At 33.1% G+C, this 72,089-nt stretch overlaps 1 non-coding gene and 1 pseudogene across 1 annotated transcript; one reads left to right on the plus strand and one right to left on the minus strand.

Moving 5' to 3' along the window:
* Positions 1-38,861: 38,861 nt before the first annotated feature.
* On the minus strand, positions 38,862-59,883 carry LOC108476414 (phenylalanine N-monooxygenase CYP79D16-like; annotated as a pseudogene).
* Positions 59,884-69,504: 9,621 nt separating this feature from the next.
* Positions 69,505-69,611, plus strand: LOC128295718 (small nucleolar RNA R71). Its single transcript, XR_008286277.1, has one exon. It is a non-coding gene; the product is annotated as a small nucleolar RNA R71 (small nucleolar RNA).
* Positions 69,612-72,089: the final 2,478 nt, after the last annotated feature.

Below are 72,089 nucleotides of genomic sequence, written 5' to 3' on the forward strand. Positions count from 1 at the left end.
TTATGGATAGAAGATATATGAGTCTATTTTCAGGTAAAATTAACGGAACTTGATTTGGAGTTCCGTAGCTCCAGTTATAAATAATTTAGTGACTATTGCTCAGGAAGACAACTTGCAGTAAAATTATGATTATGTGGTAAACATTGACAAAAATTTGTTAATGAGTTGCTTATTGTTTTCTTATAAGCTTACAATGATCTGTAGGTGTGGTTCGCCGAATATCGTAAGGGGTTAATACGTAGTTTGTATTTGAATAGTTAGATTAACGTGTTAGTAATCCAATTGTAGACGGTTCGTATGTGGATCTCGTCAGCATATCGTCGCAAATAGGTGTGTAACTAACACCCTCTTTCTTAGTCTAGATCGGCAAAAGTCGAAAAGCCGAAATGCCGAAAACCGGTATTTTGTAGATTTGCGAGTGTGCGAATGCTTGTGAGATAAATCGATTAATGTTTTTGGTAAGCTGCAATGTTTGGACTGTAAAGTGCATGATTTCTGTGCCCTCGATATTTTTGGGCTTAATGGGCCAAAATTGGAATGATGGGCCAACGGGCCCAATTCGGTAAGAACCCTCGTAGTGATTCTGTTAGTACGTGAAAGATAGGAATATGCATGAAAAACCCTAAAATAGATAAATTACTGAAATACCTTTAAAAGTGGAAAATTTACAGTTTTACCCCTCGGAGATAAATTACCAAATACCCCTAGGGTTAAATTGACTTAAATGCATGTTTGATCGTTGTTATTTATCGCATGCCATGTTGTTATTATCGATGCACGGATTAAGATATTGACGGAGGAAGTACTGAAAGTGGCTTGTCCACGATCGGAGGCTTTGCCTCAATTTATCGTTAATCGATCGAAGAAGGTCGCAACTATGGAGTGTTAATGGGTGGGTTGAGCTATTCCCACATGGAGTGTATGGTGGTACGGGTGGAGTGTAGTGGTTGGTGGGTTGAGTAGTCTCCCCAAATGGGCTTGCATATGTTATTGATGTTGCATGTATTTAGAAATGGACCTATGGGCCATACTGTTATCTGAATAAGAGGCTAAGGCCCAGTTTATTGTAATCTGAAAAGGGCTCTGGCCCAGTATCACTGTTACCTGAATGAGCTTAGGCCCAATGGGCTTGAGCTGACTTGGGCTTTGAATGGGTTTTCCTTACACACTGAGTTTCCCCAAACTCACCCCTTTTATTTTCATCCACGCAAGAAATCCCCAACCATAGTGGGCTTGGAGCTGTGAGGGAATTCGAAGTGGCCACCCGTTCTGAAAGTTTGGTTTTCTTCTGGTGAACTGGACATCCTATTATTTACGTTGAGTTTTGGGTTTTTAAATGTAATAAGGCCGCTTAATTATTTTTTATGGTTCTAATATGTATTACTAAGATAAGTATTACTTATTTTAACTGTTGAAATTGGATAGCTTTAGGGCACATTTTAAAAAAAAAAACAACAATTGATTTCAAAATAACACGACAACAAGCAAAGCTTCCGCAATGAAAGTATTTTCCAAAATTAATCACTTTAACCTATAATGAAATTATCTTTTAAAACACTCAGTTTTCCCCAAACTCACCTTTTTATTTCCATTCACTTGGTTAGTTTGACAGAAGTCGGCTTTTAAAACACTAAAAAGGGAACACAGGTTTTTGACTTCAATATGGTACGTCGAATTCGGCCTTAACGTCTGGGCCGGGTTTGGGGGTGCTACAGGTTGTGTATTGATGTAGGATGGTAAGGTAGTTGCTTATGCGTCTAGAAAACTTAAGCAGGATGATGGTAATTATTTGACTCATGACCTCGAACTTGTTATGGTTGTTTTTACCCTTAAGATTTGGAGGCACTATTTGTATGGTGAGAGATGCATTATCTACATAGGTCATCAGAGTCTTAAGTATCTACTCACTTAGAAGGAGTTGAATCTTGGGTAGCATTGTTGGATCAAGTTGCTTAAGGATTATGATTGTTCGATTGAGTATGATCCTAGTAAGGCTAATGTGGTGACCGATACTTTTAGTCGAAGATCTATAACTGATTTAATGGCAATGTTTGCTCTCCTAAGTTTGTTCGATGATGGTGGAATTATGGCATTGTTATAGATTAAGGCGTCTTGGTTGGATGAGATTAAGAGTAAAAAAATTTTGAATGAGTATCTAATTAGTCAGGTTTAGCAGATGGATGAGGGTAAGACTTTGGATTTTGGGTTTAATAATATTGGAATTTTATGTTTTTGGGGTCATATATGTATGCCTAAGGATGTAGTTTTGAGACAGCCTATTCTGCAGGAAGCGCATAGTAGCTCTTATGCTATGCATCCCAGAGGTAATAAGATGTATCGTGATTTCCATTATTTGTATTAGTGGCCTGGGCTAAAACGTGAGGTGACCGAGTTTGTGTTCCGTTGTTTGACATGCTAGCAAGTTAAGGCTGAGCACCAACTTCCTTCTAAACTATGGATTTTGTTAGTAGGTTCCCTTTGACACCCACAAAGAAGGATTCGATATGGGCTATTGTGGATCGGTTAACTAAGTTCTCCCACTTCATTCTGATTAGGATTGACTACTCTTTGCAGAAGTTGACGAAGCTTTACGTTTCAGAGATTGTTAGACTTCATGGGGTTGTAGTATCTATCATTTCAGATAAGGATCCTTATTTTACTTATCATTTTTGGTAAAAGTTACATAAGACTTTGGGTATTTGACATGACTTTTGTATGGCATTTCATTCTTAGACTGATGGCCAATCGAAAAGAGTAATTCAGATTTTAGAGGATATGCTTCGGAGCTGTGTGATTGATTTTCGGGGTAGTTGGGAGGTGTTTTTGCTATTGGCTAAATTTTCTTATAATAATAGCTTTCAGTTTAGCATTCAGATGGCACCCTATAAGGCCCTATAAGGCAAGAAATGTCGTACTCCACTTTGTTCGACAAAGTTGAGAGAGAAGACAGTTTTGGATACTAAGTTAATGGCTGAGACTGAAGACAAAGTTCGTTTGATTCGAGATCGACTTAAGCCTACTTCTGATAGACAGAAGTCTTATGCGGACCTTAAGAGCCGAGAGATTGAGTATGAGGTAGAGGACCATGTTTTCCTTAAGGTGTCTTCTTGGGAATAAGTTCTCAGGTTTGTTCGTAAAGGCAAGTTAAGCCCTCGATTCATTAGGTCATACCAAGTTTTAAAGCATGTTGGGTCGGTTGCTTATCAGCTTGGGTTACCTCCGAAGCTAGATCTTTCACGTATCTATGTTGAGGCTTTACCGATCTGATCCTTCCCATGTGATTCCAGTGGAGGAGATTGAGTTAAGGCTAGATTTATCCTTTGAGGAGGAGCCGATACAAATTCTGGATCACGAGGTTAATATTTTGAGAAGGAAGAGCATTCCTTTGGTTAAATTACTTTGGCAGAATCATGGTTCCAAGAAAGTCACTTAAGAGCTTAAGGACTCGATGCGTCAGCAATATCTTCACCTTTTCGAGTCAGTTAAATTTTGAGGCCGAAATTTCTTTTAGGAAGGGACAGTTGTAATGATCTAAAATTTTGAATTTTTAGGTGTGTATGTTTGACAAATAATTTGATATGGTGTGTTGGTTAAGTGCCTTGAGAGTTTGCTTTACGTCCTAAGTTCAATTCCTTTGTGTTGGACCTTTCATTTAATTTTGGCTTTATGTTGAGCTTGAGCTTTAGGGCATAGATTATTTTATTAGTTGGGTTGTGACAATGATAAGCTTGATGGTGTAGTGGTTAAGCATTTCGTTATCTCTTGGTCTTGAGTTTGAGTCTTATTATGTGCAAGTGTGGAATATTTTTGTCTTAGGCTTTTGTTAGTTATTGAGTTTGTTGTAAATTCTAAATTTGGTGGGTGGTTTTGGATTAAACTAATCTTTTAAATATTTTATTTTATTAAAAGAAAATCCCTAAATTGACTCTTTGGGAACTGCCAAACAACCTTCCATTATAGTTTGCACGTTCTTTTCTTTGTTCCAATTTTGTTTCATATTTTATTTATTTTCTTTTATTTGCTTCATTTTTTTTTTGCCAACGCTGCCCTTTTTCTTTTTTTATTGAACCTTTGCAAATCCTTTTTTGTTGCGTAAGTACACTATTAAGGCCTATTGTGATCCCGATTTTCACTCATTCTTTCTTTTTCTCGTGGTGGTCTTGATCATTTCGGTAAATTATGGGAAGGGTGACTTTTTTCTAGGTTGGGGTTTTGTGTTTCTAAACATAAATCTGTTGGTTAATGATTTCTTTTGATTGATTTGGTGTTGTGGTTTGTAATCATGGTTAGGGGAAGAGCGTTTGGTGTTAGACAATCCTCCAACAAATTAAGTTCTTGAAGGAATTGCTATAAGTTGTGGTCAGTGCTCATTATTGACTGGGGACTGTTTTCTTGAGAGGAAAAGTGAATTTAAGTGGAAATTTTTGTACGAAATCGAAGTTGTAAATTTTTTGTATTGGTGTCGTTTGTAGGGTGTTAAGTGTTGGGTTGTGTGGTGGAGCAATTTTTCTATCAGGTGTGTGAAAATGACTCAAAAATCCATTTGAAATTCGATAAAATAATGAATCAGAGGTTGTTTTTCGAAACTGTCCAGTGCCACACTGCCGTGTATGTTTTTGCAGGCTTTGTGGCTTGGCTTTATGGAGCACAGGGCCGTATGAAAGCTTGCAGGCCATGTGGCGTGGCCGTGTGGAGCACACGACCATGTGAAACTTTGCAGGCTGTGTGGTAGGCCATGTGGACCACACGTGCGGCTTTTTGGGTCATGTGGGCCTTTTTGCCTAATTTTGAGGCCTGATTAGAGGCTGTTTGAGGGACTCGAAATTTGGGTCTATAGGCATCATATGGGGCCGAAAAAGCCTAAGTTTAGTATGTATAATTATACAGTTAAGCTCAAGAGGTATGTTAAGTAAGAAATGTACCATTTAATCATGTGATATGTTATGATCGGCATGAAAATGTATAAGTATGCATGCTATATGATTTATGATACATATAAGTATTATATATGATTATGACTTGTTTATGTTTTCGGGTGGGATATGATATAATGGAGGAAGTGTTATATGGCAATTTATACTGCAATTATGGTGGCTAGACTGCAAAGTTATGTTTGGTAGCTCAGCTGCAAATATATGAGTGGCACACTGCCACATATTGGTGTGATTGGATGGATGAACTCCCGTAGTCCTATATGGTGTGATTGGTTGGACAAAGATGGTGTGTAACAGATGAGAGTAGGATATGATATGTTATGCTATGATTTGATTTGATTCGATATAATATGATGTGCTATGGTCTGATCTGATATATTATATTACGAGTGGATACAACACGAAATGTTATGATATGACTAGATGTGATCTGTATATATTTTGATATGTTATGAAATACTAGGAAAGATATGTTATGAAATGTTCTATTATACATTTATAATTGTACTGAAAATATGGGTCATTTTGCATACTAGGCTTAAAGCTCATGATTTGTATGCTTTGTTTCAGGTAATCCTCTGACCTAGGAATAGACGGTGAGTCTGAAGCTCGGGTTTCACTGTTTTAGATTGTACACTATGGACTTTTCTTTTTATTTGTTTATTATAGACACTTTGGACCGTTTTGGGTTTTTTTTTTATTATGGACTTTTTAATTTTTGGTTAGTTCGTTAGCATTATTTTGATATATTCTACGCAATGGTTTTAAACGCCTAGAGTGTTTAACTTATGATAACTAAAAAGGAACCGCAACTTTAAATACAAAAATTTATAAGGTTTTTCGCTACAAGACTAATTGACTTTCTCCCAAGATGTTTTAGTACGCAAATGTTTTCAAGTAAATTGGTTTTGGTTTTGGTTTTAACAATACGATTAAGTTGTGATTTTAGAAAATCATTGTGTTTTCAAAAGAGTGGTTCAATTAAATTTACCATTCGTTGAAGTTGGTTTTTCTTCTAAACTAAATGTTTTTTTTCTTTTGCTTGTACGATGTAATCTCCATGATCCAGTCATAACGTTTAAACCTAGTTTGGGGTGTTACATGTTATATTAGTAAAAATTAAGTGCATTGCTTGTTAAAAGTAAATCTTGATTTTTGAAAATGATTGATTTTTAATTTTAATAAAAATATAATATTTTATATTATTAGGATAGTTTTGGGTAAAATTAAATATTGTTAAAAAATAAAGAGAGATGTAGGAATGAAGAACAAAGAAAATATGAAAACAATAAAGAATGTACTTTATTGATCAAAGGGATTATTTACAATGCTTCATCGTAGTCTCTATTTATAGGCATAAAAAGTATAAAAAAAGTAGAGATCTAATTCTAATAATTATTAGAATTTAAAGTACATCAAAACTTTATCTTGATTATGATGGACATCCACTTAATAAGATATTTATAACACTCCCTTTGATGTCCATTGGTAGATAATGTGCCTCGTTAAAACCTTATTAGGAAAAATCCTATTGGATAAAAAACCTAATGAAGGAAAAAAAGTACACAATCTTCTATTACAAGCTGCCTCGTTAAAAACCTTTACTAGGAAAACCCAATGGGACAAAACCTTGTTTAAAGGAAAATAGTACAACTTGTTTTTAGACTCCCCCTGATTGCAACATTACATTACATCTTTGAGTCGACGCATTCCAATATTGCGTAGTAGTCTTTCAAATGTTGAAGTTGGCAATGCCTTAGTAAAAGGTCTACTAAATTATCACTAGAATGGATTTGTTGAACATTTATATCACCTCTTTTCTCAAGATCATGGGTGAATAATAATTTTGGTGAAATACGTTTCATTCTATCACCTTTGTTGTAACCACCCTTCAATTGAGCTATACATGCTGCATCATCTTCATATAAGATAGTTAGCATCTTTCCTTGTAAAGGCAAATTATATATTTTCTGGATATGTTGGGTCAATAACCTTAGCAAAACACACTCTTGACTTGCCTCATGCATTGCAATTATTTCTGCATGATTTGAAAAAGCGACAAGTAATGTTTTCTTTGTTGAATGCCATGATATGACAGTAACCCCGCATGTAAATAAATATCCTATTTGAGATCAACCTTTATGTGGATCTGATAAGTATCCAACATCAACATAGCCAACTAATAGAGATTTTGAATCATTTGAATAAAATAACCCCATATCAATGATCCTCTGAGATATCCAAATACATGTTTAATTCAAATGTATACGTGTTGGAGAAGAACTAAATCTTATTAACAAGTTTACAGCGAAAGCTATATCAGGTCTTGTCTTGTTTGCAAGATACATCAATGCCCCTATGGCATTTAGCTATGGTACTTTAGGACCAAGAAACTCTTCATCATTCTCGCAAGGATGAAATTCATCTTTATTCAAATCTAACGATTGTACAACCGTCGAAGTACTTAATGGGTGTGGTTTATCTATGTAAAATTTCTTAAATATCTTTTTCATATAAGTTTATTATGAACATGAATTTCATCTTTTAAATGCTCGACTTGTAAGCCAATATAAAACTTTGTTTTTCCAAGATCTTTCAGCTCAAATTCTTTCTTTAAACAATTTATTGTATTTTAAAACTCTTCAAAAGTTCCAATAATATTTTGATCATCAACAAAAACATCAATTATCACAAAATCTGATCCAAACCTTTTTATAAAGACACACGGACAAATTGGATCGTTTTTATAACCTTCTTTTAACAAGTATTCACTAAGACGATAGTACCACATACGTCCAGATTGTTTTAATTTATATAAACTTTTCTTTAATCTAATCGAACAATTTTCTCGAGAAACTCTATATCCTTCTGGGATTTTAAATTTTTCTAGGATTTTTATATAAATTTCACTATCAAGTGTACCGTATAAATAGACTGTAACAACATCCATTAGATGCATGTCAAGTTTTTCACGTACTGTCTGACTAATAAGATATCTAAACGTGATTGTATCCACCACAAAACAATATGTCTCTTCATAATCAATGTCGGACATTTTCAAAAATCCTTGTGCTACAAGTCGTGCTTTATATCTTACAACTACAATTTTTTTTCATTTCATTTTTGCACTAATACTCATTTATATCCTACTAGCTTTAAACCTTTAGGTATTTGGACTAAAGGTCCAAAAATTTCACGTTTAGAAAGTGAATTCAATTCTGCTTGAATTGTATTTTTCCATTTTGGCCAATCTTTTCTATTTTTACATTCTTTAGTAGATTTAGGCTCAGGATCCTCATTATCTTTTGTTATTTCAATAACAACATTATAAGTAAAATTGTTGTTGACAAGTACAATTTTTTTCAGTTCCATCTTTTTCTCGTATTGACATAACTTATCGAGATCTTTTTATTTTCATCATTTTCATTTTCACTTTTAGGTACCTAAATTTCTTCTTGAGTTTTATAATTAGTTATGTCATGGGTCTCTTCAAGAATACTTGCCTCCACTATATGACCATATCGAATGTTTGCTCCTTTACTTTTACGAGGATTTTTATCTTTGGAACCGACCAGTTTTCCATCCTTCATGCATGGTTACTTTCTTTTCCATTAATAGTTTGCCCTATTAGGACATAAATTCATATTGAAGCATTTTCAGTTGGTATGTGAGATTTAATGAATCTGGCAGTTGATTTGTAAAATGAATTATCTGTTAAACTTCTAGTTCACATTGCTTTGTATGAGGATCATAGACATTGATAATTCATTTCAAGTACTTTATTAATCTAACTTTTTATTCTCTCCCACTAATGTTGGGAAAATTGACAACTCATGTCATAACTAAATATCGAATTAATAACTCAAAAATATTATAAGGAGACTCCCAATATCTTATTATGACCCATCTTTGTGCGTTGTGGTGAAGCAGTTGGAACATAAACCACACATCCAAAAATTGTAAGATGGGAAATATTTGGCTCAAAATCAATTGTAATAGGAAGCATTTATAATTTATTGACTTGATGCGTACAACATGTAAATCAATACAATCTCATGCTGAAATAGAAATTTTTGTTCTCATAAGTAATGATTTAGCTATTAGTTGGAGGCATTTGATAAACAATTCAGCTAAATCATTTTGTGTGTGAACATGAGCTACAGGATGTTCAATTTTTATCCCAATTGACATGTAACAATCATTGAAAACTTGGAATGTAAACTCACCAACATTAGCAAGATGAATTGTATTAATTGCATAATCTAAAATTAATCATTTAAACAAGCAATCTCACAAACGACAGGTTGCGAGTTGATAATGCATGTGATTATTTTGTAGATGCATCTACTAAAATCATATAATATCAAAACGATCCACATGGTGGATGAATGGGCCCATATTCATTTTAGAAATGCAAGATATTAAATCTCAACTTTAGCTAATGAGTTTCTAAGAATCAATTTTCATTGAGAATAAGAAACAAATGAGAATTCTTTAAATTATAGAATGTTTTGGTTCTTCAATTAATGTCCATATGAATTCTCAATTAATTTTTGTATCATATATGATCCAGGATGGTCTAACTGGTTACACCAAGTAGTAAATGCATTTGTATTAGTAAACTTCTGGTTTACTTTAACACATGTTTCAATTATACTAAATTGTAACAAATTGATAATTTTATTATCATTCGTTTTATTTTGTATCCACATATAAGTACTATTGTGACATTTACTACTAGAAATGTTTAAATCAATGTGAATTCTATAATGCCACTAAGTCAATAAATATGATTTCTAAATAATTATATGTAGTATTCGTTTCAGGGAATATGTCAAAATCTTCAAATGCCCAAAAATCTATTAATATCAAACTTTAAGAGTGGATCTTATTTTCCAGGTATACAACAAGTACATAACCAATGACTTTTAGTTTTCCCTCTTGCAAGTTCTTATCATTAATATTTTACCACGTAATTTTAATTGAGAACTTATTATGAATACTGTACAGTTATACTCACAGTTTTTAAAAAACTTGCAACTTTAGGTGCATCCAACCATAATAAGCTTTAGATAGAATTATCATATTCTATTGCTCATAAGTAAATCTTTCACAGTCAAATATTTTACTTTCAACCCTTTAATAGAGATGATAACAAAGGAATATCACAAAGATTATAAAATAAATGTAAATTAATAACCCAATCCTCTTTTTATTCATATGAACTATAATATTTTCCTCATTCACAATCTCAATATGAGATCCATTACAAATATATTTTAAAAGTAATGCATTAACCATAACAAACTTTGTGTTTTTTAGATATTTATATATTAACTATTCTGGAGCTTTCAACTAACTTTGTACTATCAAATATTGGAATATATTTGTTTATTTCAGTACCAAATAAGATAAATATTTTCTGTCTGTAATAATAGAATTCATTACTACATTTTCATATCCTTCCTCAAAGAATATTAACAGAAACAAAATATCTGGGCATATGCCACATATGTGGCCAATAATATTTCATATCACATTAATAACATAAGTTATCTTTACCCTTTCAAGAGTTATCTTGAGAACTCTTATTGTTATCTTATTTATTACTATGTTCCCACTTTTAGTGGTCCATAATTATATCTTTTATTTTCTTTATGTTCGCATTCACTTCAGGGAATGTAACAAATCTGGTAGGGCATACTTCTAGACGCCTCTATTGATTTTTTATTTCATAATCACCATCGCAAATATGCGTGATTTTTAATTCAGAATCTATCTATTCATATTGTCATGGTTATTCTCTAATTATAATAAAAATAATATAATAAATAAAACATAGTAAAATATACCTAAAGATCTTTACCATCATCGCCATCACCTTGACTATTATCACGAGCATCTATTCTAAGATTGAATCTTTCAACATCCTAAAGATGAAGTTGTAAGGGTGGAAGTTTAAGGTGAAAAAGAATTTGATTTGTGGGACGACTTCTAAAGATTTTGAAAAACTAGAGAATTATCGTGCTGATAACGTATTATAAAATAAAGAGAGGTGGAGAGAATAAAGAAAAAAAATATGAAAGCAATAGAGAATATACTTTATTGATCAAATAGATGATTTACGATGCTTCATCAGAGTCTCTATTTAGAATTTAAATTACATCAAAACTTTATCTTGATCATGATGGACATCCACTTAATAAGATATTCATAACAAATATTAAATTTTCATTTTTTTATTTTTATTTTTACTTAAAATGTAATCATTTATTTCAAGGTTTTCAGCATTAAGTGATACGTAACTATTCACTTATTCTTTTCAACATTTTCCGTGAAATTTTTGTATTAATTAAAAATTGTAATATCATTATCGAACACATTTTAAAAATTAAACCTTGAAAATCATTACAATTATTATTTGATAAAAAAACTTTACAATTATTGAACTCTTATACTTACCATATATTTGTCTCATTTTACTCGTATCAAAACAGTGTAGGAGTTTATAAACAACTTGACAATTATTAAACTCTTATACTTACCATATATTTGTCTCATTTTACATATAATAACAGCGTAGGATTTTATAAACAACCTGGCAATTGTTTAACTCTTATACTTACCATATATTTGTCTCATTTTACTCAGGAGCATCTAATCCTTTGAGAAATTCCCCGTATAAAAGATGCCCACGTTCTCTATGATTGAGCTTATCACAGCAATTTGATTATAAATATTTGGCTTGAGTTTTAGAATCACAATCTTAAAAAATAAAAAAATAAAAAAAAAACCAAAAGTCACCTCTAAATTATATAATTTCCAATAATTAATTGAACAACACTTGAAACTAATAATTAAATGCAACAACCTTAAGCTCTTTCTTCTTCTCAAAGTGGGTGGTGTTTAGAATTTTTAGTTATGAGTTGATACAGCACGGATTAAAGGGAAAAAATGAAACCATTTTCACCAATAATCTTAAAAATGAAAACTTACCAACCGCAAAATTTAAGAAAAGAAAGGTTTATTGTTAAGAGAATTCTTTTTAAATATATATATATATATTTTAATGGAATGAACTATACTGCTATAGGTCTCAAAATAAGTTTGGCTAGATTCTATGAAGGATGATGAGGTACTTAATGTAGCACCCCAAACCCGGCCCAGAAGTTATGGCCGGATCCGGCATGCCACATTGAAGCGTTCAAAACATTTTATATTGTTGATCCAGAAAAACCTACTTAATGTTTTAAAAGATAATTTTATTATAGGTTGAAGTGAATTGAAGTTGTGCACCAGGTAGGAAACCGGAAAAGAGGTGGTGAGTCCATCGGACTGCTTAAGTACCAAGCTCCCTTCGGATCCAATCCTAGACATGCATACCGCCATTGCCACACCTTAACGTCATGGATTTTTCTAGGAAACTGATTTTTGATTAAGTCATTTTTAGGAAAAGTGATTAATTTTGGAAAATACTTTCATTGCGGAAGCTTTGCTTGTTATCGTATTATTTTGAAATCAATTGTTGTTTTTGAAAACGCGCCTTAAAGCTATCTAACTTCAACAGTTAAAATAAGTAATACCTATCTTAGTAATACATATTAAAAAAAACCATCAAAAATAAATAAGCGGCCTTATTACATTTAAAAACCCAAAACTTCAAACGTAAATAAAAGGATGTCCAGTTCACCAGAAGAAAATCAAACTTTCAGAACAGGTGGCCACTCCGAATTCCCTCACAGCTCCAAGCCCACTATGGTTGGGGATTACTGCGTAGATGAAAATAAAAGGGATGAGTTTGGGAAACTCAGTGTGTAAAATAACCCAACCATAGTCTAAATCAGCTCAACCCACGTAAATGTAATAAGTTGGCCTTAGCCTGAATGTAATTCGAATAAAGCCCATAGGCCCATAATGAATAGAACAGATATTACATGTTTATGCGAAACCCAACCATATCCAACCGTATACACCCCGTACCAACCTTACACTCGTGGGGAGACAACTCGACCCACCCAACCGCTACACACCACGTAATTTGCAGCATGGCTGCCGAATGAATAATGTGACGAGTCACCAGATATGATAATCGTGGCGAGCCACCGTATCAGATATATGTGGCGAGCCACCAGATCGATATTTGTGGCATAGCCACCGTAACGCTTCCTCCATAATATAACCCATGTCCCCATGCAACAAATATATAATCATGGCATCCATCATACAGAATCAGATCGCTATGCTTTTCAGTCAAAATTAACCCTACGGGTATAACGGTAATTTTGCACCTAGGGGTATAACAGTAATTTTCCACTTTTAAAGGTATTTCAGTAATTTATCTATTTTAGGGTTTTCATGCATATCCTAACTATTTACGTACTATCAGAACACTTACCGCGCATACTTACCGAATTGGGCCTGTTGGCCCATGAACCCGATCTTTGGCCCATTAAGCCCAAATTATCAAAATGTACGAAATCACGCGTACTGCAGTTTATTACTTTAGATTACCAAATATACAAACCCAACTATTTTACGAGCATTCGCACACTCGCAAATTCCCAAAATACTGACTTTTCGGCATTTCGGCTTTTCGGCTTTTGCCAATCTAGTCTATGATAGGTGTCGATTACACACATTTGCTTATGATTTATATGTTGACGAGATCCACACACGAACCGCCTACAATTGGATTACTAACACGTTAATCTAACTATTCAAATACAAACTACGATTAACCCCTTACAATATTCGCCAACCACACCTACAGATCATAGTAAGCTTATAAGAAATCAATAAGCAACTCATTAACAAATTTTTGTCAATGTTTACCACATAATCATAATTTCACTGCAAGCTGTCTTCCTGAGCAACAGTCACTAAATTATTTATAACTGGAGCTACGAAACTCCAAATCAAGTGCCGTTAATTTTCCCTGAAAATAGACTCATATATCTTCTATCCATAACATTTTCAGAATTTTTGGTTTAGCCAATCAATACCAGATTTTTCTCAAAGTTTCCCATGTTTCACTGTTTGAGTAATCTGACCACCCTTCATTACGAATCAAATTTCTAATTGTACAGAATTCAAAATATGTTCTTGTTTATTTCATTAGAAACTAGACTCAATAAGCTTTAATTACATAATTTATGCAGCTTCTAACTCATCTTCCACAATTTATGGTGATTTTCCAAAGTCACGTTACTGCTGCTGTCCCAAGCAGATTTATTACCAAATCACTCTTTCACACCTAACTTGCATGCTTGTTATTTAAACATGTATATCACCAATCAATCATCATATATCTATGATTTTACTTAAGTATAATCTCCATTTCATCATTTTAAAGCACAACATGTTAGCTGATTTTTCCCTTTAACATCTAAGGCACATGCATGCTTATTTGTTTGGCTCAACTTCACCTATCTTCCATTTTTCATCAAAAGAACATGAAACAACAACCATTTCCTTCATTTTAATTCATGACTAAATGCTCACAACACAACTAAAAATCAAAATATACTTCAAGAGTTAAGGTAGAATCAAGAAGAACTCATGAACCTCAAAATAGAAGCAAGGTACCAAGAACTTACCTTCAATTTTCCTCCTCCTAATGACCAAATACTCAAGAGCTTTCTCCTCTCCTTTCTCTTCTCTAACTTTCAGCTATGATGAACAAAGATGGACAAAACTTTATTCTTTTCACCCCTTTTTCTTTTAATAAAACTTAATATTTCATCCATTTAATTCTTTAATACAAAAGACATGAAATTCTTATCATGAAACATTTACCTAACCCATTATCATGAAACATTTACTTAACCCATTATCATGGAACATTTACCTAACCTATTATCATTGAACATTTACCTAACCTATTATCAATTTGTACCATAAATTATGGATATCAAGTGTACATTTTGTCTACAACAACATGATGGCTGGCCACTTCATGTAAAATGGGAGGTTTGTCATGCAAATCCTCCTATTTTGCACTCCTATTTATTTGGCCACTTCAATTTAGCCTATAGCATTTTCAAACATTTTCACATAGGTCCTATTTCATAATTTCACCCCCTTTTTCTTATGGAACAAAAATTAACTAAAATTGTCTGGTTCTATCTTAAATTTGGGCTTTCTAGAGGCTCACTAACATAATTAAACCTATGCCAACATTCACAGAATTCCTGAAAATTGGGGCATTACGCTTAACAATGGGGAGGATGGAAATGTGGAATGGGCAGAAACTGAGATGGGTTTGAATGAGCATGATGCTGATATGAGCCTGATGTTCAGATTATGGTTCGGAGACTTGAAGTGCAATCCAGGCGTTGGGCCTAATATAATTGAGGAGACTTCTAACTTAGTTTGCAGACCCAAAAGTCTTCGGCCTTGAAGACAATATTGCATGGTACAATGTAACATGTGATTCTCTTTTTCCGAACAGAAATAAAATTATCCAGGGCAAAATATAGGAAGTGACGCTGGTTGAAGACATGGGCTCTCGGCAGGTACTAAAAAATAGTGATGAAAATTCAAAAGAAATGAAGCAATGATGAATCTCAACTCGTTTGGCCGAACTTCGATGTGGGAACTGGGCAAGTTGATCGGTTCTAGAGTTAATTGTGCTAACGATTTTGTTATTAATGCACTCATTCTACTTGAGGAACGTGATGTTGAGGCTAATCTGTTTAGGGGCCGCTGGCATGAGAGGAATGAGGTATTGGTATGATTTCTTTTGAGTTAATATATTATTTGATATTTAAATTTAGTTTTGATGTTCAATTTAATATTTAAGTTTTTTTTGTCTCATTTAAATACTCAATTTAATTTTAATATTTAATTTACTTAAATTTTATTTTTTGTCGCAGTTAAGTAAATATTTTTTTACTAAAATATATGTACCAAACATTTATTGGAGTGTTTAATCTGAGTATTAAATTAAATAAAGTGTATTAATATATTAACTATTTTTTCAACGCATACGATGGAATACTGAAAATTCTCAATTTCATTGGATACCATACTGTAATTTCAGCTTTGTCAGATTTTCAGCGCAATGGTGATATGCTGAGATTCCAGGTATTTATGTTTAGAGACATTGCTTTCAAATGGTTTATTCTGGTAACAAAATTTATTAAATAGTAATAAATTCTTTTAAAATATTTTAGTTTTTGTTTTGAGATGATATATTTAAGTTATAGCTATTCAGATGTATTTTTAGTATTTTTAATTATGATTATGTGTGTAAATTTAAAATTTTGTTACATATATTAATAGAATAATATATTATATTTAACATGTGATCATATTAGAATAAAATAATATTTAAAATTTAATTAAATAATAATCAAAATATTTTTATAACTATTTATTTTTTATTATATTAATTAAAATTGAGGATAATAATAAAAAGAATAATAGTTAACTGATAAAGGTAATGTTATTCTTTTATTTCAAATTCATATAATAAATAAATTTTAGAGGTTAGTACATTTTTTTCTAAAATTTAAAAAGTGTAAGTGTTAAGGGTTGTAGATTAAACCCATGACTATTGTGCACAGTGAAACATATGGAGAAGCCTATTTACTTAAGGTTTTGATGGTCTAGTGAAACACTTTAATAAAATTAGAGTTACCAGGATAATTAATGTAAATAATAAGGGATAAAGATGTGTAACACCCCTAACCCATGTCCGTCACCAGATTAGGGTTACGAGGCATTACCGATCAAAATACAACTCAGAACAGACATTCATTTCAATTCATGCACCAAATAATATAATCATTTCAATACTAATCATCTAGTAAAATTTTAAACCAATCTAACATGCTTCGATTCTATAATTCATACACTTCCCAAATTAATATTCTAACATTATAACCAATGAATCATGGCAATCAAATGCTTAACTTATAACCAAGTGTAGTTCATTTCATATACCGATCATATATTAAGACATCCACTCATATAAATATAATTCATTAACCACATGATTTATTAATCATTAATATATATATACGACATTAACAACTTCACATAAGGTCAAGTATAAAATTTGGTTCTACCAAATTGTGCACATTTTACCAAAATAATAACTGCCAATTTACACATAAGTGCCTAATCAAATCATACCGTAATTACAATATCACTTGACTAATGAAATATCCAAAATACCTATCATTCATTTGCCAAATTCATAAACCACATATAAGACACATTTTAAACTCAAGTATTTAACTTAAAAACTTAACCACTAATTACCGAATCACGAACAAAACATATCATAGGCATGTAAAATTATATTTTCCCTATTGTTAGCCTAATATAAATACACACCCCTTTACCATTTCCAAAATACATATGCATAACCGATCTTTTAACCATATATTTGGTCATAAAATTTATTCTTCGATAATTCAACCAATTTCACAATTTAAATCAAAATTAATTGTACCATTTATAGCCGTACCTAAATGACCATCAAATAAATTACAAAATATATTCATACTTTAACATCTCAAACTGTACCTTAACAAACAATATGCAAGCTAGCATGTATACATAACTTAGCTTATGTGAGCATATGTATTATATCAAAAACACATCATTTACCATTTTCAAACCTTTACACAACACAAATTATACATCCAAAATAGGTCAATAATAAGCCACAACCCAAACAATTCCATCAACCATATTTACCTCGCTTAAGCCGAATTTTATAATCAACCACCACACAAAATATACCGCAAATCATACTTCCAAAATGAGCTACTTTCATGGCCGATTATACTTCATCATTAACACATCTCATTTCCGAATCATATAACCAACATCACAAACATATTTAACATGAAACATACCTCAAAATTAAGCTTATAACATGACCATATATATATACCAACATTAGTATCATGATCAAGCCATTTTTGCATGGCTATATATATATATATATATATATACAAATTTCAAAACCAGATATATCAAAACTAGCTTATACATGCCATATAACCGAATCTCAAAGCATTTATTTACCGAAGCTAAAACTGGATAGTGTGATGAGATCTCCAACGACTTCTAACCCGAGCAAGTCTCTAAAACTCTATAAACATAGGAAAATCGCACAGAGTAAGCTTTAAAAGCTTAGTAAGCCATAAGCAAATAATAAATCACAAGAACATATATAATTCAACTAGAATAGGCCAAATTTAATTAATTTCATACACATATACAATCACTTTTCTCATATAATCCATATCATCACATTAAGTAACTTCACTTATCTTATTTATCAATGAACATATAAAACATGCTTTCAAATCCGAATATCAACCGTTAGTTCAATCATATAAATCAAGCTTGCACATATTCATTACATAACCAACCAAAACATGGTCATTTATTACAATTCACACCTAAGCTTATATTAGCTTCTTTGTAAACGCTTCCAATTTCGAATATCCATAATCCACTTATTCAGATAAACCAAATTCACATATATGAATCATATAGCTAACCAAGATCAACCTTATTATATTAACCATATATCACATACAAAGCATACTCCAAACTCAAACATTTTAATTTCATTATTTGTTCAAGTAATCGAACCAAGAAATCATACATCAAAGTCATGTTTCATATTCGAAATATAACAAGCATATATATCACCTCGTTCATTTGTATACACTTATTTCATTCATTGTCACATATTTCACGTATCGTTATTTGAACGTACTCACCTTTCATTTCTGAATTACATAAACAAATCACATGTACCTGAATCGGATACACTTTCACCTAGTAGTTCATTTCTCGATATTGCCTGTTGAACCATTCGGAATCAATAAGGATACTCAGATAACTCAGAAAGCTCGTACAATGCCAACGTCCCAGATGTGGTCTTACATGCAATCACATATCGAAGCCATTATCCCAGACAGGGTCTTACACGAGTCAAATACGATGCTGATGTCCCAGACATGGTCTTACACGTAAATCACAAATCGACGCCAACGTCCCAGATGTGGCCTTACACGTAATCACATATCGGAATCCTATGTCATGACATATGTATCCTATACTATTCCTATGGTTCATACGGGGCTTTCAGACGTCGTAATCTGATCGATTCAAGCTCGTAACTAGTTCTCCAATGCTTAATTCATTCATATATTTATTATAATTCAATTTGGCACATATAATACATATACAATTGAATTTAACAACATTTATTTACTTATGAACTTACCTCGTACGGACACGAATGGACCAGAATGACTATTCGACAACTTTCAACTTCCCCTGATCCAAATCCGATTTCTTTCTTTCTTGATCTAAATCAATTTAAATTTAACTAATTCAATCATATATTTATTCAATTTCACCCGAAAACACATAAATGGGCATTTTGCACTTTAACCCCTGACATTTCACATTTTCTTAATTTAGTCCCTATTTCAAAACAACTCAAAATATTCAAAATTTCAACATACTCTAGTTAGGCCGAATTTACTTTGGGTCCCTAACAGCCCATTAATTTCATTTATTTCACATTTTGACCCCCCAATTTATAAATTTCATAATTTAGCCCTTAATAAGCAATTTTATCAAAAATCACTTAATAAAACATGATAATCTAACATCAAATATTTATTTTTCATCATAAAACAACAAAAACATCAAGCTATCAACAATGGAAAAACACGAATACATCAACAAATTCAAAAATTCAAGCATGGGCTAGCTAGTATTCGAAGCAACAATCTCAAAAACATAAAAATCATCAAAAATCGAACAAAACCTATACCTCAATTTGAGCTTCAAAATGTCGGACCTTAAAAACTTTCAAATGGTTATTTTTCTCTTCAATATTTGGCCAAAAGATGAACATGCATGGCCATTTTATGTTTTGCTTTATTTTATTATCATTTAATAACATAATTACCATATTAACCTTAATGAAAACATTATAATTTCAAACATAATTGTCCACTTACACAACCAATGGTATAATAACAACATAAGGACTTTCACATTTTAATTTCATAGCAAATAAGCACTTTAATAAATAGAATGCAACTTTTGCACTTTACGCGATTAAGTCCTTTTTATCAAATTAAGTATACAAACAATAAAATTAAATCACGAAATTTTCACACATATCAATTAACATGCTGTAATTACCAAAAATAATAGTAAAATAATTTTACAATCTCAAATTTGTGGTTCCGAAACCAATGTTCTGATTAGGGTCTAAACCGGGCTATTACAACTCTCCCCCCTTAGAGATGTTCATCCCAAAAATCTTACCAGAAAGTAGATTAAGAATTTGTTTCTGCATAGTACATTTCAATTTCTCACATAGCTTCAGATTTCACAACTCTTTAATCTCATAACTGAAATTTCCATCTGTCTTTCGCTATACATCATATCAAGTTGAAATTGCTTCTAACTATATTGAATTACTTTCATCTTTTGCTCAATTTTTCTAGTGGCATTAATCTCGTGAATCATTTTCTCACAAAGCTCGATCCTGAAACAATAGAGTTTGGTAGTTGCAACCATACTATACCTCATACAATGTCATTTTTATAATCACATGATAGCTTATCAAACAACAATAATCTTTCTTAGTTGCTTTTAAAACTCTAAAACATAGGAACAAATAAATATTTCAAGAATTTTCAAAACAACCTCGTACTCACAGCTTACTGTAGTTTCTCCCAGAATTACCATATAAATTTTAGATTTCATTCTAAAGCAATGATGATTGGCATCATGTGCAAACCGACAGTCTCTAAAACGAATAACTCAGCTGATTTATCAAAAGAGAAATCTATGCGTACGGAAAGACTTATTCAGACAGTTAACAACAATTCAGATAACATCTATCTTTTTCAATGATAAGAGATAATCCCAGTACAAAATTCATCAAAATTCTATTTCATCATTACTCAGATATCAAAACATGCTGAAATGGTCCTGAAGACGCTTAATAATTAACTTTAACCTCTTGATAGCTCAAACATTTAAACGCAAGGTCAGAAATATTACGTTTTATACTCATTTATCAATACCACTTTCTCAGATTATCATGCATCTTGTTACTCCTGTATGAACCGACTAACTAACACTGTGAGCCACCTGCAACAATGGTTATATAATCTTAGAGCTTCTTAGTATACATACTCTATCTCGAAGCAACAAACAATCATCTATTCCACATCTGAAGTTCTGAATTAAAAAAATCAATTTATACTGAACCCTTTTTTAACTTATAATTTGATAACACATTTCTAAGTTTCACGAATTCACTTAGTAAGCATCAATTTAACTTCTAATCCAGCTTACATATAATCATCATTTGATAAGATAAATTACGTATTCATCACTTGTAAAGCACACGAAAGTTTCTTATTCAGATCGTTCGAAACTATAATTATTTCCATCAGATAATAATATTTACTTACAGACTCAAAAGTTTCTCGACGATTCGAGCTAGCTTTGTTGTGCCAAGTTCGGATCTCGCTCTGCAACATTAAACATTTTAAGCTCTTGTAATCATCAAATATGTCACATAACTCTTTTCATGCAGCTTTAGCTGTATGGAATCACAAGATATCTCTGTGCACTTTATTATTAGAACACACTTCAAACCGTTTATTGATGCATAACTGAAAATCATAGACTTTTTCTTCAACTTAGGCTAAACCAGAGTTGATGTTTCGGTTGACAATATCTTTGTGCAAAAAAAACTTCAACAATCGAACTAACTTCAATTTATCAAAACAATTCTCAGTTAGAGTTGTTCCGATAGATATAATTCTGTATCAAGTCTTCAAGAATACGAATTCTTCTTCTAAACCATCCCTCAATCCACACGAGTACGTTTAAAGTTTATTTCCAGTCCAGTGGGTAGATTCAAACACATATAACCCAATTAACTTTTCAATCAAATAATTTTAGATCAGACTAAACTACTGAATCAGTTTTTTTTTAGAAATCTTTTCTTCTCGCTAAAAAGGATAATTCAGACATATCATTATACAGATGCCACAATCATCAAATAGAAATCATAATGTCATATTAAGACCGACGTCTTACCCGAAACAATAGAAAATATCCCAGCTGTTAATAAAGCATTTGAACCCAGAAGAAAATCAAATATGATTTGAACAGCAACCAATGCAGAACCACAAGTTTTATAACTCTGATAACGGTACTGCAGTACTCTCATATTTCAAAATAGAAATTATAATTATAATAGATATAGCCATTTCCGTCAAATGGATATCTCTTACAGATAATCATAAGAAAACTGGGATAGCGAAATTTCAACATATGAAGCTACATAGGATATCTGAAAATTACAACTCATATAGAATGAAACAATTTCCAATAATATCCCAGAAAATTTCTAGAAAGAATAATGTCACTCATAAGTACTGAAATCCACAGTAACAGAAGCAATATAAACTTCACGTATATTCAACAGAACAATAGCTAGTAGAAACAGAATATTAGAATCATACAAATTTTACCGTCGACTTTCATATCCACACAATGGAATAAATACCAGAGAAAGACATAGCAATGTCGAACATAACCCAAACAGACCAACGATGCTTTCGTCTATTAGTATGTTTAGTAAATGTTCTCATACGATAAGAATTCCTTCCGAAATTAGACAGTCACACATATTTCTGAGGATAAATGTACACATAGAATGCCCAGAAGAAATCATAGTAATTGCCTGACTATAACCACTGCACTTAGCCATCAATATAATCCAAACATTGTTCAACTGTCTAATTTTTCCATCATTAAGTCCATATTATCCCATCAATAATAGGAATCAATTCAAAAAAACTTTCAGTTAATACTTTCTTTAGATAACATACCTAAATAGGTCATTTAATCGGAGTTAACTTCTTCTGTAAAAGTGACTTTGCATTATCTAAATAATTTTCAGAACTATCCAATATCTCTTTTAATACTGTATTCATTTGCTGATTCATTCACTTTTCTAACCACATTATTAATCTTTTGAATACAGACTTCTGTAACTCCACACTTATGAGTTTATTCAACCCAAATCTTACAGATTTCATTGTAACATTTTACTAATAAGGGGTGAGGTTAGTAAAACCTCAAATTTAACTCGCACATAAATTCACATAACACATACTATCACAAATAGCCAGTTCATTTCTATTTTCACATTCTTAGAACATTTAGTAAACATTTGCTTATAATTACTTTTGTTCTTAACCCATAGTTCATTTGCCAACTCAAATCACTAATTCACGATCAAAGCATTTCATATAGCAATCATAACTTAAATGCCATAACTCGTATACTCATATAATTATAACATTTATCAATAACAACATGTCATACTGTTTGATCCATACCTTTATGAGTTTTAACTCATAATCAACATATTTCCACTCAAGCATTTGAGTATTTATTTCTGTACTATCAAAAATAGCTCTGCTGGAAAGCATATCTGTCTCATCAAAATAATTTTTGTCAGAGTCGGGAGATATCACACTATCACAGGTTAAATATGGCATGTATAGCTAGACTCATATACACTATGGTAGTCCTAGAACTGACTAAACCATAGCTTTGATACCAACCAAATGTAACACCCCTAACCTGTGTCTGTCATCGAATTAGAGTTACAAGGCATTACCGATCAAAATACAACTTAGAGCAGAAATTCATTTCAATTCATGCACCAAATAATATAATCATTTCAATACTAATCATCTAGTAAAATTTTAAACCAATCTAACATGCTTCGATTCTATAATTCATACACTTCCCAAATTAATATTCAAACATTATAACCAATGAATCATGGCAATCGAATGCTTAACTTATAACCAAGTATAGTTCATTTCATATACCGATCATATATTAATACATCCACTCAAATAAATATACTTCATTAACTACATGATTTATTAATCATTAATATATATATATATATATATATATATATATATATATATATACGTCATTAACAACTTCACATAAGGTCAAGTATAAAATTTGGTTTTACCAAATTGTGCACATTTTACCAAAATAATAACTACCAATTTACACATAAGTGCCTAATCAAATCATACCATAATTACAATATCACTTGACTAATGAAATATCCAAAATACCTATTTGTCATTTACCAAATTCATAAACCACAAATAAGGCACATTTTAAACTCAAGCATTTAACTTAACAACTTAACCACTAATTATCGAATCACGAACAAAATATATCATAGGCATGTAAAAGTATATTTTACCTATTGTTAGCCAAATATAAATACACACCCCTTTGCCATTTCCAAAATATATATGCATAGCCGATCTTTTAACCATATATTCGGTCATAAAATTTATTCTTAGATAATTCAACCAATTTCACAATTTAAATCAAAATTAATTGTATCATTTATAGCCGTACCTAAATGACCATTAAATAAATTACAAAACATATTCATACTTTAACATCTCAAACTGTAGCTTAACAAACAATATGCAAGCTATCACATATACATAGCTTATGTGAGCATATGTATTATATCAAAAACAATCATTTACCATTTTCAAACCTTTACACAACACAAATTATACATCCAAAATAGGTCAATAAAAGGCCATAACCAAAACACATCCATCAACCATATTTACCTCGCTTAAGTCGAATTTTATAATCAACCACCACACAAAATATACCTCAAATCATACTTCCAAAATGAGCTACTTTCATGGCCGATTATATTTCATCATTAACACATCTCATTTCGAAGCATATAACCAACATCACAAACATATTTAACATGAAACGTACCTCCAAATTAAGCTTATAACATGACCATATAAATATATACCAACATTAGTATCATGATCAAGCCATTTTTGCATGGCTATATATATATAAAAATTTCAAAACCAAATATATCAAAACTAGCCTTACATGCCACATAATCAAATCTTAAAACATTTATTTACCGAAGCGAAAACTAGATAGTGTGATGAGATCTCCAACGACTTCTAACCCGAGCAAGTCTCTAAAATTCTATAAACATAGGAAAATCGCATAGAGTAAGCTTTAAAAGCTTAGTAAGCCATAAGCAAATAATAAATCACAAGAACATATATAATTCAACTCGAATAGGCCAAATTTAATTAATTTCATACACATATATAATCACTTTTCTCATATAATCCATATCATCACATTAAGTAACTTCACTTATCTTATTTATCAATGAACATATAAAACATGCTTTCAAATCCGAATATCAACTGTTAGTTCAATCATATAAATCAGGCTTGCACATATTCATTACATAACCAACCAAAACATGGTCGTTTATTACAATTCACACCTAAGCTTATATTAACTTCTTTATAAACACTTCCAATTTTGAATATCCATAATCCACTTATTCACATAAACGAAATTCACATATATGAATTATATAGCTAACAAAGATCAACCTTATTATATTAATCATATATCACATACAGAGCATACTCCAAACTCAAACATTTTAATTTCATTATCTGTTCAAGCAATTGAACCAAGAAATCATACATCAAAGTCATGTTTCATGTTTCATAATTCTCATGTTCGAAATATAGGACCACAATTTCATATAACAAGCATATATATATCACCTCATTCATTTGTATACACTCATTTCATTCATTGTCACATATTTCACGTATTGTCATTTGAACGTACTCACCTTTCTTTTCTGAATTGCATAAACAAATCTCACGTACCTGAATCGGATACACTTTCACCTAGTAGTTCATTTTTCAATATGGTTTGTTGAACCGTTCGAAATCAATGAGGATACTCGGATAACTCGAAAAGCTCGTACAATGCCAACGTCCCAGACGTGGTCTTACATGTAATCACATATCGATGCCACTGTCCTAGATAGGGTCTTACACTAATCAAATATGATGCCGATGTTCCAAACATGGTCTTACACATAAATCACAAATCGATGCCAACGTCCCAAACGTGGTCTTACACATAATCACATACCGGAATCCTATGTCGTGACATATGTATCCTACACTATTCCTATGGTTCGTACGGGGCTTTCAGACGTCGTAATTTGATCAATTCAAGCTCGTAACTAGTTCTCTAATGCTTAACTCATTTCGGCATATACACATATATTTATTATAATTCAATTTGGTACATATAATACATATTCAATCGAATTTAACAACATTTAGTTACTTATGAACTTACCCCGTACGGACACGAACGGATTGAAACGACTATTCGGCAACTTTCAACTTCCCCCAATCCAAATCCGATTTCTTTATTTCTTGATCTAAATCATATATTTATTCAATTTCACCCGAAAACACATAAATGGGCATTTTGCACTTTAGCCCTTGACATTTCACATTTTCTCAATTTAGTTCCTATTTTAAAACAACTCAAAATATTCAAAATTTCAACATACTCTAGTTAGGCCGAATTTGCCTTGGGTCCCTAATAGCCCATTAATTTCATTTATTTCACATTTTTTCACCCCCGATTTACAAATTTCATAATTTAGTCCTTAATAAGCATTTTTATGAAAAATCATTTAATAAAACATGATAATCTAACATCAAATATTTATTTTTCATCATCAAACAACAAAAACATCAAGATATCAACAATGGAAAATCACGAATACATCAACAAATTAAAAAATTTAAGCATGGGCTAGCTAGTATTCGAAGCAAAGATCTCAAAAACATAAAAATCATCAAAAACCAAACAAAATCCATACCTCAATTTGAGCTTCAAAGTGCCGAACCTTAAAAACTTTCAAATGGTTCTTTTTCTCTTCAATATTTGGCCAAAAGATGAACATGCATGGCCATTTTATGTTTTGTTTTATTTTATTATCATTTAATAACATAATTACCATATTAACCTTAATGAAAATATTATAATTTCACACATAATTGTCCACTTACACAACCAATGGTATAATAAAAACATAAGGACTTTCACATTTTAATTTCACAGAAAATAAGCTCTTTAATAAATAGAATGTAACTTTTGTACTTTACGCGGTTAAGTCCTTTTTATCAAATTAAGCATACAAACGATAAAATTAAATCACGAAATTTTCACACATATCAAGTAAAATGTTGTAATTACCAAAAATAATATTAAAATAATTTTACAACCTCAGATTTGTGGTTTCAAAACCACAGTTCTGACTAGGGTCTAAACTGGATTGTTACAAGATGTATAGGGCATAAATCCTCTAGGACTCTTATATTGTAGATAGACCCAAATCTTGACCATCGATGTAACTCAATTTGTACCGTTGAATTTGGGAGAGCTCAACTATAAATAGAGGTCTTCCCTCTTATTTGTAATCACTCAGTTGTAAACCTTCAAAGTAATAGAATACTTTTGAGAGTATTTACTCCAACACTTGGTGTGCACTATTTTTCTGTGGCTTTTTGTTTGTTCGTAGCTTCTTTTGTCTTTCAAGTTTGCTTTCGCTTTGCTTTGGTGCTTTATAGAATTTCTATGAGAATTTTTATTTTTCGAAAGTAGGCTAAATTAGGTAGGATTTGAACCCATGCGGTTTGCTAGACTAAAGTTCTAGCCCTATGATAGTTGGTATCGGAGCTAATGTTCGAAGGCGTTGATTGAGATGACGAAATGATAAGAAGAGTAGCATGTCCCTATGGAGACACATAAAAGGTCAAAGAAAAATAGCAGATTGAGAGATATGCTATCGAGTTTGGAAGGTCGGGTGACAATATTGAGAAATCTATGGATAGTGTGAAGGAAACATTTAAGGTAGTTGAGGGATGCATCGATGAGTTAGACTCGATTAGAGTGTAGCTCAGGGACTTTGTTGCAGAGAATCTTAGTGCCAATAGGGATATGATGAACGAGGTCCTCAATGTTACCATGGGTGATCAGATCGAGAAGCTGACAAGAGTAATGATGTTCTTGAAGCTTTGATTATGGCTCTGAAGGAGGGAACTTAGGCCATGATGGAAAAAATTGAGAAGCTTAAAGGAGAGCTCATTCTGTGTAGAGCTATTATAGGAAAATGGATGTTGGCTTCAGTTTCTAAGTAGCGCAAAATGTATGTCCCCAAGTCGAAAGAGTTTAAAGGTATAAGGTTCGTAAGAGATATGAACAATTTTCTCTAGGGGATTAAACAACACTTCTGTGCAATGGGCATCAAGGATGATTTCACTAAGGTAAACGTTGTTGCAGTTTATTTTACTGATGACTCTCTTTTTTAGTGGCATCATAGGTCCACAGATGAGAGACGATGTGGTATTGCAATTGGGACTTAGGAGGAGTTCTAGAAAGAACTGAAGAAGTAGTTTTACCCGCATTACGTCGAAAAGGAGGCTTAGGCTAAGTTGCACTGGCTTATGCAATGTAGCAATGTTCAAGAGTACTTAACACCTACCAGCTGAAATTATTGTATTTTTCTCACCAAATTGTTAAATGTGAATTTTGCAAAATATTGATTAACATATAAAATCCCTATGGAGACGATAACTCTTATACTTATTACGAGATAATGACTATGTATACTTACACAAACCCCAGTGTTACAAGTTTTTGGTGCAGTTGTCGGGGACTGTTGCCTTAATCATTTTTTTGTGAAAGTTTTTCTTGCAATTTGGTTATTTATTTTTTAATTTATTTTTTAATTCTCTATTCTTTATTTTATTGTGATTTTCTTTTCAGGTCTTCATGAGTATAGATCGAATCATTGATTTACTCCCTAGTGACCCAAAAATAGAGCAGGCATTTAGATAAAGAAGACGAGAAAGATTAGCCCAGAGACAAGTTGTAGAAATGGACCTTTAGAATCAAAATGATGTTTAAGGGAATAAAGCAGCTAATGTTCATAATCCAATCCTTATTGCCGATGATATGGATCATGCTATAAGGCAATATATTGTGCCACTTTTTAATGAGTTAAATTTTAGAATTAGGATACTAGAGATTGAGGAACCGTAGTTTGAATTGAAGCATATGATGTTTCATATGCTTCAAACAATAGGTCAATTTAGTGGAATACCTACAGAAGATCCACATCTCCACCTTCAATTATTTATAGAGGTGAGTGATTCCATCAAGATAGTCAATGTAACTGAAGACATACTGAGGTTGAAGTTGTTTCCATACTCGTTGAGAGATCGAGCACAAGCATGACTTAATTTGTTACCACCTAACTTAATTTCTACTTGGAAAGAATTAGTTGAACTTTAGATACCATGATTTCTTAGTTCATTTAAATACCATGGTTTTAAACATTCAATTTTACTATTTTAACTAAAATTCTATTTGATTTTTACATAATTTTTTAAAAATACATAAACTTATAATAAATATATTATTTACATAAATTTTTTCAATCATGCCATAAATTTACCATTAGTTTCTCTCTTTCCCTCTTTCTGTTTACCTTGAAAAAGAACAGACATGGATGGCAACAGTGGCTTTCCAACAACAAGAAATGGCTTAGCCAAAAATGAATCCCCTATCTCTTGAAAAAGATTAATAGTTTCTTGATTAGCTATTGGTTGACACAGATTACCTATCATTAATGGTTGATTTACATAATTATTTTCTAAGTTAAGTACTTGAAATTACTAGAATATGCTAAGGAGGAGGTCAGATTTATTTGATGATATAGTTTCTTGTGTTGTATGTGTTTTGTTCAACAAATTACTGAAGAGGGAGGTTGTTGAAAAATAGGGAATGACTGAGATATGCATGAGGAAGTGCCCACTTCCTAAAACACTACGATGAACTGGTTTTTTTTTCCTTTCATATTTGTGTGATTGGCAATTTATTGAACCGCATATTTGGTTTGAGCTGAAATCGTAAGTAGTGTTTGAAATTAAGGGGGATATGCTAAGGAGGAATTAAATGTTTATCTAAGTCTTCAAAATTAAAAGAAATATGTTAAGGAGGCGCTAAGGTTTATTTGATGATATAGCTTCATGTGTTGTACATGTTTTGTTCAACAATTAATAAAAGACGAAATTGTTGAATAATATGGAATGATTGAGATGTGTTTGAGGAAGTGCCCACTTCTTGAAACATCGTGAAAGACTAGTTTTTTTTTTCCTACATTTGTGTGATTGACAATTTATTGAACCACATATTTGGGCTGAGTTGAAATCATAGATAGTACTCATCAATAAAGATCATATCATTTAGAGAAACATATTTAGAGAACCAGATTAGATCAAGTCTATCTAATCTCTTAGATGGAGGAAGTTGGATTGGATAGAAACAATGAAGACTTAGCTGCTAACAATCCATGTTTACCTTATTTATTATTATATTGTTTTTAGCTCGTTTAGTTATTGTTTAATAGGGATTATGATAGATTTTTATTATGTTAGCAAGTCTCGAAACACTATATAATTGAGAGACTTGTATAAGTTATATATTATTTGAAAGCACTAAATCTGTTCAAGAAGAAACATTATTTGTGAGAGTGCATTTGATTGTAAAAACTTTTGTGTTGTGGTTTTACAAACTAAGTTTATAGGTTAAATTTAGTGGTGAGATTTCTAGTCTTCAAAGGTGCAAAAGTGATGAAATTGTCATTGGGTGTGATAGATTTAGGTGTTCTAAGTGTTTGAAGATAGTGAATATTTTTCACTAAACTAGGCTCTATAAACTAGGGAAATAAAACTGTGTAAACAATCTTTGTATCCCTATTTATGTTTTCTCTTTCGCAGTGCTTGGTGAAGTGCCAACTTCCTCAATGACTTAACTTGCCACTTAGCAACAACTACAAAGTCAACATTTTCTATTTAGTTTATTTCTTTCTCTATTTGACTTCTTCCATTAAAAAATTTATATTTGACTTCAACTAAAATTAAATATTTTCAACTTATATTTAATTCAATTATATATTAACTGAATAAGTCAAGGTAGGTCTAGATATATTGTGATTATCAACTATATATATTAACAATATGTATTAACAATATGTGGACTTTGCATAGATTTATTTTTGGTATAGATCTAGATACATTGTGATTATCAATTTGATTGTGCTTTTTATGATTCATTCCAATTATAGTTGTTTGAATGTACTTTTGTACTTCTAATTATGACAATTCGTATAACTTCATAAAAAGTGTTACATATATTAATAAAACAATACATTATATATTTAACATGTGATCATATTAAAATAAAATAAATAAAATATATAATTTAATTTAATTTAATAATAATCAAAATAATTTTATCACTAAGTATCTTTTATTATATTTAATCAAAAATTGAGGATAATTATAAGAAAATAGAATAATAATTAACTATAAAGGTAAAATAAACACGTAATTATATTAATTATATACAATAGTAAACAAGAAATACGAAATTATTAATTCCAAACTATTTCTTTACTCCTGCCATAATTTTATTCCTTCTACCATTAGATTTTTTTTTGTTAAGCAACATAATTTTATTTATTAATTATTCTTTTACTAGAATCATTTGTGTCATCACTCATTGTATAGTTAGAAAGTGAATCTTGTTCAAGGTAAGGTGATATTCGGGTAGAGCTTTCCTAATAATAATGACTTTAAAATTTGAAATTGATTCAAATGCTTGATAAGAAGTTCACACCCACTTTTTTCAACCACATAAATTTTATTAAAGTTAATTATACCTAAGTTCATTAAACTAATGTATTCGATTCTGCACTAGTTCTGTTGTATTGGTTAGTGCGCATCATTCTAGTAATAAACCAGAACAGTCACTTCTATTTTCTGCACCATTGAAAATTTCGGTCCATACAGGTTACAACCGACTCGTTCTACTTAATTTCAATTATACCAAGTGGAACATTGTGCACGACTAGAGTAATATTAAAAAATATAAAATTGTTATCCTTTTATCAACATTAATTTTTTACTAACTTTAAAATTTAAACTTTAACCAATGTAAATTAGTAACTTTAAGATTTAAAGTAGAAAAATCAACAAAGAATAAAGAATTTATATGACAAACAAACTAAAGAAAAAAAACCTCAAAAGTTTTACAAACACAACTTTAATTTTGTTGTAGATTTTCTTTGAAAAATGTTGTGGATAACTTTGTTGATTAAAGTATGAGATGATTTTTTTCCTTGTTTATTTTATATTTATTGAATAATGAAATTTTATTTGTGAAGTTTACTAATGATTATTTTATATAATTGATTAATATTTTTATATTTAATCTAATTCATTTTATATTTTTACATATTATATATATTTTTCAAAATATCAAGAAATACTGAAACAATACATCTAAACGGATTGGTACCATTACGTACCAATTCCAATAGAAAAACAGTGCATCCACTAGTGCGATATTGACTATCTTGCACTAAACTATTAGTAAGTTTACGTTTTGGTCAATGAATTTCAAAAAATTACAAAATGGTCATTAAACTGTTTAAAACTTTTCATTTAAGTCAATGAGTTATTTGAAAGTTTTTATTTAAATCATTAGGCTGTTAAGCTTTCTTTTTCTTTGTCTTTTTTTTTTTTAAGTTTAGCTAGCGAGCTCCAAAACACGATTTAATGATTGGTATGGTGAATCAGTACCCATCGACGAGTAGAAGAATATACCTTAGATCCAAGTTAATCTAACGGTCAGTGTCGAAGATCGAAGAAATTAGATATTTAAATTTTGGTTCGTAGAATCATGATGTTCAATGTTATTTCATGAAAAAAATGAACCATAGAAGAGAAGGGAAATGAGAGCTTTCAATTGTTGTAAGCAGTGTGGATAGAGAAATCCATACAACAATGATTTTAATAGCCCAGTGACTTAAATGAAACATTTCAAATAGTAGTGACCATTTTATAACGTTTTAAAGTTAACTGACTAAAACGTATACTTACTAATATCTTAGTGACTTTGGGGTAGTTTACCCACTTATTGAATTTGTTATATTATTTTAAATTTTTAATGACTTTTAAAATTTTTAAATAATTTTATAATTTATTAAATGTTTTTAATTTAGTAAATATTTTTATATTTTATATTTTTAAATTTTTTTACAATTTATGTTATATTTCTATAATATAATTATTAATTTAAACTAAAATTTTTCAATTATCTTTTTTTTAATATAAACACGAACATGGATGACAACTCAAACACTAAACCTTTTGATGCAATGGTAGATAACAACCAAGTCCCTACCCTCGATTACTCAGTCAGGCCACTAGTTCAATGTGTGGCTCATAAACTAGATAGCGAAGTAATCAAATCTCATGCTAATTTCAAAAATTTATAATCAAGATCATTCATCAATATTTAGTTAGATACTCAAGCTTAAAACAATTCATATTGTTACCTAGGTCTTGTAAGAATACTTCTTAAAATAATCTCTTGATAATTCCAAAATCGACTATATTTGATGCGGTCGTTGAGAGCACCAAAAATATCCTATTTCCTGTAAAATAGTAAAAATAACATTAAAGGGGAAGTAGGGTCGAATCCTTAGGGACCGGATTGTACGAATTCTCGTTTCTTGAAATCATGGACAATTTCTTGGCCAAGAAAACCTGCGTTCTTGAAAAATAAAAAAATAAAATTAAGAATTTGGAAAAATAAAAACAGAATTTAAAGTGAATTGAAATTGCGAAATTAAATAAATTGCAGAAATTAAAATGAGGAAAAATAAATAGAGTTGGGAAAAGAGAAAGTTTCTTATCTGGCGAGATTCCAGCCTCCGGTTGTCTCGTTCCGCCTTGGGTTCAATCATTGGCTTTTAAGTAACCCTTTTCGAGCAGGATAAGTCAGTTATAGTGGAAGAGGACACCTACGACTACCATCTCCAAAGATTTAGACTTAAGATTTGGCGGAACCTGACTCTAGCCAATAATCGCTTTTGTGGGACTATCTTCTGCTAGATCACCATTTCCCAATGGCGAATACCACACCGTTTTGTCTCTTGGATTCGCCAACCTCTGACGCAAAAAGCCAACGAACCGACTGTGTAATCTTCCCAAAACGTACAAAGCGGCTGTTCCTTGCACAAGTTGAAAAGATCACTTATTAAGGAACATGGACGAAAGCGCTAGCCCTGTAGTAAGGAGAAGCGATGAATACCCTGTTGAGAAGGCTAAGCGCAGATTCTAAGCCTCATGAACCTTTTTGGGGAATTTTGACAACCTTCGGCTAGATTGGTTTAGTGGCTCATGATTTTTGGGAAGAAATAAATAAAATAGATATGAGATTTTTATTGAAGAAAATATGGAGAGAACAAAAAGACAGAGTTTTTGGGAGAGGGAGTGTTTACAGGAAAAAGAGATGTCAAATATGTGCCACTCCATCCCCTATTTATAGTACTAGAAAACCTAGTCTATTCCTAATTAAATTCTAAAAGATAATTACAAATAAATAAAGATAATTAAAGATAAATGAAAATAAATCCTAAAATTTAAATCTAAATAATTATCTTTAATAATTATCCTAATATAATTGAAATTAAAATAGAGTCTTGTGCTATAAAATCTCTTCTTTTGTATTTTAGTCCTCGGGTCTTCCATGTTTGCATTTTTGGCACTACTTCTCTCTTTCTTTGCATGTTGGCCCAATTCATCTTTAATTTCACACTTTTCTCCCTTAAATTTACTTTTTTCCTTCAATTTAGTCCCTAAAAGAGAAAAGACCATAAATAGCCCAAATTAGTAGAGTCTTCAATTTAGTCCCTAAAAGAGAAAAGACCATAAATAGCCCAAATTAGTAGAGTCATACTCAAAATAAATATGCAATTAGCACATAAAAATTTGACGTTCTAGAGTATTATCAATATAAAACATATCAAGAGAAAATGACAGTGCTTAAAGATCATATGAAGCATCCATCAATCCAATTACACTCAACCGACATGAATTAAAGTTTAGGAAGGTAGATAATAGAGTCAATCCTTTTTTCTATCCGTTACTGAAAACGGAAAAGCTCTTAGCTTGATTTGCTCTTCGGTCATGCCTTGCGGTCTTATGGTGGAACAAATCACATGGAACTCTTTTAAGTGTTTGTAGGGTCTTCGTTCTAAAAACCATGGAAAGTAGGGAGTAAGTGTGTAACACCTTGATACCCGACTCGATCACTAGATTTGAGTAACAGAATGTCACATTCATTGTCGGAGCAACTATCATTGAAAATATTGAACTTTATTCTTTTTTAACACTCAAACATTTCATAATATAGTTGTTATATGTTTAAAAAACATTTTTGAGACTCAATCAAACTTATGAAAACTCAATTAGTAAACCGAACATGAAATAGGATCAAATTTCAAGGTTTTCAAAGTTCCAGATCAAGAATTGATACCCTTATCAGGTACCAATATTGTTTTTAGATTCGATGTTCAAAAAAATCAATTTAAATTGAAAGCTATTTATATGAAGCCTACAATAACGATACTTACCTCTAATTACCTATACCAATATTGATATGTTGGTATCGATACCATTTTAAGGTTCAATGTTTTGCCAAAAATTAACAAAAACCAATCGTATCGATACCCTTGTAAAGTATCGTTACTCTACTATAAAGTATCAATACTTTAGTCCGATATCAATACCGTTTTGAGATTCTGTTTCTTGAAAAATTACTTGAAAAGTGTTAAGTATCAATACTTTTACCAAGGTATTGGTATTTTAGTGTCAAATATTGTCAAAATCTTTCATTTTGATACCCATTTCATGTCCAAACCAAAACCTATTCAATTTGATTACAATATGCAATCTTAGAACCTGCACAAATCAATCTAAAATGTACCTCACATTCAAACCAACCATTTCCCAATCAACCAAAACATTCTTTCATCAAATAAGCACCTAATCACACTATTTCTAACTTATACAAGTTCTCAAATCATTCACCTAAATACAACCATTCAATTCTATCATTTTAAGCACAGTAACGCATTCATCTAAGCATTTCAGCATAGCCAAAGCATACTTATATCATCAAGGCACTAATCATTTATGTCATACTCCCAATTCATCTCACATATTTTTAATTTATCATCTATCAACATTTGGCATATGATCAAGACATATCAATTCTAAATACCAAACTTACAAAAGATAATTACATGCCATTAACAAATTCTACTCAACATCACAAACATAACAAAATATAAAATGACTCCACTAGGTACATACCAATTAACTAACAAATATGCTTCACCAACTTTATTAAGTCCAACATTATGCTTGGATGCTGATGTCAATATTCAAGATCTTGTATTAACCTAAGTTGCATACGAAAAACAAAATCCGTACGCTGAGTAATTAACTCAATTGTATTTCAAGAATTCAAATATCAAAGCAAGTCAAGCTATCATATGCAAATCATGCTATTAATTACAACAAAAAATTGTTTTGAAATAATTTAATTTTAGCTTTCTGGTTAGAATTAAACATGTTTTCTAAAAATGAGTTGAGCCACGCAAGGTCTTTCCACTTTCAGTTAGAATCAAATTCGTTTTCTAAAAATTAAGCTCAAGATTGCTGCTAAGATCTTTTCGTTCTATTTTCTAAAATGGCTGAGTTTTAAGATTGTTGACGAAGTCTTTTCATTTTTCACTTGTAGAATCAAATTTGCCTTAGAAAATGGGTAGGCGTCGAAATTGTTGTCGACGTCTTTTCAGTTTTTTTTAGTTTGAAATTGAGTCCATTTTCTAATTAGGTTTAGCCTTGAGATTGTGGTTAAGGTCTTTTCTTTTTTCAATTTTACAAATTAAAATTAAATTCATTTTCTAAAAATCAATCAACTCCATCGAGGTGATTTTATATTTTATGTTTATCATTTTCGCTTTTAAAGTGAGTTTAATCATTTCCCATATTCAATTCCAAAATTTTATTTTTTTTCTGAAAACCTGGATCATAGGAGGATGAAATTCATTGTGTATAAGTCTTTGCTTGTTCTTGCTTTTTAGCAATAGATAAAGAAGGGTAGTTGTAAACACCTAATTTCATTTTGCTATATGTCACTACTTTGAATGCCTATGAATTATATGTTGACAGGATTCAATTGAATAATTGGGCTAGTATGTGGTTTAGGCCCATTTATTTTATTAAGCCCATTTTATAAATTTAAAACGGGTTTTTTAATTTTGTTAAGCCTATTTAATAGATTATTCTGAGCTTTTGATATTTGGACTTATGGTATATTAACTTTTAGTTATATCTATGATTATACTTTTATATATAAGTATGAGTTTGGTAAAATTTTAAAGTGACAAAACTTTCAATTATTATTGTGATAATAATAAAAGTATTATTAATTAACTATTAATTCATTGAATAAAATTGATAAATTAAAAATAATAAAATCTCTTAGATAAATGTTGTATAGATATTACATATATTATTAATTATAATATAATAATACCAAAAGTAACTTAATCGTGCATGCAATTTTTACTTTCATCTTTCTTTTCAAATAAATATGATAAAAGATTATTAATATAAAATAAAAATAATTATAATTGTTTTATTAATAATGTTTTTATATAAATATAAAATATTTTACATTATATTTATTTTATTAGTAATTTTTTATTACTGTTACATTTTTATCACTTAATTAAATTTTGGATTCATATGAAATTATATTTATTTTAAATTAATTAATTAGTGTTACAGTTATTTGAAATTAGCAATACTCTTTAGTGTGAAGTTGAATGAAGGAATGAAAGTTAAAATGCAGTTAATTGCATTAAAATTCAATAAATTGACGGATAAGATTTCCTGTAACAATGATGATAGATTGGAGTAGAAGATCAATATTAAGAAAAAAATATTTTTCGTATTATTATTATTAGTATTTATTTTTATTGTTTTGAAGAAATTGGATGTTTTAGATTGTCTTAATATAATTTTATTTTAATTATTTGTAGAAAATTGATTTTTTTCAAAATTTTAACTTATTAAATTTTTATTTTATTTTTAAATTTTATAATTTAATTATAGTTTCTTTGTAAAATTGCATATACGATCATTTGTGTCATTATTTATTTTAAAGTAAATCTTTTTGAACCATGTTGATATTCAAGTAAAGTATTTCTAACAATAATAACTCCAAAATTTGAATTTTATTTAAATGTTTGGAAAGAAATTCCACGACCACTTCTTTCAATCACTTATTAGTTAAAAAAAATCATAAATTTTATTAAGGTAAACTATACCAAATGCCACTAAAACTATTAGTAAGTTTATTTTTGGTCACTCAACTTCAAAAAGTTACAAAATGATCACTAAACTATTTGAAACTTTTTAATTAAGTTACTGGGTTGTTTGGTTTTTTTAAAAAGAGAAAGTCTGACTAGCAAGTTTCAAGTGATGATTCGATAATCGATATGATGAATCTGTATCCATCGATGAGTAGAAGAATATACCTTAGATCTATGTCGATCTGATAGTCAATTTTGGAGATCGGAGAAAAAAGTTATTTGAATTTTACTTTACAAATTTGTGACATTAAAGCTAAGAGCTTTTAATTGGTACAAATAATCCCGATAAAAAAAATTATACAACAATAATTTTAAAAAATTAAATTAAACTTTTGAAAATTCAATTATCATTTTATAACGTTTGAAAATTAAATTATCATTTTACTACGTTAAGGCGTGCGCAAGAGGAGTGCCAAGTGTCACTAACTAATATCTTAATATAGTTTAAGAAAACAATACATGAGAAGTGTGCAAGTGAGTACACCCCATACAAACACCGAAATATGCTACAACAGGAAATACATATTATGGATAAAAATAATTTCATTAGAACCAAGCCACAAACAGGTCTCCTTGTCAAGCCACATCTTCGTCAAGGAGTTAGTCACTGTATTTCACTTAGTTGAAAAAGAGTAGACATGGGGTGGCAATCGTGGCTTTGCAACAGCAAGCAGTGGTTTAGCCAGAAAGGGAACTCCCCTTCCTGGACAAAGATCAACGGTTCCCTGGTTGGTCGGGATGCTCCAATCGAATCCTTGCAATAGCCTCGCAAACATCATGGTAGTCATCAAGCTTCCAAGCACCACTCCGGGGCACCCTCTCCTTCCTCTACTGAATGTAAACAACCGCAAATCTGGCACTGCAAGCACCACTTCTTCGCCTATATTACAATCCTAGAGGTGACGTTCTGGCTTGAACTCGCATGGCTCGTCCCAAACTTTAGGGTTTCGACCAATCCCAACCTGATTATTTATCACATGGCTACCCTTAGGGATGAAGTAGTCGCCCACTGTTGTATCAGTCACGGACGTGAGGAGGGTTAAATTGTGCAATGGGATGGAGTCTAAAGGCTTCTCTGGCGCATGCCTTAATATAGTTAAGTTGTGGGAAACCAGATTCTTGTACTAACCTATCTTTTCCAACCACAGTATCTAATTCGTCTCTGGCCTTTTGTAGCGTCTCTGGGTTATTTAACATCTCCGCAAGTGCCCATTCTAAGTTATTTGACGGTTTATCCACTGCTGTAATCATAATTTCCTGAAAATTAAGTTGAAAAAAAAGATTATCAATATATAGGGTTGATTTTCTATGATAACACGTGTATATTATATCATATTTATGTTATTTTCATGTCTTAGTATTCAATTTTTAATAAAGTCTAACATGTTGGAGGCTTGTATTTTGTTCAAAACAATTAGAGTGAAGGAAAGACGTACATTAACTTGAGCTTTATTCTCGTCCGCGGACAGTAGTGGGGTACCATTGTCACCAGTTAAAGAAACAAAAACATCAAGCAAGTCTTGAGGTTCATGTTTCTTGCCATCTCTCCATTGTTGAATCCTGTCTTCAATTATGGGATTGTTATATTTCTCTAGAACATTAGTTGCGTCCTCCACGATTTTCTCATGCCCCTTGTTAAGAAAATGCTTCAGGACTGAAACATGTCCACGTGTGTTTTTCTGTTAAGTTGATTGTGTCAAAGTTTGTTACTGTTTTTAGGAATTAGTTATTTGTGTGTTGCTTAAGTTTAGGAGAAAGTTAGTGGGTCGTTGATTTTATTTTGTATAACTTCTGAATGATTGTTGAATAAAGTGTGTTCAGTTTCCTTCATCCATTAAGTTTTTTTTTTTTCACTAAAATTGTAACACCTCTAACCCTGTCCATCGCCGAATTAGGATTAAGAGGTATTACCGATCAAATACAACATTTAACTAACATTTCACAACTCAATAAATATTTGTTATTGAATAACATTCATTCACATACACAATGTCCCTTAAATAGGTCTACGATAACTTAAAACATGCTTAAAAGAGGTTCGGGACTAAACCGATCACATATAAAAATTTCTGAGAACTTAGAAAATTGTCATGCATTCAGGGGTCACACGCCCGTGTGAATAGTCCGTGTGCCTCACACGTCCACCAGACACGCCCGTGTCACAGGCCGTGTGAAAACAGGACATATATACTGACTTGTACCACACTGCCGAAGACACGCTCGTGTGCCAGGCCGTGTGAAATTTAGAGAGGTTACTGACTTGGGTCACAAGGCCGGCCACACGCCCATTTGCTAGCCCGTGTGCCACACACTGCCAGTAGACACGCCTGTGTGTCTAAGCCGTGCCAAACCTGTAAGGTATATTGACTTAATTCGAAGGGTACCCCAGGGGACACACAGCCGTCTACCAAGGCCATGTGTCACACACGGTCGAGCCATACGCCCGTGTGCTCAGCCGTATAGAGTGAAAATAGGCTTGGTTTAGGCCACATTTCTCACCCTCCTCAAGCATACCTATACCACATCAAATTGCATCATTTTCATACATATATTGTAATATCCCGAATTAGGGCCTAATCGAAATAGTGGTTTCGAGACCACAAATCCGATATAGAAATAATTATTTTATAATTTTTTTGAGGTCTATGATATGATTGCATGATTGTGTGAAAATTTCGTGACAAAATTCTATGCATAAAGTGCTTAAGTTGAGATTAGGGACTAAATTGAATAATTTGCAAAACTTGTATTCTAGAAGTTTTTAGTATGAAATTGTTTTGGAATATTAATGAGGACGTCTTAAATAAAAATTTGACCAATTTCTAAGTTTATGGACAAAAATTTGGACATGGATGGAATTTTTGAAAGTTTAGTAAGGAAGGGTATTTTGGTTATTTTGATATTAAATGAAATAAAATGGGAAAAATAACACAAAAATGGTCATCTTCTCCATAAGTTGCTGCCAAATTTTTCTCTCCACCATAGCTAGGGTTTCAACACTTTTAAGCCTTGATTGTAAGTGATTTCTATGCCCGTTTTTAATGATTTTTATGTTTTTGAAATCCCGGTTGCTCGATTTAACTTATGCTAGCAATAATTCAACCTAGGGTTCATATTTGGAAAAATAACCATAGGTGAAATTTGTGTATTTTGGTGTTTTATGATAGAATATGAGGTTTTAAATTATGCTAGACAACTTGTGCTACTCGGTTTTAAGTGAAAACGAGTAAAAGGGCTTAATCGGTAAAAATACCTAATATTCATAAGTACATGTTAGAGTGTGATTTTGATGTTGCTATAGAAGGGAAAAATGATCAGCATGTCATAAAACATAAGAATAAGGGATGAAGTTTAATTCCCGAGCCTAGGGGCAAAATTGTAAATATGTAAAAGTTTAAGGGCAAAATGGTAATTTTGCCAAAGTTCGTACTAGGGGCTATTTTTGATGAATGTATGTATTAAATAAATTAATTTGGTATTATAGATCAAGAGAAAAAAGATTCAAGTCGTGATCGAGGGAAAAACAAAGTTTACGAGGAATAGGCTTGATTGCTAATATTTTGTATCGAGGTAAGTTCATGTGTAAATAAGGTAATATAATTTTATTTTAAGTGCTTTAATGATATTTGTATGATATGATATTTATTATCCTGAAATATTGTGCTTTGTGAATTATTATTTGGTAATATGCAAATTATGTGAACAACTTGATAAGTATGAGATGTTAGTAAGTATCAGTTTTTACATTTCGAAGAAGGTGACCAAAATTTAAAATTGAGAAGAATCCCGTTTGAACCTTGGGAATAGATTAGGGTACAAGTGACATGTCACTAGGATGGTTGAGTTCCGAACTCGTTGAGTTGAGTCCGAGTTCGTGAGATGTAACTAGGCATCCAAGCTTGTTGAGTTGAGTCCGAGTTCACTTATGGATGCGAACGCCCGAGCTCGTTGAGTTGAGTCTGAGTTCGTTTATGGGCGGGTTACATGGTAGCTTGGCTACATAGATTTCAAAAGCTATTGAGCTTGTTCAGTTATGAGTATAGCACTTACGTGCACACTATCCGCGTATCCGAAATTATATTTCGATGTGTTCAACGGGAGAATCCTAAGAGAATATGGAGAATAATTAAAACGAAAGTGATTCGATAATGAATGTGTTGAAGAAGTGAAAATGGACAGGTATGAGTTTAATCCTTGGTTGAGAACTTGGTAAGACAAAATTGTGGTAAGATAGTAAGTATTCTTATGATATGAGTGTCTTAATGATGTTTAGGTTGGATTGCATGATCATGTTACTTGTTATTTGCATGTGAACTTACTAAGCATTTATGCTTACTCCCTCTCTTCCATTCCTTTTAGTTTTGACAAGCCGGCTTGGAGATCAGGACGGTCGGAGGCACGCTTACACTATCAACGGACCATCTCGGTATAGTGGCTTGCATATTTTGGGAATATGGCATGTATAGCATTATAATCCTTTTGTGTATATGATCATATGATATGGTTATGGTTTGGTAAAAAAAGGGTTTGTAAATGATTAGCTATTGGAATGGCTAATCAAGTTTATATATGATAACATGTATGCTTTATGTCTTAACTAAACCATGAAAATCCTTGGAAAGGTAAAATTGGCCACAAAACAGAATCAGACAGTAGCAGTGACATGAATTTGAAAAATCACTAAAAATAGTAAAAATGGAATTAAAGGATGAATAAGTTATGAAATTGAAGCTTGATGAGTCCATTTTCATACGGATGGAACAAAACAGGTAAATGAGTTATATTTTATGAGATATTTAAGTTTTGGTGGAACAGGATTAGAGTGGTCTCTGAATCCCCTGTTTTGAATTTAAAAATTCACCATAAATTGTACAAAAATAATTAGAAGTCATGTTTTATATGTATAGATTACTTATTGAGTCTAGTTTTATGAGAAACAAAGGCATAATCATTGAAACTCTGTACAGCGAGATATCTAATTCGTAATACACAAGGGTCAGAGTAGTCGAACCCTGAAACAGGGGAGATTTTAATCAATAAACTGTACTAATTAGCTCGACCAAAAATTCTAGAAAACAATTAATAGATAGATATATGAGTCTAGTTTCAGGAAAAATTTATGGATCTTAATTTTGAGTTTCAAAACTCAATATATGAATTTTTAAGCGACTGTGACGCAGTTAGCCAGTTTGTCTGGAAATTCTAAAATAAATTGTTTAAGCTGTTTAATTAATGAATTAAGTTTAGTAACACCTCATAAATGACTCCGGCGACGGTCTCGGGTACGGGGGTGTTACATATATGAGCAACCAAAACGTTCTATTTCATACACGTTTTATACCATTTAGAAACCATCCTCTTAACTACACAAATCTATATCCAAAAACATACCAAATCAATATGCCACAATCATCAAACTCACATAACTTCTAAATGCATTTTATCACCTTACCATCAACTAAATCATATTTCTCAAACATATCAATTCATCATCTATAATTCATACCAGAATATACCATTTTTAACGCCCCCTTACCTGAGACCGTCACCGGAGTCGAGCATGAGACATTACTAAACTTATTTTAGCATTTAAACAAGTTCAAACAATTCTCGTAGTAAACTGTCCATTTGCATCACAGTCGCTAAAAAAATCATATCCCGAGTTACAAAACTCGAAATCAAATTCTGTAAATTTTTCCCGAAACTATACTCATATATCTACTTACTAATTTTTTTCTAGAATTTTTGGTATGGCCAATTAGTACAGTTTACTAGTTAAAGTCTCCCCTGTTTCAGGGTTCGGCTACTCTAACCCCTGTGCACTACGAATCAAATTTATTTCTGTAAAGAGATCAAATTACCATGTAGTTTGTTTCTATTAAAAATAGACTCAATTTATGATGAATTTCTAAAGTCAGAACAGGAAATCCAGAAATCACTCTGACCCTGTTTCACCAAAACATAAATATCTCATAAAATACAACTCTTTTACCGATTTTGTTTCTTCGAAATGAAAATATATTCATTAAGCTTCAATTCCATATTTTATTCATCATCTAATTCTATCTATACTATTTTTAGTGATTTTTCAAACTCACTCACTGTTGCTGTGTGATTCTGTTTTATAGCCAATTTCACCATTTTATGGATTTCCATAGATTAGTTAGCATATAAAGCATACGTGTTATCAAATATAATCTTGATTAGCCACTCCAATAGCTAATCGTTCTCAAACATTTTCATGCCATCCATGAGACATATCATAAGATTATATACATATAAATGATTATATACATATAAAGTGTGAGTCCTAATTATTTTTACACAATTTATGATGAATTTCTAAAGTCAGAATAGGAAATCCAGAAATCACTCTGACCCTATTTCACCAAAACATAAATATATCATAAAATACAACTCTTTTACCTATTTTGTTTCTTCGAAATGAAAATATATTCATTAAGCTTCAATTCCATATTTTATTCATCATCTAATTCTATCTCTACTATTTTAGTGATTTTTCAAACTCACTCACTTTATTCAAGTGATTCTGCTTTTATAGCCAATTTCACCATTTTATGGATTTCCATAGATTAGTTAGCACATAAAGCATACGTGTTATCAAATATAATCTTGATTAGCCACTCCAATAGCTAATCATTCTCAAACATTTTCATGCCATCCATGAGACATATCATAAGATTATATACACAAAATGATTATAATGCTATACATGCCATATTCCCAAAATACACAAGTCATTATACCGAAATAGTTTGTTGATAGTGTGAGCGCGCCTCCGACCATTCTCGATCTCCTAGCTGGCTTGACAAAACTACAAAGAATAGAGAGGATGGAGTAAGCATAATTGCTTAGTAAGTTCACATGTAAATAGCAAGTAACATAACCATGCAATAATACGAAATCCACATTTGCATAATATCACCAAAGCATTCATATCATATTTCTCATTCATGATCCTATCATATTATTGTTATATTGAAGTCCCAACCCGAGGGTTAAGTACATACCTGTACAAATTTTCTCACTCACCACACTTACCAACATGTCACCTTTGTTTTAGGTACTCACCTTATCCACTTAAGATTTACCCGTTGAACATATAGGAATATGATTCAAATACACGGATTTTATGCACATAAGTGCCATACCCGCAGCTAGACAAACTCAATAGCCTGCAAAAATTATGTAGCCAAGCTACCATGTAACCCGCCCATAAGTGAACTCAGACTCAACTCAACGAGTTCGGATGCCTAGTTACATCTCACGAACTCGGACTCAACTCAAAGAGCTCTGAACTCAAATATCTTAGTGACATGTCACTTGTATTCTAATCTATTCCCAAGGTTCAAACAGGCTTTTTCCTAGATCACACATCTTTGCCGTCTTCCACAGAATATCGAAACCAATACTCGGTAGCAATTCATATTTAACAAGTAGCACACATAATTTGCATATTACTCAATAATAACCACAAAGCATAACATTTCATGATATTAATTATCATATCATATAAATAACATTAAATTACTTAAAATGACAATTATGTTACTACATTTACACCTGAACTTACCTTGGTACAAAATAAAGAAATTTTGTAATTTAGTCCACAATCTTTTCCTTTCCCGGATTAAGGTCGATTCCACGTCTTTCTTGGTCTAAAATAACACATTTAGCTAATTTAATACTCACATTTACCAAAATAGTCCTTAACTCTAACTTTGGAAAAATTATGATTTTGCCCCTAAACTTTTGCATATTTACACTTTTGCCCCAAAGCTCAAAAATTAAATTTTTTTCCAAAATTATTATGTTTTATGACATGCTAATCACTTTTCCCTTCTATGGCAACATCAAATTCTCACTCTAACATGTAGTTATAAACATTAGGTATTTTTATCGATTATGTCATTTTACTCGTTTTCATGTAAAATCGTTTAGCAAAAGTTGTTTAACACAATTTAAAGCTTCATATTCTACCATAAAAAATCAAAATAAACACATTTCACCTATGGGTATTTTTCCAAATATAAACCCTAGGTTAAATTATTGCTAGAATAAGCTAAATCAAGTTACCAAGACTTCAAAAACGTAAAGAACATTAAAAACGGGGCTTGGAATCACTTACGATGGAGCTTGGAAGCTTGAAACAAACCCTAGCTATGGATAACCCTTGAAATTTCATCCTAATGAAGAAGATGGACATTTTTTGCCATCTTTTTCCTTTTTTTAATCTTTTAATTACCAAATGACTAAAATACCCTTCATTAAAAACTTTGGTTATTTCTACCTATGTATGTCCACTTTTGTCCATGAAAACCTAATGGTATAATTATCATTTAATGTCCTCTACTTCAATTATGCTCTTCAATTAAATCCTTTAACATCTAAAACTCATATTTATCAACTTTTGCAATTAAGTCCTAATAGGCAGATTAGACATGCAATTCATGAAATTTTCTATCGATATTCTAACACATGCATCTAATCACTCAATAAATTATAAAAATTAATCGAAATAAATTTTTCTACTTTAGAATTGTGGTTTCAAAACCACTATTCCATTTAGGCCCTAATTCGGGATATCACAACTCTCCCCCCTTTAGGGATTTTCGTCCCCGAAAATCTTACCGGTAAACAGGTGTGGGTATTGATTTCTCATAGTTTCCTCGGGCTCCCATGTAGCCTCTTCTACTCCGTGCTTTTACCATAATACTTTCATAAGAGCGATACTTTTATTTCTTAGTTACCTGACTTCCCGAGCTAAAATATTAAACGGTTCTTCATTGTAAGTCATATCCGGTTGTAGCTCAATTTCCGTCGGTGAAATTACATGTGAAGGATCCGAATGATACCGACGTAACATAGATACGTGGAACACATCATTAATCTTCTCTAATTTAGGTGGTAATGCTAAGCGATATGCTACCGGTCCAACTCTTTCAATTATCTCATATGGTCCGATAAAACGCAAACTCAATTTGCCTTTCCGACTAAATCTAAGAACTTTCTTCCATGGAGACACTTTTAAAAATACCTTATCACCGACTTCAAACTCGATTTATTTTCTTTTCAAATCCACATAGGGTTTCTGTCTATTTGAAGCAGCTTTCAAACAATCTCGAATCACTTTCTCACTTTTTCTTCGGTTTCTTTAATTAGATCAACTCCGTATACCATCACCCGAAACTATATGACCTAAGAATCCGACTTCTCAAAGCCAAAACTCACTTTTATTGAACTTAGCATACAACTGCTTATCTCTCAAAGTTTACAAAACTATCCTCAAGTGCTCAGCATGCTCTGTCTCATCTTTTGAATAAATTAAGATATCATCAATAAATACAACATCAAACTTGTCCAAGTATGGCCGAAATATACGATTCATTAAATCCATAAACACGGCAGGAGCATTTTTCAAACCGAATGACATAACTAGAAATTCATAATGGCCGTACCTTGTTCTAAAAGTAATTTTAGGCACATCTGACTCTTTTACTCTCAACTGGTAGTACCTAGACCTCAAGTCAATCTTTGAGAACCATGTCGCTCCTTTCAACTGATCGAATAAATCATCAATTCTCGGCAACGGATACTTGTTCTTGACTGTCACCTTATTTAACTGCTGATAGTCTACACACAATCTCATTGAACCATCCTTCTTTTTCACAAATAATACGGGAGCACCCCAAGGCGAAAAACTCGGTCTCACAAAACCTTTGTCAGTCAACTCTTGCAACTGTGACTTTAATTCTTTCAACTCTGTTGGTGCCATTCTATATGGAGCAATTGAGATCGGAGTTGTTCCCGGTATTAACTCAAACCAAATTCTACTTCTCTGATAGGAGGCAAACCCGGCAACTCTTCTGGAAATACATCCGCAAATTCACATACAATCGGCACTGATTCAATTTTCTTCTCAAATTCCTTTGTATTCAACACATACACCAAATAAGCTTCATAACTCTTTCTCAAATATTTCTAAGCCGACATCGAAGAAATCATACTAGGCAATGCCTCTGATTCGTCTAATTCAACCCGCAGAATTTTACCATTTTCACATTTTAATTCAATAACCTTTTGTTTACAATTTACTATAGCATCATGCAATGTCAACCAATCCATACCCAAAATAATATCAAATTCGTCAAATGGCAACAACATCAAGTCAGCCGGAAAATAATGACCTCTAATCATCAAAGGACATTTCTTGCATACTTTATCAACTATAACACATTTGCCTAACGGGTTTGACACTTTAATCATAAATTTCATAGACTCAACAGGTATACTCATATTAGACACCAATTTCATGCACACATATGAATGAGTAGAACCGGGGTCAATCAAAGTAATAACATTAACATCATAAAGAGAGAAAATACTAGTGATCACATCGGGAGATGAAGCATCTTCACGTGCCCTTATGGCACAATTCAGTTTTAAACGCTGAATCTCTGACTACATTCTTGCTGCTTGCCTCATTCCCAGCATTTCTCGAAGATCTTCCTCTCAAAACTGTACCACTAGGTTTTGCATTCTGAAATTTTTCTTTCTCAATTCTCTCGGGACAATCTCTAATAAAATGATCTGGAGAACGACACTGATAACATTCACTAGTTCTACATGGACCAAGGTGACTTCTACTACATCGTTGGCACTCGGGTCTAACAAACCTCGAATTTCCCACACTAACCACAGAAGTAGTCTGGGATTTAAAACCCGTATTTTGCTTCTTGAGATTCTCATACGAATGTCCGGCCGAAACATGAGAACGAGAATACATATCTCTAGATTTTCTAGATTGCGGTGGAAATGCACTGCTCATCGGTATTTTCTTCAAATTTCTAGTCTCAGCCTCAGCCTTTCTCTTTTCTTTAATTAGTTCTTTAGCCTTGCAAGCTCGATCAACAAGTACTACGAACTCTTTCAACTCAAGAATTCCCACAAATAGTTTAATGTCTTCATCGAGTCCGTCTTCAAATCGTTTGCACATTTTAGCCTCTGAAGGAATATATTCTTTAGCATACTTACTCAATCGAACGAACTCCCTTTCATACTTAGTAACTGTCATGTTGCCTTGTTTCAACTCAAGAAACTCTTTACACTTCTGATCAACAAATCTTTCACTGATGTATTTCTTCCGAAATTCTTCTTGAAAGAACTCCCAAGTCACTTTCTCTTTCGGTACCACTGAAATCAATGTCTTCCACCAATAATAGGTTGAATCTTTCAACAAGGATATAGCACATTTCAAGCACTCTTCAGGTGTACAAGACAATTCATCAGATACCTGAATAGAATTCTCAAGCCAAAATTCTGCTTTCTCGGCATTATCATCAACATTTGCCTTGAATTCTTCAGACCCTTGCTTGCGAATTCTATCAACTGGGGTTCTATGAAATTTCATCAGATCCATACCTTGAGGCATCGGGGGGTACTGGTTGAGGAATCGGGGGAGGTGGGGGAGGTTGTTGAGGATTCGGGTTCGTACGAATGAACTCGGTGTACCATGCATTCATCATCTGGAGAAAGGCTTCCTGAGCCCTTTCTCCTCCTCCTTGACCAATAGTAAGAGGTCGACTTTCAGTCGACACCACCCCTTCAGTAGGAGCTGGTACATTGCTCTCTACATCATCGGCCACAGCTGGATTGGGATCCATTTACTATAAAAAAAATCATTTTAAAGGTCAGGAGTCGTCACACTATCACAATATATATATATATATATATATATATATATGGCATGTATAGCAAAACCAGTACAAACGCCACGTTAGTCTGAGAACCGACTAAACCATATCTCTGATACCACCAAATGTAACGACCCCTTACTCGAGACCGTTGCTGGAGTCGAGCATGAGACATTACTAAACTTATTTTAGCATTTAAACAAGTTCAAACAATTCTCACAGTAAACTGTCCATCTGCATCACAGTCGCTAAAAAAAAACATATCTCGAGTTATGAAACTCGAAATCAAATTCTGTAAATTTTCTCTAAAACTATACTCATATATCTACTTACTAATTTGTTTCTAGAATTTTTGGTAAGGCCAATTAGTACAGTTTATTAGTTAACGTCTCCCCTGTTTCAGGGTTCGGCTACTCTAACCTCTGTGCACTATGAATCACATTTCTACCTGTACAAAGATCCAATGACCATTTTGTTTCTTTCTATTAAAAATAAACTCATTAAGGAATCTATACATATAAAATTTGAGTCCTACTTATTTTTACACAATTTATGATGAATTTTTAAAGTCAGAATAGGGAATCTAGAAATCGCTCTGACCTTGTTTCACCAAAACGTAAATATCTCATAAAATAAAATTATTTTACCTATTTTGTTTCTTCCACATGAAAATAAATTCATTAAGCTTCAATTCCATATTTTATTCATCATAAAATTATATCTCGACTATTTTTAGAGATTTTTCAAACTCACGTCACTGCTGCTATATGATTCTGTTTTATAGCCAATTTCACCATTTTATGGATTTTTATAGATTAGTTAGCACATAAAGCATACGTGTTATCAAATATAATCTTGATTAGCCACTCCAATAGCTAATCATTCTCGAACATTTTCATGCCATACATGAGCCATATCATAAGATTATATACACAAAATGATTATAATGCTATATATGCCATATTCCCAAAATATACAAGTCATTATACTGAAATAGTTTGTTGATAATGTGAGCGCGCCTCCGACTATTCCCGATCTCCTAGCCGGCTTTACAAAACTACAAAGAATAGAGAGGAGGGAGTAAGCATAATTGCTTAGTAAGTTCACATGTAAATAGCAAGTAACATAACCATGCAATAATACGAAATCCACATTTGCATAATATCACCAAAGCATTCATATCATATTTCTCATTCATGATCCTACCATATTATTGTTATATTGAAGTCTCAACCCGAGGGTTAAGTACATACCTGTACAAATTTTCTCATTCACCACACTTACCAACATGTCACCTTTGTTTTAGGTACTCACCTTATCCACTTACGATTTACCCGTTGAACACATCAGAATATGATTCGAATACACGGATTTCACGCACACAAGTACCATACCCACAGCTAGACAAACTCAATAGCCTGCGAAAATTATGTAGCCAAGCTACCATGTAACCCACCCATAAGTGAACTAAGACTCAACTCAACGAGCTCGGGCATTCGCATTCATAAGTGAACTCGGACTTAACTCAACGAGTTCGAATGCCTAGTTACATCTCACGAACTCGGACTCAACTCAACGAGCTCTGAACTCAAATATCTTAGTGACATGTCACTTGTATTCTAATCTATTCCCAAGGTTCAAACGGGCTTTTTCCTCGATCATACATCTTTGCCGTCTTCCACGGAATATCGAAACCGATACTCGGTTGCAATTCATATTTAACAAGTAGCACACATAATTTGCATATTACTCAATAATAACCACAAAGCATAATATTTCAAGATATTAATTATCATATCATATAAATAATATTAAATTACTTAAAATGACAATTATGTTACTACATTTACACCTAAACTTACCTCGGTACAAAATAAAGAAATTTTGTAATTTAGTCCACAATCTTTTCCTTTCGCCGATCAAGGTTGATTCCACGTCTTTCTTAGTCTAAAATAACACATTTAGCTGATTTAATACTCACATTTATCAAAATAGTCCTTAACTCTAACTTTGGAAAAATAACAATTTTGCCTCTAAACTTTTGCATATTTACACTTTTGCCCCAAAGCTCAAAAATTAAATTTTTTTCCAAAATTATTATGTTTTATGACATGCTGATGATTGTTCCCTTCTATGGCAACATCAAATTCTCACTCTAACATGTAGTTATAAACATTAGGTATTTTTACCGATTATGTCATTTTACTCGTTTTCACGTAAAATCGTTTAGAAAAAGCTGTTTAACACAATTGAAAGCTTCATATTCTACCATAAAACATCAAAATAAACACATTTCACCTATGGGTATTTTTCCAAATATAAACCCTAGGTTAAATTATTGCTAGAATAAGCAAAATCAAGTTATCGGGACCCCAAAAACGTAAAGAACATTAAAAACGGGGCTTGGAATCACTTACTATGGAGCTTGGAAGCTTGAAACAAACCCTAGCTATGGAGAACCCTTGAAATTTCGTCCTAATGAAGAAGATGGACATATTTTTCCATCTTTTTCCTTTTTTTAATCTTTTAATTACCAAATTACTAAAATACCCTTCATTAAAAACTTTGGTTATTTCTACCTATGTATGTCCACTTTTGTCCATGGAAACCTAATGGTACAATTACCATTTAAGGTCCTCTACTTCAATTATGCTCTTCAATTAAATCCTTTAACATCTAAAACTCATATTTATCAACTTTTGCAAGTAAGTCCTAATAGGCAAATTAGATATGCAATTCATGAAATTTTCTATCGATATTCTAACACATGCATCTAATTACTCAATAAATTATAAAAATTAATCGGAATAAATTTTTCTACTTCAAAATTTTGGTTTCAAAACCACTATTCCATTTAGGCCCTAATTTGGGATATCACACCATTCCTCAAGCATTAATACATCAATTAATAACTAACCAAATGAGCAACCATTTAGCCATATCAACAACCATGGAAAACATGCCAAAACACAAGGTAACTTATAAAGCACATATCTCACTTATCAAACACATAATTCAAGCCAACTTAAATGGCTAAATACACATAAACATTTACACCATTAGCAAACCAAATCTCATGGCTAAAATCATAGCTCAAAACATAATACCAATTCGCTAGTCTATACATGCCATATACCATATTTACAAAGCATCCAAAAATACCAACAAGTTGATCGATAGTGTGACGATGTTCCTGATGATCCCTGATGTCCAAGCTAGCTTTGATAATCTATAAAATAGGGAAAGAACACACAAAGTAAGCTTTAAAAGCTTAGTAAGCCATATACAAATAAATTATCTCATGAATCAATATCATTTTCATCAATTAAGCAAGATATGAATAAGCACATGTAAATATACATTCAAATTCACAAACCTTTCTCATTGTACACATATTCAACTTCATAATTGAATTCATCAAATACTTTCCTTTTCAATGCTTGTATGAATCACGTACGTACCTGAGTCACTTAACTCATTCATACGTTCTTTCTTGACTTGAATTTGCCCGTTGAACCATTCAGAATCGTTAAGGATACTCGAAAATCACATAAAGCTCATACAATGCCATATCCCAGATATGGTCTTACATGTTATCATATATCGATGCCACTGTCCCAGACAGGGTCTTATGTGAAATCGAATAATGATGCCAATGTCCCAAACATGGTCTTACACGTATTCACAATACAATGCCAATGTCCTTGACATGGTCTTACATGTAATCACATCTCGGTAACCTAATGTCATGACATTTTGTATCCTATACTATTCCTAAGGTTCGTACGGGACTTTCGGACGTCGTAGCTCTGTCGATTCTTGCTTGTATTTGATCTTTTAACATTCAATGCAGTTCGATGACAAATAAACATATATAATTCAATTTAAAAACTTTTATTTGCATATGAACTTACCTCGTATTAGGGATTGACGTATCGGGTTGACTATTTAATAACCTTAGATTTCCCCCGATCTAAATCCGATTTCTTTCTTTTAGGATCTATATGAATTCAAAATTAACTTATTTAATCATTGATTCAATCAATTCAGTCCAAAAAAACATATTTGGGCATTTTTACTCTTTAGCCCATAAAGTTTCACATTTATTCAATTTAGTCCTTATTTCACAAATACACAAAATTCCATTAAACCCAAGCTTAGCCGATTTATGCTTGTGTCCCTAGCAGCCCAAAACTTTCATTAATTTCATATTTGAACCCTTCAATTTGCATATTTCACAATTTAATCCTTAGTTGACATTTTTGTCAAAAGTTACTTAACAAAATGTGATAATCTATCAACAAATATTCATTTTCCATCATAAAACATTCAAAAGCTCAAACATTAATCAATGGAATTTCATAGAATCATCAAAAAACACAAAAATTAGGGCACGAGCTAGCTAGTACTCGATGCAACAATCTTAAAAACATAGAAATCATAAAAATTGGATAAAAAACCATACCTTAATTTACTCATGCAATTGCCAAAACTTATTCTCCTCTTTTAATGATATATTTGACCATGGGTGTTTAAGAATAAGAAAGATGATATCTTATTCATCTTTTAATTCTTTTACATTTTCTATTATTAATAATTTACTATAATAACCTTAATGAATAAACATTAAAAACTTATAATAGATGTCCATCAGTGTCCATTAACCTTATAAATGACATAATAACAACATAAAGACCTTTGGTTTAATAAACCATAGCAAATAGATGCTTTTAACAATAGCATGCAACTTTTGCAATTTACGCGATTTAGTCCTTTTATCAAATTAAGCATTCAAACGCTAAAATTATTTCACGAAACTTTCACACATATATAATCACATGCTATAAACACCAAAAATAATATTAAAATAATTTTTTGACCTCAAATTCGTGGTTCTGAAACTACTATTTTGATTTAACTAAAATCGAGCTGTTACAAAAATACTTACAATTGGTCTCGGAGCTGTATTCTTGGGGGATCTGTGATTGAGTGTGCGAGGCTGCTATGTCATGGATGTTGAAGCAAGTTCCAGTTTCTCTTCAATTTCTCCATCGGTGTTTGATGGAGACAACTACCAGGTTTGGGTAGTTCTTATGGAAGCATATATGGAAGCTTTGGATATTTGGGAAGTAGTGGAAGAGGATTATGAAATTCCTACTCTCTCAAACAGTTTTACCATGGTGCAGATCAAATTGCAGAAGGAGAAGAAGACAAAGAAATCCAAGGCAAAGGCCTGTTTGTTCGTTGTAGTCTTAGCTACTATCTTCACTTGGATTATGACTCTGAAGTCAGCATATGAGATATGGAATTATCTCAAGTCAGAGTACGAGGGAGATGAAAGAATCAAAGGAATGCGTGTGCTAAACTTTATTCAAGATTTCAAGTTGTAGAAGATGAAGGAAATAGAATCAACTAAAGGGTATTCTGATAGGTTATTGGACATTGTAAACCGAATCAGATTACTTGGTTCTGAGTTCAAAGACTCAAGAATTGTTGAAAAAATTCTTGTAACAGTGCCTGAAAAATTTGAGGCATCTATTTCAGCCTTGGAAAATAGGAAGGATTTGACTCAAATCACTCTTGCAGAGATTCTCAATACTTTACAAGCACAAGAGCAAAGAAGAGCCATGAGGTAAGAAGGTGCTGTTGAAGGAGCCTTGCCAACTAAGCATCATGAGAATGCGAGGAACAACATGAAGAAGTTTTTCAAGAAGAATCAAAATTCTACTGGATAATCTTTAGCAACAACAAAGCAAGAGTCAAGAAGGGATCCTACTCTCCATGTGAACATTGCAATATAAGGGTTATCCTTCTTACAAATGTTAGAGAAGACCAGATGCCAAGTGAACCAAGTGTAACCAAATGGGGCATAAAGCTGTAATTTGCAGGAACAAGAATCAACAGCAAGGTGAAGAGGCTAAGATTGCTAATCAAGAGGACAAAGATCAACTGTTTGTGGCTACATACTTCGTAGGCAGTGAATCAAATGAAAGCTAGCTAATTGACAATGGCTGCACCAACCATATGACTCATGACAAGGATTTGTTTAGAGATTTGAAGCCAACTAACAACACCAAAGTCAAAATTGGCAATGGGGATTACATCTCTGTCAAAAGAAAGATGATTGTTACGATTGCAAGTTGTACAGGTACAAAACATATACAGGATGTTCTCTCTGTTCCTGACATTGACCAAAATGTATTTAGTGTGGGTTAACTTATTGAAAAATTGAATATGAATATTGCTTGATTAAGGATGCAACTAATTAAGATATCTTCAAAGTAAAAATGAAAGGAAAGAGTTTTTCACTCAATCTTTTATAGGATGAGCAATCTGTTTTTCCTCTGAAAGAAGATGTCACACAGATTTGGCATAAGAAAGTCGGACACTATCATCATCAAGGGCTACTCCAACTAAGACAAAATGAATTGGCACTTGATGTTCCCAAGCTTTGTGATGCAATCTCAAGCTGCAAAGCGTGTCAGTTTGGAAAGCAAAATAGGAAGCCATTCCTGAAGTCAACATGGAGAGCCACTCACAAATTGCAGCTCATCCACACGGATGTTGTATGCCCTCAAAGAACACCTTCTTTAAAAGGTAGTCGCTATTATATTTCCTTTATTGATAACTTCACCAAAATATGCTGGATTTTTTTCTTGACATTTAAATCGGAAGTAGCTCAAGTTTTATGGAAGTTCAAGGCAAGAGTTGAGAATGAAAGTGGCTACAAAATTTAGAGTATAAGGTCTGAAAATGGGAAGGAGTACACTTTGGCAAAATTTGACAAGTTTTGTGAAGATTCAGGCATAGAGCATTAGCTTACAACCCCTTACACACCTCAACAAAATGGAGTTAGTGAAAGGAGAAATAGATACATCACGGAGATGTCGAGATGCATGCTACATGAGAAGAATTTTCCAAAGAAGTTTTGGGCAGAGGCAACAAATACGATAGTGTTTTTCAAAATAGGCTTCCAACAAAGGCGGTGAAGGAATAGACACCATTTGAGGCATGGTATGGTTACAAACCATCTCTGAAATTCCTTAAAGTATTTGGTTGCTTGTGTTTCACTCATGTTCCTCAGAGCAAGTGTGACAAGCTTGATAGGAGAGCCTTACTAGTTATATTTATAGGCTATAGTACTATTAGCAAGGCCTATAAAGTTTTTCAACCACAAATTAGAAATATTGTTGTTAGTAGGGATGTTCATTTGTGGAGGATGAAGAGTGGAGCTTGGATGATGCAAAGAAGAAGGGTCAGACCATGACAGAGCTAAAACTTAAGTTTTCTGATTCAAGCATCGAAGAAGAAGATGACTGGCAGAATGAAAAAATGGATAGTGCTTTTGTAAGAGGAACAAGGTTGCTCTCAGATATTTATGAAAGGTGCAATATTTCTGCTTGTGAACCTGTCGACTATGTAGAAGAAAAAAAGGATCAAAGGTGGATAGCTGCAATGGAGGAGGAGTTGTCAATGGTAGAGAAGAACAAGACTTGGATCCTTGTGGATAGACCTCAAGGCCGGAAGGTAATTGAAGTTAAGTGGGTATTTAGACCAAGCTTAATGCTGATGGCTCACTCAACAAGCACAAGGCCAGACCTGTGGTTAAAGGGTATGCCCAAATCTTTGGTGTTGATTACTCTGAAACTTTTGCTCCTGTTGCTAGATTGGACACAATCAGGTTACTGCTTGCAATAGCTACACAAAAAGGTTGGAAAGTGTTCCAGTTGGATGTCAAATAAGCTTTTTTAAATGGTGTATTACAAGAAGAAATTTATGTTGAGCAGCCCCACGAATTTGGGAAGGAAGGTGAAGGAGATAAAGTTTATCTTCTTAAGAAGGCCCTTTTATGGTCTGAAACAAGCTCCAAGAGCTTGGTATAGCAAAATTGATGAACATTTTTTGAACTTGGGATTTGCGAAAAGTCTATCAGAAACAACCTTGTATGTCAAGCATAATGATACAAACATTCTTATTGTTTCACTGTATGTTGATGACCTACTGGTTATAAGAAACAATACATATCATATTCAAAATTTCAAACAGGAGATGATGAAGGTGTTTGAAATGACAGATCTCGGGTTCATGTCCTACTTCCTTGGCATGAAGATCGAGCAAGGGTAAGGTGAAGTTTTCATCTACCAAAAAAAGTATGCAAAGGAAATACTGAAGAAGTTTCAGATAGAGGAGTGCAAGGCAGCAAGCACTCCAATGAATCAGAAAGAGAAGCTGTGTAAAGTAGACGGTGCTAATAAAGTTGATGAAGGATATTTCAGGAGTTTGATTGGTTGCTTGATGTATCTCACAGCAACAAGGCCTGATATTTTGAATGTTGTAAGTATTTTGTCTCAATTCATGCATTATGCAAGTGAATTACATCTCAAGGCTACCAAAAGAGTGATTCGATATGTCAAAGGCACAAGTGATTTTAGTGTTAAGTTCATAAGGAGTAAGGAGTTCAAGCTGGTTGGTTTTTCTGACAATGACTGAGGAGGTTCCATTTATGATATGAGAAGCACTTCAGGCTACTGTTTTACTCTCGGTTCTAGTGTTTTCTCATGGAGCTCAAAGAAGCAAGAAACTGTAGCCCAATCCACTACCGAAGTATAGTTTATTGCTACAACAACTACTGTTAATCAAGCTTTATGGCTGAGGAATATTTTACTTGATCTTAATCTGGAGTAGAAGGAAAGCATAGAGATTCTTGTTGACAACCAAGTTTCTATTGTTATCTCTCATAATCCTATGTTTCATGGGAAGACTAAACATTTTAATATCAAGCTATTCTTCCTAAGGGAAGTACAGAAACATAGAGATGTGATTCTTGTCTACTGCAAAACAGAAAATCAGGTTGCAGACATTTTAACCAAACCATTACCTGCTTGTAAGTTCAAGTTTTTAAGGTTAAAACTTGGTATTTACAGCTCCTAAAGTAAGGAGAAGTATTAAGAAAATGCTTCAAGAATGAACCATGTCCACGTCTGTTTCTTTGTAAAGTTGATTGTATCAAAGTTTGTTCTTATTTTTAGGAATTATTTATTTGTGTGTTGCTTAAGTTTAGGAGAAAGTTAGTGGGTTGTTGATTTTATTTTGCATGAGTTCTGAGTGATTGTTGAATAAAGTGTGTTCAGTTTCCTTCATCCATTGAGTTTTTTTTCACTAAAAATACTTACACCCCTTCAAGTCGAGGCCTCTCAAAAATGGCAAGTAATCGGATATTCAAGAGGAATAAAGGTGAATAACAAAAGGAAAAATGGCATCGACATATTCTTCTTCCTCAAAACTAGGTCCACCATCTGCTTTCCCTTCTCCCAAGTATCTTCTATTGAATATGAACTTCCTTGTCACTTTGCAAGAATAATGTTGGGCAACTAGTCTTAAGTCTACAAGGCCGCCTTCATCACCATTTTTGCATTGGTTAAGTACATAAAGCACGAGGTTATCAACTTCTTCAACTCTTTTCTCGTGAAGCCATTGATGTCTTTCCTGTGAAAGCATCACGCTAACCATAACTCTCTTCATTTTTCTCCACTGATCTTTTAAGGGTGAAAAAATAGTGGTTAAGTCCCTTTTGAGAGGACATCAATGGCCATGGTAAGGGATCTTGAAGCAAAAATAGCATCCTGTTTTCTCAAGAATTGGAAACTGATTTCAGTACAAGTGACGAGAATGACATGAATGTTTCCTAGACGAATACAAGCAATCTTGGTGTTTATTTCTTTCATGACACTGTGTATCCAATGAGACACCAAAATTTTCTTTTGTTTATGATTAATTTAGGGAGGTTTCCTACAATAGGCTAAGGTTTAGGTCCTAGCGGAAGAGACAGATGCTTAGGCTTTTGGGCATGCTGCCATTGAATCTTAAAGAGGTAACACAAAACAAAAGTGAAGAAAACAAGTAAGGTGGAGAAGCTTGGCATTGTTGTAAATGGAGCGATGAACATAGAGCAACAAATTTCCATGACAAATTGAAAATGAAGACCAAGGAAGATACCTATATTAGATTTCCTTGGCAATATATATACACACACGTATACAGATAATATATCCAATTTTTCATATGGAGGCTTGCATGGATTCAAGTGAAGTAAAATATACAAGAGACATAAACTTACACCGATATAAATAATACCTATATAATCTTTTATCCTAATGATATTTTAACAAATTATAAGTACAATTTTTTTCAACAAATTAATGTACTATTTGATAAAATAATTAGACATGTTGTACATCAAAATTAATTTGATATTTTATATCATATAATTTAGAATACATCTTTTATAAATAATTAATGTGATTAGCCAGTCAGTTGTGTGACTAAGGGATGTTAGTAAACTTCATCAAAGATTATTGTGAAGTCTCTTCCAAGACAAAAGAGAAGATTATGGAACGGGTCAGGATCTTTGATAATTGCTATAAGGTTCTACGGTTTGTTAAGTGTAACGAAGCAAGTGTCTTTAAGTTAGAATTGCGGCATGAGAAACATGGTTATGTGCATTATAAAGGACTTCAAAGGTTGATCAAATTCGAGGATATTAGGGTTATTCTTAAATTGAATGGTATGTTCCTAAAGTTTGAAATAGTTGTTTGAAGGGTAAGCAACATAGGGAGAAACATCAAAGAGTCACTCAAGGCCAAACATCCAAGCAACTAGAGCTACTTGATATGGATTTTATTCGAATTAAGCTTACAAAAAGAATCAATGGTAAAAGATATGTGCTAGTCTATGTGGACGATTATTCGAGGTTCACATGGGTGAAATTTCTAAGAGAAAAATCAACCACCTTTGAAGACTTTAGGAAGCTGTGCAAGACCTTGATAAATGAAAAGGGTTGTGTCATTGGAATGATCAAAAGAATGAGAAGTGATCATGGAAGGGTGTTTAGAAATGAATATTTTAATTTTTATTGTAAGGATAAAGGAATCAATCATAAGTTTTTGCTCGAGAGACTCCTCAGCAGAACGGAATCGTAGAAAGAAATAATAGGGTGCACCTAAGGCCAAAGACTCAAGTCACCCTAGAGAGTTGTGGAAGGGTAGAAAACTAAGTGTGAAATACTTTCATGTCTTTGGAAGTACCTATTTTATCTTGAAGGATTGGGAGCATCAAGTGAAGTTTGATGAAAGTGTGTTTTTAGGATATGCTACAAACAGTAAAGCCTTGATGAAAGTGTGTTTTTAGGATATGCTACAAACAGTAAAGCCTATAAAGTCTACAACAACAGGACACAAAAAGTAATGGAGTCCATCAATGTGGAGATCGATGATGAAGGTTCATGTACAAGAAATCAGATTGAGGATAATCTTTTTAAATCTTCAGTGGAGGTTGTAGTACCAACTTCTAGTGATCACTCATAGATGGATGTTAGACATATTAATGAGGGTAACAAAGATGAAGGTCAAACTGAGAAAGAAGATCAACATGATGGATTTGACTAACATGAACCCTCTTTTAGAGTAAAAAAGAATCACTTTGCACGTGATATCATTGGTGACATTCATGATGGTGTTCGAACAAAAAGGAAGCATAAATAAAACTATAGAGACATGGTAAGATTTATATGTTATGCATCACAGTTTGATCCTAAACGTATCGAAGAAGCATTGAAGGATAGAAAATGGATCCAAGCCATGTAGGATTAGCTCTAAAAATTTGAGGGGAACGAGGTTTGGGAACTTGTGCCTAGACCTAGTAATTGCAACATCATTAGCACAAAGTGGATCTTCAAGAGCAAGATTGATGAGCAGGGGAACATAACTAGAAACAAAGCAAGGCTGGTTGCATAGAGATACACTCAAGTGGAAGGAATGTATCAAATGGATGTTAAAAGTGCCTTCCTAAATGGTTACTTGAAGTAGGAGGTATATGTGGCACAACTAAAGGGTTTTGAAGTGTAGCAGCCCGATTTAGGGCCTAGTCAGAACAGTGGTCTCGGGACCACAAATTAGAAGTTGGAAAAATTATTTTTATTATTATTATGAGGTTATAGTACAATTATATTAGTGCATGAAAAATTCGGGAAGCTAATTTTAATATTTTTGAGCCCAATTGCGAGAAAGGACTAAATCGCATAAAAGGCAAAAGTTGCATTTAGTACCCAAATGTGTTAAATAACTAGAGAACTAAAATTGAGGGTCTTTAGAGGGAAATTAAACCCTTTTTCTATAGCATGGCCGGCCGTAGGGGACAAAATTTTGGAGAAGGTCAAAATTAGGTGAATCTTAGTGATAAGTAATAATTTATACATATTTTTATCCCATGCTTAGCACATTTTTGGATGAGTTATCATTGGATTTATAGAATTTGGTGCTCCTAATCCATTAATTTCATGTTTTATACTTAGGTGAGCATAAGAGAGTAAAAAGAGTGAGAATCGGGCCAAAAACAGAGAAAATAGGTCAATATGAGAAATCGACACGGCCTGGACTTTCGTACACGGGTAGACCACATGCCCGTGTAGTTTTAGCAGACTCTAACATAGCTTGTACCTCCTCACATGGGTAGACCACATGCCCGTGTCTATTCAACAGACTCTAACACGGTTTGAAGCACTTGTACACGGGCGTGTTACACAGGCGTGTCCCTGTCGAGCCCTGGTCGCGTTAGGTTTCATGATAGGTTTTAAATATTTATAATTACTCATTCTTGAACTAACTATTATCACGATGTAGGCAAGTGTACCTATCGAACAGTAGTATAGTTTTAGCAAGACCGGATTGTCAAACCTAAAGGAACTAAAAGTACTAGTAATGACTGTCTTTTTATTATCTAGCCTAAGAATAAAAGGGGTTTTTATTTTAATTAACTAATTATCTAAACTAAGAACGTACAGAGAAAAGAATTGGGGAATTGCTTTTGGGAAAATTGATTGACTTGAGACAATACCTAAGGAAAAATCCACCTAGACTTTACTTGTTATTCTGGCTCTGAATCGGATGATTTATTCATTGAACTTGTTCCGTAGAGATCCCTAAGTTATGTTATTATCCTTATTCAAGACTAATAACGTCTAATCCCTAGATTGAATAACCGAGAGTTTTCTCTAATTAACATTCTAGGGTTACATTAACTCGATCTATGGATCCCCTTATTAGGTTTCACCCTAATCCGGCAAAATCTTGTCACCCTATTTCTAGGCGCGCAATCAACTCCGCTTAATTATGACAAAAGTACTCTTAGACAGGGTCTATTCCTCCTCTGAATAAGAGCATGTCTTGAATCAGTATCCTGGGTTATCAAAACAAGAATTAAGAACACATAACCTGAGATATCAAAACAAGAATTAAGAACACATAATTAAGAACAAGTTAAATATTTATCATACAATTTAGAAAATAATAACAAGATTCATCTTAGGTTTCATTCCCCTTAGGTATTTAGGGGTTTTAGTTCATAACTAAATAAGAAAATATCTTAGAAGAATAAAGAATACAAAACATAAAGAAAACCCAAAACTCCTGAAGGGAAATTGAGGAGAGATCTTCAGTCTTGATGATGAATCTAGCTTCTGAGATAGATCAATCGGCTTCCTTAGAGTAATTCCTTACCCCCTATTCTCTGTCTCCCTTTTTCTCCTCTTCTAGGGTGTATTTATAGGATTTGGAATGCCTAGAGGCCCTCGAAAGTGGCCTTTTCTGAATTAGACTTAACTTAGGCTCGGCAAGGACACGCCCGTGTGACACGCCCGTATGCGATTACTTTGGGCCATGTTCGAGCCTGTTAGAATGACACGGACGTGTGCTATACCCGTGTGAGTCGTGCTCCAATTCTGCTAGATTGACACGGCCGTGTGGTCTGCCCGTGTGAGGAAGTCCAGGCCGTGTTGATTTCATACTTTGGCCCATTTTCTCCGTTTTTGGCTCGTTTCTCGTTCCTTTCGCTCTCTTATGCTCTCCTAAGTATAAAACATGAAATTAAAGCATTAGGAGCATCTAATTCACCAATTCTAATGAGAAATCATCCATAAAATGCATTAAACATGGGGTAAAAGTATGTATAATTTACGGTTTATCAAATACCCCCACACTTAAGCATTTGCTTGTCCACAAGCAAAATTCTCAACTCATAATCAAAATAAATTCTCCTCAACTTACAATTCCTATCGATAATATCTCAGAGTAATCCATAGGTAATCATACATTGAGAATTCAACTAAAAGAACATAAAAGTTTCAAACATTCCAAGTTGAGTATTTAATCATGCAAACATAGGTGTCTCTCCGCATCTAAGTAATTACCTTTGATTCAGAATATCACAGAGTTTCACATCCTCACTAAATATTCACTCAAATCACTCGAGGTGTTTTAAGGACAATAAATGAAGCACTCAATAATCAATAATAAAAAGTCATTACCATAGGCTTGCATGAAAATCAAATCTCCACCACTATAATTTAAGATGATACATCAATCAAAATGTCTTTAGAGGGTTGTGGTGAGGCTTGGTTAGGGGGGTGTGGTCACAAGCTGAAAGAAAGGGTTAGAATCGAGATTGAATTGAAAAATTGCCTAACTAGAAAAAGAGTTAATCTTCACTTGCGTATAACAGAGCTTCTTTTCAGAATATGAAATTACAGATATGTATAAATAGTTTTTTTTCTTTTTTTTTTAAGAACAAGTTAAATTAATATAGACTAACTATTAAGAACAAAACATAGCTAGGCAGTGCATTCAACTCAAATCTTGACAAAAATAGGGATTCATTTAGGGGATTTCAACAATAATGAGTTAAAGGTTAATATTAAGGGTAATACAAGAAATGGTTTGTTAGGCTCAAGGGGTTTACTAGGGGTTAATCGTGGAGGTAGGCTTTTCATGGCATGAGTGGGTTAATCCTAAGTGCCTTAATCATTTTGACATATCAAATCAAATGGTGTGGTCTCGACATGCATAATCAAGCAAGTTCTAGAATAACAGTTCAATACTGACGCACTCAAAGCAATAATAAAAGTGAGCATGAAAGAATTAATAGATGCTTAAAAGGCTAAAAAATCTCATGATAAATTATGGCTTTTTTGATGTTTAGACTCGTGAATTCCAATTCAAAGTAATACCTAGACTTGGGGAAACAACATATAATTTTAAATTCTTAAAAATCAACTTATCATGCTTGATTCTATAATGTCTTAAAGTTTTAAACAATCAATGCAAAAGTCCCCATGTTTTAATTCAGGATATATCAATCAAAATCATAAGTCAATTAAAATTTATCCTAAAATATGATATGAGGACTTTTCAATAGCACTAGATGATTATTCAGGGATTTTTCTGATAATGAAATAAATACCCCCCACACTTAAGATGTACATTTCCTTCAATGTACAAAGGTAGATATTTTAGAATATAAAAATAAGATAGAGAGAGAAGTGAAACTTCCTGTATGATGAATTCCTCGAACTAGAGTTTTGGAGAGTGATCAGTTTGAGAGTGGAGGAGGATACTCCGGCGGTCGTAGAGGTTCAATAGGCCATAAGTCCTGCGCTAAAAGAATATTATATCTAGTGGTAGTTATGGTCGTGGTTGAGCAGTACATGGCAGTCGTGGAGAACCTTTCCTAGTAGAGTTTTAGTTCCTATGTGATGATGAGCTTAAGAGCTCTATATAACTGTGATAAAATCAGGAAATTTTTAGGGGATATTAGGAAGAATAAGTACTTGAAAAGAAATAACCGAAATTAATAATTAAAAATAAAATTCTAAAATCTAAAAAAAAATAAAAAGTAGTTTCAATAAAAAATTAAAAACATAAAACAATAAATAAATATTTCTAAACATCTTCATCGCTGGATGGTTCACGAGGTGGGACTGGCAATGAGATGTGGAGGTGCTGACAAATCTGCTGTAGAGTAGCATCAATGTTGTCAAATCATTGAAAACACTACTGCTCGAATCGGGTGAGGCGCTCAGAGATGTCAGCATATGAAGTTGCAGCATGAACTAGATAAGAGGGTGGTGGTGGCTGAGTCGGTGGGTCCTCGTGCTGTGGGAGACATCATCAGGAATGTCCACGTAGGCTTCCTTCTCGGTAGATTGGGCGAGACGATACTAGGGAGGGTAGGTTCCTCGGCGCCTCTCGATCATCCTCATGCTAAGCATGCTCGAGATGCCTTGTAGAGACATCTAGCCGATGAGGGTGAGGGACAATTCTTGGGCCACGGTGTTGAGGAGCCCAAAGTGTCGCGCCAGCCTAGTCACGTAGGGGCCAATGGAGATGACCCCTTTCCGATGCATCTCCGTCTGGTGTTGAATCGCAAGGGCGATGAAATAGGCAAGGTCGATGATGTGCCCTTGTGAAATGCACCATAAGAAGTAGACGTCATGGGTGTTGACGACGCCAGTGCTCTCTCGTTTCCTTGTAATTGTGTGAGCTAAAATTGCGTGTAAATACCTCAGGGATGGTGGGAGAACTGATGCCTTGGAGCTGCTAGGATTGTAGAAGGGCGTGCTAGGGGCCAACGTGTGCCAACACTTCGAGGGAGAGACATGTATGTGGCGACTGAGAGCATGTAGTTCATTCTCCTCTTGAAACTGCTCCGTATATAGGCCTAGAGCAGCACCGAACTCTGGGATGCTTAGCTGGCGGATTAATCAGCCTAGGCGAAACTGGACTGTGCAGGGATCATCATACCTTGTCATTACAGTCTGAAGATGGAATGTTGAGCATAGTTCCATTGTGAGCTCGAGGTATGTCAGCTCGATGATTCCGAAGAATAGCTCCCAAGGGTCGGTGGTTAGGAGAGCCTGAATCGCGTCAGCCATCTAGACTTGTTCTACTGCAGCCGAGTTGATGCAGCATCCCGCAATTAAGGGTCGGGCCCGAAGTATTTGGAATAGTTCTTTCTGGGGCCCTCGGGGAAACTGTAGGAGAGGGTGACGGATTTCTGCGATTGGGCCTGCAGAAGAGGACGCTCCTTTCCTCTTTTTTGAAGTAGGTACAATGGTTTTCTTTCCTCTTAACGATGGCATGGTACCTGCGAGTAGAATCATCGAGTCATCATGATGAGTGGTCAAAGTGAAAGGAATACAATATTCAACTAAAAAGCAGATTTTCGGCCATAACCAAACATAACTAATATAATAATTTTGTGACCTTATCATTGTATGTAGTAGTGGCATGTGTAAGACAAAAGAATGAAGCTTTCCTAACAAAATGTAATGTATGATAAAAAAAATGCAAATTTCATGAGAGGCATTGGCATGGAAATATCATGAGAAAGAGCATGGTAAAATCATGGGTATGAAGTTTTCCTAATCACTTGATTTAACATGCCATGTATAATAGCTAACTCAAGAATGCAAACTAAATGATAAAATCATGAGCAAAATGAAAAATAGTTCAAATGTAATGAATACTATGTTAATAATAAACATTAGTGATAAGTAAATAAGAAGTGAAAGGAGGAAGCAAACGCTAAGGTAGAGAGATTGAGCGTCAAAAACGAAGTTGAAGGCGACGCATAGGCGTGTGGAGTTGTAGCGGCTAGGGTTAGGGTTTTTGAATGGGAAAGAAAGTGAATAGTGCAGGGTATTTATAGATTTTAAGCTTGACTTACCTCTCCGTTGTATGGTCATGGTGGTTTGAGGAGTTTATACTCCTCATTCTTGATATCAGTCTCATCAAAATAAGGTTTTAAACGGGTGTTGTTTACCTTAAAAGTGCCGAACCTGGGATGACTCACCTCCATCGTACTGAATGGAAAAATACTGAGTACCATAAGAGGGATTTTCTTATTTGGTGTGGTAGTGACAATGTGGGGATTTGCGGCATCTAGTAAGACTTTATCACCAACCTTAAGTTGATTTGGAGAGGTATCGAACTCCTTCTGGCGTAATTTTGGTTTATCGTGTGTTCTTGGTTTATGTGCTCGCCATTCATCTAGCTCCTCTATCCGTAGCCTTCGTTCTTCATGAATGTGTCTTTGGTCATTGCTGAAACATGGCTCGTGAACTTCTTGGAAACTCAATTTCTGCAAAGTAGGTTGTGTCATATTGTCAGTTTTAGTAGACTGGTGTGGGCCATTACCTTCAATGTTCGATGTGATGCTAGAATTACGAGCTTGAAGGGTGATCGTTTCATCTCCCACACGAAATGTAAGCTCACCTGTGCCAACATCAATAACTATTTTAGCAGTTGCTAAAAAGGGCCTCCCTAAAATCAAAGGGGTGTTATTATCTTCCTCTATGTCCAGAACAACGAAATCAACGGGAAATATGAACTTATCTACTTTCACTAGTGCATCTTCAATAATACCCCTAGAAAATCTTATAGTTTTATCTGCCAATTGAATGCTCATCCTAGTTTGTTTAGGTTTCTTAAGACCTAGTTGCTTAAACATTTTGTAAGGCATGACGTTAATACTAGCCCCTAAATCAGCTAATGCATGACCTATATCTAAACTACCAATTAAGCAAGGAATTGTAAAACTCCTTGGATCTTTCAATTAATGGGGTAGCTTATTCTATAGAATAGCTGAGCAGACTGTGTTTAGCTCCAGATGTGATGGTTCGTCCAACTTCTGCTTATTTACTAAAAGCTCTTTTAAAAATTTCATTGCATTTGGCATTTGCGATAGAGCTTCAATAAATGGTAAGTTAATACGTAATTTTTTCAAAAGTTTGAGGAATTTGCCGAATTGTTCATCTGAGCAGTCTTTCCTTGTCGTGTTAGGGTATGGGACACGAGGTCTATATTCTCCATTCACCGTTTTGTTAATACTTACCTCATTTTTACCTTTGCTTACCACATTTTCTTGCATCAATTCTGGCTCAGGAGTAATGAATCCTTCCTTATCTTGAGTACTAATTATGTTGAGGTGTTCCCTTGGATTAGGTTCAGTATTACTTGGTAAGCTACCTTGTGGTCGTTCAGAGATTAGTTTGGATAGCTGGCCTATTTGAATTTCGAGCCCTTGGATCGATGCTTGTTGATTCTTAAGTGCTGTCTCGGTATTTTGGAAATGGGTTTCTGATACTGAGGTGAATTTAGAGAGCATCTCTTCAAGGTTTGGTTTCTTCTCTTGTTGATAAGGTGGCTGTTGAAAACCCTGAGGATTTTGTGGCTTTTGATTTCCTTGACCACCCCAGGAGAAATTTGGATGGTTCCTCCAACCTGCATTATAAGTATTATTGTTTGGGTTATTTTGAGATCTAAAGTTATTGTTACCCATATAGTTGACTTGTTCCTCTTCAGTTGTAGGATTGAATGTTTGATATTCTGTATGCACACCTCCTCCACTTGAGTCACACCTCATTACTGGATGTACCTGTGTAGAACCAAGTAAACCATCAATCTTTTTATTGGGAAGTTCTACCTGATTTGTCAGCATAGTAACTGAGTTGACGTTATAAATGCCAGTTGTTTTTGTTGGCTTAGTCCTCATGACTTGCCACTGATAGTTATTTAGTGACATTTCTTCAATGAATTCATAATCCTCTTCAGGTGTTTTGTTGTTGATGGTTCCTCCAGCAGCTATGTCAATCATCTGTCTTGTCGAGGGATTCACACCATTGTAAAATATTTGGACTTGCAGCCATAGAGGTAACCCATGGTGAGGGCACCTTCGCAATAGATCCTTGTATCTCTCTCATGTATCGTAAAGTGTTTCTAAGTCCATCTGCACAAAAGAAGAGATATCATTACGTAACTTAGCCGTCTTTGCCGGTGGAAAATATTTTAGTAGAAATTTTTCGGTCATTTGTTCCCAAGTAGTGATAGACCCTCGTGGTAATAAGTTTAACCACTGTTTAGCTTTGTTTCTCAGTGAAAAAGGGAATAACCAAAGGCAAATGGCATCATCAGAAACGCCATTAATTTTGAAAGTGTTGCAAAACTCCAGAAAATTCGCCAAGTGAGTATTGGGATCCTCATCCTGCAAACCATTGAACTGAACAAACTGCTGTATCATTTGAATTGTGTTAGGTTTCAGTTCAAAATTATTCGTAGCAATAGTAGGTCTAACTATACTAGATTCAGTTCCTGTTAAAGAAGGTTTAGCATAATCATACATAGTACGTGGAGCAGGATTTTGATTTACTAAGCGGGTATTGCTGGGGGTAGCTGGTTGTCTTGACTTTTAACCATCTCCTTGGTTGTAGTTGAGAGATCATCCTCTTGCTCTTCGTCTGTGTATCTTAAGCTTCGCCTTATTTCTCGTCGATTTCTATGAACTGTGTGATCGATTTCTTCGTCAAACAGTAATAGTCCCGACGAGTTTCTTCTAGTCATAAACTTTGAAAATCCTGTCAAGAGAAAAAAAAATTAAATTAATTAGTAATAATATTAATGAAATAAAATAAAATTAAATTGCAAGAAAAATAAATGGCTTAAATAATAAAAATCGAGTGTTACTAATATTTTAGTTCCCCGGCAACGGCGCCAAAAACTTGATCGTGTTAGGCTTCGTGATAGGTTTTAAATATTTATAATTACTCATTCTTGAACTAACTATTATCGCGATGTAGGCAAGTGTACCTATCGAACAGTAGTATAGTTTTAGCAAGACCGGATTGTAGAACCCAAAGGAACTAAAAGTACTAGTAATGACTGTCTTTTTATTATCTAGCTTAAGAATAAAAGGGGTTTTTATTTTAATTAACTAATTATCTAAACTAAGAACGCACAGAGAAAAGAATTAGGGATTTGTTTTTGGGAAAATCAATTGACTTGAGACAATACCTAAGGAAAAATCTACCTAGACTTTACTTGTTATTCTGGCTCCGAATCGAATGATTTATTCATTCAACTTGTTCCGTAGAGATCCCTAAGTTATGTTATTATCCCTATTCAAGACTAATAACATCTAATCCCTAGATTGAATAACCAAAACTTTTCTCTAATTAACATTCTAGGGTTGCATTAACTCGATCTATGGATCCCCTTATTAGGTTTCACCCTAATCTGGCAAAATATTGTCACCCTATTTTTAGGCGCGCAATCAACTCCGCTTAATTATGACAAAAGTACTCTTAGACAGGGTCTATTCCTCATCTGAATAAGAGCATGTCTTGAATCAGTATCCTGGGATATCAAAACAAGAATTAAGAACACATAATTAAGAACAAGTTAAATATTTATCATACGATTCAGAAAATAATAACAAGATTCGTCTTAGGTTTCATTCCCCTTAGGTATTTAAGGGTTTTAGTTCATAACTAAATAAGAAAACATCTCAGAAGAATAAAGAATACAAAACATAAAGAAAACCTAAAACTCTTTAAGGGAAATTGAGGAGAGATCTTCAGTCTTGATGATGAATCCGGCTTTCGAGATGGATCAATCGGCTTCCTTGGAGTAATTCCTTACCCCCTATTCTCCGTCTCCCTTTTTCTCCTCTTCTAGGGTGTATTTATAGGCTTTGGAATGCCTAGAGGCCCTCAAAAGTGGCCTTTTTCGAATTGGACTTAACTTGGGCTCGGTAGGGACACAACCGTGTGCGATTCCTTCAGGCCGTGTTCGAGCTTGTTAGAAGACACGGGCGTGTGCTATACCTGTGTGAGTCGTGCTCCAATTCTGCCAGATTGACACGGCCGTGTGGTCTGCCTGTGTGAGGAAGTCCAGGCCGTATTGATTTCGTACTTTGGCCCATTTTCTCCGTTTTTGGCCCGTTTCTCGTTCCTTTCACTCTCCTATGCTCTCCCAAGTGTAAAACATGAAATTAAAGCATTAGGAGTATCGAATTCACCAATTCTAATGAGAAATCATCCATAAAATGCATTAAACATGGGGTAAAAATATGTATAATATACAGTTTATTAGGCCCAAGTCTAGTTCTAATCAGAAAAGGGCACTTTAGAGGGTTCTTAAGTATTCTAAAGCCTATATTAACACCGCAGAGGAGGCATTTAAGACACACACGGAGTAGGAGGTAAGGAATTACTCGAAGAAAGCCGATTGATCCATCTCAGAAGCCGAATTCTCCTTCAAGACTGAAGATCTCCCTTCAATTTCCTTTAGGAATTTTTTGGTTTTTTTTATGTTTTATTGTTATTCTTTTAAGATTTTTTCTTTTACAAGTATGAACTAAATCCCCTAAATACCTAAGGGGAACGAAACCTAAGATGGATCTTGTTATTATTTTCTGAATTATATGATAAATATTTGATTTGTTCTTAATTTTGTGTTCTTA

The sequence above is a fragment of the Gossypium arboreum genome, chromosome 7, assembly GCF_025698485.1.
Source record: "Gossypium arboreum isolate Shixiya-1 chromosome 7, ASM2569848v2, whole genome shotgun sequence".
NCBI lineage: Eukaryota > Viridiplantae > Streptophyta > Magnoliopsida > Malvales > Malvaceae > Gossypium > Gossypium arboreum.